The sequence below is a fragment of the Carlito syrichta genome, unplaced genomic scaffold, assembly GCF_000164805.1.
Source record: "Carlito syrichta isolate Samal-C Ts95f unplaced genomic scaffold, Tarsius_syrichta-2.0.1 Scaffold314525, whole genome shotgun sequence".
Classification (NCBI taxonomy): domain Eukaryota; kingdom Metazoa; phylum Chordata; class Mammalia; order Primates; family Tarsiidae; genus Carlito; species Carlito syrichta.
Genome location: NW_007258621.1, coordinates 203227 through 265201, shown reverse-complemented (window position 1 = coordinate 265201; position 61975 = coordinate 203227). Strand labels below are relative to the sequence as shown.

Here is a 61975-nt window from a genome sequence, read left to right as displayed (position 1 = left end):
GCCCCTTGCCGTGATGGGGAGAAGGGACTTAGATGCTGCCAGAGCTGGAGGTCCCTGGAAGACTCTGTCCTCTCCGCCAGCCAGCCGTCTCGGGTTGACCCTCAGGTCGTCACTGGTTGGAGTGGAAAAGTCGTCCGTGGAGTACGCCGAGTTTAGTACTTACTCCCTTTTGTGTCCCCGAGAGGCTCTCAGTCCCAGTTCCTCCCCTCCCCGCGAAAGGCTCGAGCCAGCTCCACTGTGAGTGGTGCGGTGCAGGATCGAGGATGCAGGTTGGTTAGAAGAACGAGCCCTGGAGTCAGCCAGCTGTAGGTTTAAGTTTGGCTGTGTCACTTAACTCAGCTTTGCGATCTCTGTCTGGGCAGTTTAAGGTTTTCGGCCTCTACGGTAGTAGGACCATTAGTAGTGCCTACTTTCTAGGGCGGGTGTGGGGGTTAAGCAAGACGTGTGCATCAAGTGCTTGACTTGATACTCACCCCCGGGGAAATAGGCACTGTGGGAGGTAGGCATGAGGAAGATTTGCCTCCTGGTGCCCAGGTGCTTTATTTTCAGGTTCATGTTCTCGACATGATCATCGTTGCCAAGGGAGGTCCTTGCTTTTTCAAACTTGGCTTTGCAGTTTGGCAAGCGTGAGGGGCCTCGTCTTGGAGGGACCGAGAGGAGAAAGGTGAAGACATAGGAAAGGTCAAGGGAGAAGGAAGAGGGGATCAAGAGAGTCTGATATGTGGGTGGGGTGTTCTGGCACGAAGGAGGGCCGTGGAGCAAAAGCTAGCCCAGCTGTTTGGAGTGAGGGGTATGTTTTGTTCATCTCAGTCTCCTTTGTGCTGAGTGATGTGGCTGGTTGGTACAAGACAGGAACTCCGTGAAGACCACTTGACCGAAGGAGGGGAGAACGGTCTGTGGGGAATTGGATCTGCAGCAGACTTTTCAAAAGGCCGCTGCACGTGCAGAACATAAAGTTGAAGAACTAATTGCATTTGGGTTGAGTACGTTAACCAGAGCCATTGAATGTGAACCTCTTGCACTGCTTTTAATGCCCACGAGGGGGAGCAGTGAAATCAAAATTGTTTTTTTTTTCCCTCCCTTGCAGTGTAGGAGCTGTTGAAATTATGGGGACACTTCAGCCATTTGCTTGTTCTGAGAACAATGTTTAAAATATTTTGAAACAGTTTTTGTTTGCTCATCTTGCCTCCTTCTTGTTCTCTTTAGCTGTAACTTTGAAAACATTTCAGTTAATTAGTGTTATTTTCACCTTGGTTATTATATACAGTTGGCTTTTCATATCTGTGGGTTCAACATCCATGGATACAACCAACCTCAGATTGAAAATATTTGGGAAAATTTTGTCTGTACTGAATGTGTACAGTCTTTTCTTGTCATTATTCCCTAAAAAATACAGTTCAACAGCTGATTACATAGCATTTATGTTGTGTTGAGTATTGCCCGTAATCTAGAGATGATTTGAAGTATATGGAAGGATGTGAATAGGTTATATGCAAGTACTGTTCCATTTTCTTTCTTTTTTTTTGAGTTGAAGTCTCACTCCGTTGCTCAGACTGGAGTACAGTGGCACACTCACGGCCACCCCAGCGTTGACCTGCTAGGCTCCGGCCTTCTTTCCACCACAGCCTTCCGAGTAGCCGGGACTGCAGGTTCACGCTACCACACCCAGCTAATTTTTTATTTATTGTAGAGACGAGATTGCGCCAAGTTGCCCGGGCTGGTCTCGAACCTGTGGGCTCAGGCAGTCCACTTTCCTTGGCCTCCCAAAGTGCTGGGATTACAGGCTGAGCTACTGAGCCCGGCCTACTATTCCATTTTCTATTAAAGACTTGAATGTCCCAGGATTCTGGTATCTGTAGGAGGTCCTGGAACCAGTCATCCACAGACACAGAGGGACAACTGTGTATTTGATATAAAGTGTGTGACATGTTCAAACTGTGCGTCTACTAGGAGAAATGTACATACTAGGTTTTTTTTATGAGCTGTAGGGCTTGACTTTTTGTGGTGTCATCTTGTGCCTTCCTTCCTGAACTGCCAGCATTATTGCTCCTACAGAAGTAGCAGCCTTGACCATGATCCCCTGTGCCTGATGCACCCTGTTCTGTGGCTGTGCTTCAGATAAAGGCAAGCTCTTTGCATAAATCTGACTGTGTATAAATGGGAAAGGGCATCTTCTTTTCTGAAGTACAGTCATCCTTCAGTGTCCATGGGAGATTGATTCCAGGACCCACATTACGATTTTCTTTTTTGAGTTGAAGTCTCACTCTGTCACCCAGGCTGGAGTGCAGTGGCATGCTCACCGCCACCGCAGTCTCAACCTGCTGGGCTCAGGCGATCCTTTGTCCTTAGCCTTCCAAGTAGCTGGAACTACAGTACACACCACCATGCCCGGCTAATTTTTGATTTATTGTAGAGACGAGGTCTCACCAAGTTGCCCAGGCTGGTATCAGACTCCTGGGCTCAGGCAGCCCTCTCTCCTCTGCCTCCCAAAGTGCTGGGATTACAGGCGTGAACCACTGCGCCTGGCTCACATTATGATTTTAACTAACCCTCTTCTCTAATTTTACTCAGACACTGAGGATGCTAGTGAGACTGACCTGGCAAAGCATGATGAAGAAGATTACGTAGAAATGAAAGAACAGTGAGTGTGATTTTTGTATTTCTTTTCTGGAACATAGAATTGACAACAAACTCTTTATATAGATTGAGCATACCAAATCTGAAATCTGAAATGCTATAGAATCCAAAACTTTGAAGGCTAGCATGATGCTCAAAAGAAGTACTCATTGGAACATTTTGGATTTTTGGATTTGGGATGCTCAACTGGTGTGTTTTGAAAATATAAGTATATTTTGCAAGTAATTTGCAAATATTCCAAAATCTGAAAATGTCTGAAATACTTTTGGTCCCATGCATTTCCAATAAGGGATAGTGAACTTGTACTGACCTTGTGTGTATGGTTTTGACCATAGTGCTTCCAAGACCATGTATAGGTGTGTAATTTTTCACTTTAATTTAGTCACATTTAATCATTCTTCTTGTTGTGACTCTTTTGAGGTTAGGCTAGAAAGAACCTTGAGGAAAATGACCACAGGGGAGGGAGAAGGCCATAAAACAGGAGAGAGCCTTTTACCAGTCTTCATTTTTTAAAGGTATGAAAACCAATGCACAGAGAGGGTGAATGGTGTCTTGAAGCAACTGGGTTCTTAGATGGAATGAACTCTCTGAGCATTGACATGCTAGACACTGTGCTAGGTACCTCAGAGCTCAGAGCAGCTGGGTTGGAGGCAGTGCTCCCGACTCTTGGCTCAGTGCTCTGTCCATGTTTGTACATGTCCTCACCCAAACCTCGTTGCCTTCCGAGAGAGCCACAGCGACCATGTCCAAAGAAATGCAAACCCCACTCACTTTTGGCATATACCCAGGGAAAGTAGTAGAAAATGCATTTTATGTATATTTGTCCAATGTATTTTGAGGATCTTGATTAGACTTCTAAAATTCTTTACCTTTAAACTAGGTGATCCCAGCTGGGCTTGGTGGGTCAACCTGTAATCCCAGCACTTTGGGGGGCCGAGACGAGTGGATTGCTGGAGCCCACGGGTTCAAGACCCACCCAGGCAACTTGTCGGGACCTTGTCTCTACAACAAATCAAAAATTAGCTGGGCATGGTAGCATGTGCCTGTAGTTCCAACTACTTGGAAGGCTGAGGTGGAAGGATCACCTGAGCCCAGCAAGTAGAGGCTGTGGTGGCTGGCAACATGCCACTGCATGTCAATCTGGGTGACAGAGTGAGACTCCAACTCAAAAAATAAATAAACTAGGTGATCCCATTCCTTTTCTTTGAGGTCCCGTTTGCAGTTGATTTGCAGCCATCCTCTGGACTCTGTCATCCTGTTCATGTTTTGGAATCCAAAGGGGTAATTCAGAGAAGTCTGACCAGTGCTGAATAAAGGAGAATTATGTTATTAATGTGTACGATCTTACTCACGGTTTCATTTCTGAAGCTGTGCTTGCTTTTTATTTTCTCTTTTTTTTTTTTTTTTGAGTTCGAGTCTCACTCTGTCGCCCAGGCTGGAGTGCAATGGCACGCTCATTGCCACTGCAGCCTCTATTTGCCGGGGTCAGGCAATCCTTCCGCCTCAGCCTTCCAAGTAGCTAGAACTACAGGCATACACCACAACATCTGGCTCATTTTTTGATTTGCTGTAGAGGTGAGGTCTCGCCAAGTTGCCTGGGCTGGTCATGAACCCGTGAGCTCAGGCAATCCTCTCACCTTGGCCTCCCAAAATGCTGGGATTATAGGCATGAGTCACTACTCCTGGTTGCTTTTTAGTCTTTTCAAGCAAAAAACTTGAATTGATTTACCTTGACCCATTTGAGATGTATTTTCACGTAATTCTTCTCTTCCTCATATGTGCTCTCCGTGAATCTGATTTTGTTCTTTGTCTCCGTCAGTCTGTCAGTATTTCCTTTCAAAGATAAACTTTGAATTCAAAGATATTGCCTGGCATCCTCAGTGTGGTGGAGTAGTTAACATCTTGACTTCCAAATACTTCTTGTGCATGGTTACTTATCCATTCCCTCTCCTGTATATGATATGTTATCATTTCTTTGATATGATTTTTTTTGAGTTGGGGTCTCACTGTCACCCAGGCTGGAGTACAATGGCTCAATCACAGCTCACTGCAATCTCGACCTTCTAAGCTCAGGTGATCCTTCTGCCTCAGCCTCCCTAGCTGGGACTATAGGCGAGCACCATCATGCCTGGCTAATTTTTTTTTTCTTTTAAGAAACAAGCTTTTGCTGTGTGGCTCAGGTTGGTCTTGAACTCCTAGGCTCACGCAGTCCTCTTGCTGTGGCCTTCCAAAGTGCTGGGATTATAGGCATGAGTCACTGCACCCAGCCCATTTGATCTTTTAGTTGAGTATGCCTCCTTAGTAGTATTTGATGATACAGAAAATGATTTGATTAAAATTGAATGCCTCGTGGGATTCAAGGTGCATGTTGAGAGTATATCAGAATTCACCCTAACAGAGTCAGACCTGGGTGAGTCTCAGATTCTGCCTGTTATTTCCTCCACCTATAGAGAGTCAGGTTATGTTTGCAGCTCTTATCTGAGCCATCAAGTTTCTTGTGCCTTTGTACTTCTTTGGGCAGCACATATACCAAAAGGTTATTGGTCCAGCTATGTGTTAGACAGTGTACTTTCAGGTTGCAAATCGTGTTGTCACTGTGAAATTGGGAGTGTTTTTTAGGTAAAGCACAGATATTACTAAAATGCAATTAACATATGGACTCCACCTTTAAACAGACTTGCTGGAGTATATAGTTGTCTATAATCCATTAGACGTGAGAGGAAGAAAATCGCATGCCGAGTCCTCGTGCTTTGTGTTTGCTGTGTCTTCTCTTCTAACTGGGGCTGCAAATAAATGCTGCATTTTAACTTTTGTTTCTGAATTACTATTATTTCTCTGATCCTAAAAGAGTAGTGCTTAAAAAAATGACATAAGTGTTTATTGACTTAGTGCTTATAAAACTAAGCTGTCTAGATAGAAAAACATGCCAAAGGCATAGTCTTGCTCCTTTGGAATTTATAATCTAATCGTAGTGTTGATACAGGAGTTGTGTTTCATGCCATTTCTACATTTGTGTGTGTATTGATTATGTTTCTAAGTACAGGAGAAAATGGCATCATACTTTCAATTGTTGTATATTCTTGTTTGTTTATCACTGTTACTTATTAAGATCTGCTGTCTTTGTAGTTGCAGAGTTTAGACAGTTGCAGAGTTAATACAGAAGAATTTACAGAATTAGGGTGTGATTTAGGAACACAGTCCTTGTCCCTTTCTGATCCCTGTATCTGCTGGTACATTTTAAACCAGCAAGCAGACTTTAGTTTCCTTTCTCCCCTGAAGGACATGAATGGCATTCCCATAACAACCCAGGTAATTTCTGTGGGCAGGTTATTTTGGAGTTGGGTTTTGAATGTTTTTATCTTTCAGTGTGTGTGTGTTGTTGTTGTTGTTTTTTTTTAACAGGATGTATCAGGACAAACTGGCTTCTCTCAAGAGGCAATTGCAACAACTACAGGAAGGTGGGTGTGCGATTGAATCCTTCATTTCTAAATACAAGGGGACCCCAAAAACCTCAATTTATTTATGAAAAATTGTATATTCTTATGTATTTAAAACTTCAGTCACCTTCCAAGTATTCTCTGTCTGATGCAGTGCACCTGTTGAGATGCTTTTTCACTCCTCAAAATAGTTTTTGAACTTACCAGTTTTGATGCCTCTGAGTGCTTCTGCTATTTTTTGTTTTAACTCTTCAACATCAGCAAAAGGTTTCCTTTTGAGGACTTTTTTCATCCAGGGAAACAAATAAAAGTTGCTCAGGATGAGATAGGACGAATAGTGAGGGTGGGGCACGGGGGTCCTCTGTTTTTGGTCAAAAACTGCTGAACACTCAGCGTGGTGTGAGCAGGTGCACTTGTAAATCGCCTATCTTGAAATGGGCAAACGCATTGGAAGAATCTCAGAAAAAATTTCACTGAAGCTGAACTCAACCTTTCACAACAACACTAACTGCTACACTGGTGCCAGTGGGTTCCTAGAATACTCATCTGGTGGGGGATGCCTGTACTACAAAGGACTCACCCTTCAAAAGATAATTCCAGAGTTTTTTGTCCTCTTAGTATACATCTTAATATTACAAACCCTTGAAATCTGTGCATTTTTACTTCTGTGTGGAAGTGATTTAAAATTTGGTCTGGCTGATTTTACCTATCCAGTATACATTTTACTATCTTTTGCTGTCAGTAAAGTACTGGTTTTCTCTTTTTCTTTTGAGTCTGAGTCTCACTCAGACTGTCATCCAGGCTGGAGTGCAGTGGCATGCTCATAGCCACTGCAGCCTCAATCTGCTGGGCTCAGGCAGTCCTTTCACCTCAGCCTTCCAAGTAGCTGGAACTACAGGTGTGTGCCACCACACCCAGCTAATTTTTTTTGTTTTTGTTTTTTGAGTTGGAGTCTCACTCTGTCGCCCAGACTGGAATGCAGTGGCACGCTCCCGGCCACCACAGCCTCGACCTGCTGGGCTCCAGTGATCCCTCCGCCTCAGCCTTCCAAGTAGCTGGAACTACAGGTGTGTGCTACCACGCCCGGCTAATTTTTCATTTATTGTAGAGATGAGGTCTTGCTGAGTTGCCCAGGTGAGTCTTGAACCCACAGGCTCCGGCAATCCACTTGCCTCGGCCTCCCAAAGTGCTGGGATTACAGGCTGAGCCACAGAGCCCGGCCTAATTTTTTAAAAAATTTATTTATTGTGGAGACGAGGTCTCGCCAAGTTGCCCAGGCTGGTTTCAAACTCCTGAACTTAGACAATCCTCTTCTCCACCTCCCAAGGTGCTGGGATTACAGGCATGAGCCACTGTGTCTGGCTGTGGTTTCTAACTCTTTTATTTTTTTTATTAATTTATTTCTAATATGTATCAACTTATTTCTTCAGATGAAATCTATTTGAGGCTTTCTGTGGCGCATATGTTGAAAATCACTATGTAGCCAGGCATGATGGCTCAAGCCTGTAATCCCAGCACTTTGGGAGGCCGAGGTGAGAGGATTGCCTGAGACCAGGGGTTCAAGACCAACCTGGGAAACTTGGTGAGACCTCGTCTCAATTATAAATGAAAAAATTAGCCGGGCATGATGGCTCGCGCCTGTAGTTCCAACTACTTGGAAGACTGAGGAGGAAGGATTGCCTGAGTCCAGCAGGTCGAGGCTGCGGTGACTGTGAACATGCCACTGCACTCCAGCCTGGGCTACATAGTGAGACTCCAACTCAAAAAATATATATATATATAAAACCACTGTGCCTAAAGCTAGGTATTTTTAGGAGAGACATTGTTATCAAAGAATAAAGTTTTAGTATTATTTCTAAACCAAATGTTAATGAACTATGTATTCTACATACTGTGTTTTCTCTTTTTTTGATTGGTAAATTAAATGTGGGTTGTATCTTGTCAAATGCCACTGGTTGCTTAAGGTGGTGTAGTGTGGGGTTAAGAGTACAGGCCCTGGAGTCCATGAGGGCTCTGTATCTCAGTTTCACTATTTCTAGTGATATCACCTTGGGTATGCCACTTTCTCCTGCTTAATCTGTTTCCTGATCTGCAAAATGAAGAAAGTGAGAGTAGATGGGCCCATGTATGAGGATTGTCTAGCATAGTGTTGGGCACACCATGAGTACTTGGGAACAGTTAGGTGCTGCCAGGGGCTCTTTGGCTGCCTGTTGTGGAGACCCTCATCAATGAAACTGCTTTTTCATTAGATACTTTTATTGCTAGGGCGTGATTACTCCCTTGGACTAGCCAAGGAATTATGATCAGGAAACACTTCCCCCCACAAGCTGGGCCCTTCGTAATCAGATGCTTTGCGAAAAGAGCATTGAAATGAGTAGAGATTTGGTTAGACTCTGTACCTGAGCTGTCTAGTGTTGTCAGTAGCCACAGGTGGCTATTGAAATCAAAATTAATAATTCCATTCCTCAGTTGCACTAGGCTTATTTCAAGTCCTAAGATAGTCACAATTGGCTAGCGGCTACTGTATTGGACACTGTAAACATAAAACATTTCTGTCACTGCAGAAAGTTCTGTCGACAGTATTGACCTGAAGGAGAATGAAGTGTTTCCAAGAAAGGGAGGCCCATTGACTCAGACTGTTGTAGCAAGTGATGAGAACCACAGGGCAGTGTCTTCACCTTTCTACTCCCCCTTACATACCAGAGTCTTGATCCACTGTATTGGGGTGTACTCCAGATAGGCTTCCGGTGGCTTTTGCTGTGTGCTTTGGCTGAGAATCAGAGTCCAGCTAACTCAGCTGAGGCACAGCTTTCCTTGGTTTGTGTTTTACTCTGGTGTTACTAAAACAGTCACTGTTGGTGGTAGAGAATAATTTAAGGAAGCAAAATGTAGAGCAGTTGGATCATCAAAGTAATTTTATTTTTTAAATGCTCAAAATCAGGTACGTTACAGGAATATCAGAAGAGAATGAAAAAACTAGATCAGCAGTACAAAGAGAGGATACGAAATGCAGGTAAGGCTCTTCTAAACTTGCAATTATCATCTTCAAATTTTCTACTATTTGTTAATCATTGATGTAACATGGCCCCAAAAGCTGTTCTCCAAAGTGTATCCAAGATATTCCACTGGGGAGAGAGTTTTGGAGACCTCCTTGGGATGTCGTTAAAATCTTCAGCTATCAGCCGGGCTTGGTGGCTCAGCCCGTAATCAACAAGTCAAAATGAGACCTCATCTCTACAATAAATCAAAATGAGCTGGGCGTGGTAGCGCGTGCCTGTAGTTCCAGCTACTTGGAACGCTGAGGCGGAAGGATTGCCGGAGCCCAGCATGTCGAGGCTGTGGTGGCCGGGAGCGGTCACTACACTCCAGTCTGGGTGACAGAGTGAGACTCCAACTCAAAAAAACAATAAATAAATCTTCAGCTATCTTCCTGGACTTCCCCTTTAGTAGGTAAAAGAGGTGGCATTGTGGAAGGAGATGGTCCTCAGTTCAGATCCTCCCTCCATTGCTTTAGATCTGTGCCTTTAATCATGGCATTTGCTTTTAAAGCGTCAGTTTCCCTATCCGTAGAGGGGAATATTAATACCTTGTAGAATGGGTGTGAGATGTAAGTAAGGAAAGAAAATTTTTTTTTTTTTTGAGTTGGCGTCTCACTCTGTCGCCCAGACTAGAGTGCAGTGGCCGCTCCCGGCCACCGCAGCCTCGACCTGCTGGGCTCTGGCGATCCTTCCGCCTCAGCTTGCCAAGTAGCTGGAACTACAGGTGCACACTACCACGCCCGGCTGATTTTTTGATTTATTGTAGAGATGAGGTCTCGCCTGTCCAGGGGGGTCTTGAACCCGCGGGCTCAGGCAATCCACTCACCTCAGCCTCCCAAAGGCGCGAGATTACAGGCTGAGCCACTGAGTCTGACTAGGAAAGAAAATTGATGTGATCCATTTTCTTTAGTTGGAACAGCAGGTGAGTATTGAGTTGTTTTTCTTCATTTGACTTGCATACTCAATCCTGTCCTCATATGTTCTTTCATAAACATTTCTTTTACTCAGGTAAAAATGCAGAAGACCGCCTAAATCAGTCATGACTTGAGCTTTAAAAAGCACTTTCTGTGCATGGATGGTCCACCTGCTTTAGTTGTGTCTGGTGTCTGACTGCTGTAACTGAAACAACTTCCTCCCCTAAGTACCAGTCGTCATTTTGACTTATTACGCAAGACGTGATTTCTCAGAATGGCACAGAACTTCAGTTCTTGGGCCATTGGTGCATCGTACTTGTCTAAAGCAATCATAGGAGTGATAGTGTTGGGCTGGGTGTGCCTGGGTTCCTGTGCCCAGTGATGTTCAGTGCCAAAGTGGGTAGGGCTTCTGGGGTTAGAAAATAATGGGGTTAGAAAATAATGAGTGGCTTGTTCTCCTCAGTAATTTCTCTTGCAGCAACTGTTAATTGACGCCCGGGCTCCTAATCTGGGGTTCCTGGAACTGTCAGAATCCCATGGGGTATGTGTAGATGTGTGTATGCGCTTTTTTCTGGGGAATGAGTTCATGGGATTTATTTATTGGGTTTGCAAAGGGGCTTACGGTAGACTGGGCAGCACCCCACAGAATTTTGTGGACCGTGTGCAGTAGACTCACTGCTACCCAAAAAGAGCAGAAGCCGTGGACCTATTCTGCTTCAAGTACTGGATTTGTAGAGGGGATTGTACTCTCATATATTTAGTGGTTGGGGGAGCTGCTAGGTGAACAGTTATTATCACCTGGCACTCCATAGGTGTTGAGTACTGTTGGGCAGATACTTTAAGGCATGTCTGAAAGGGGCTTGATGAGTGATGAGTCATCAGAAAAGGCTTTGGGGAAGGGGCTGCATTTCGTTGGAAACTTGGGGACGTGATCAGAGAGAGCAGGGCTTGGTGGCGTGACAGTAAAGCCCAGAAGGACCAAAGCCTCTGTCCTCTGTATTCTCTGGGAGTGTCCCTTCCTTACCACACAGAGCCCTTCACACAGTGCTTTAAAAACAGCAGCTCAGCCGGGCTTGGTGGCTCAGCCTGTAATCCCGCCCCTTTGGGAGGCTGAGGTGGGTGGATTGCCTGAGCCTGGGGGTTCGTGACCCATCTGAGCAACTTGACGAGACCTCATCTCTACAATAAATCAAAAAATCAGCCGGGCGTGGTAGCGCGTGCCTGTAATTCTGGCTACTTGGAAGGCTGAGGCGGAAGGATCCACTTAATTCAGTGGAGCCCAGCAGGTCGAGGCTGTGGTGGCCGGGAGTGGCCACTGCACTCCAGTCTGGGCGACAGAGTGAGACTCCAACTTAAAAAAAATAAAATATAAAAATAAAAACAGCAACTCGGCGCCTGGAGCAATTGCAGTTTCTTCTTGACTCCTCCTGCCATTTAGGGGACTGTTGGAGGGTGTAGACTGAGTTATTTTGCCAGGGTGGTTTCGTTCCTGCTTTTTTTGGGGAGGGTGTTTTTTGCCCTCAGGCAGAATTGCCAGAACTGATCTGTTCAGGGCCAGATTTTAACTAGACACAAGTACTTCGTGCAGCCTTTTCTTTCATGTATATCAACACTTTACTGATGAAACATTTGCTCCGAGTAACGTGCTTTCAGAAAGCAATTACTGCTTCTAAATGAATGCTAGCATCATTGTCTAGAAAGGTGACACAGCCTAGCGAGTCTAATTGCTCTTTTTCTCTCTTACAGAACTCTTCCTCCAGCTGGAAGTAAGTACTGAGGTTCTTTTGGGTTTGTAGGCACTTCCTGAGACAGAATTTTGCTCTCCTGATCTGGTGGTCTTTCCTTCTATCACCAGATAGATAGTTTGAAGCCTTCACCTTTGTTCTGTTTGCCTAAAGGACATTTGGTCTCAATTCAGGCATTCGGTCTATTCATTTGTTGGGTGGGCAGCTTCTGCTTGTCACAGGGAATTGAAGAATGCGCAGCCTACACTGCTTTCTTGTTGATTGTTGTCTCACATTAAAGTGTGTCTGAATTATAATGGCCTGATAATCTGATATTGGTCCTCGAAGTAGCCCAGTCTCCCAGTTGGCTCAGCAGTTCTGTTTTGCAGCTCAAACTTTCTGGACCAATAAGAAAGATGGATTTTTAATTTTTATTTTCATTCCATGGTGCTGGTTCTATGTCAGGCTCAGTGTTATGGTTCAGAGATGAGGGCCTGAATTTTGAATGATGTCCTACTCCCAGTGTGGCCTGGCTAGTGTGTGTGTGTGTTTGTGTGGGGGGTACTTTTTGAGAAGGTTGTGACTTTTCAGAGCCACATTATTGGAATCCATTTTAATTACTGAAGTCAGTTCAGCACCCAAAGTCACTCAGCCTGAATCCATATCCACAGCCCACCATAGGTTCCTTTGTTTGTCACTTAATTCAGTGGTGAGATTTGAAAAGTGGATGCACTTTTTTTTTTTTTTTTGAGTCAGAGTCTTACTCACTTGCCCAGGCTGGAGTGCAGTGGTATGATCACAGCTACTGCAGCCTCACTTTGCTGAGCTTAGGCGATCCTTCTGGCTCAACCTTCCAAGTAGCTAGAACTACAGGCTCATACTACCATGCCCGACTAATTTTTTCATTCATTGTAGAGATGAGGTCTCGCCAAGTTGCTCAGGCTGGTCTCAAACCCCTGGCAAGTGCTGGGATTACAGGCAGGAGCCATAATGCCTGGCTGCAGTTTTGTTTATTTTTTTTTGTTTTGTTTTTTTGAATTGGAGACTCATTCTGTTGCCAAGGCTGGAGTGCAGTGGTGTACTCACGGCCACCGCAGCGTCGACCTGCCGGGCTCAGGTGATCCTACCACCTCAGCCTTCCAAGTAGCTGAAACTACTGGTGCATACCACCATGCCCAGCTAATTTCTTTGTTTTATTGTAGAGACGAGGTCTTTCAATGTTGCCCAGGCTCGTCTCAAATCTGTGGATTCAGGCAGTCCTTTCACTTCCACCTCCCAAAGTGCTGAGATTATAGGTGTGAGCCACTGCACCTGGCCTGTGTTTTATTTTAATATAAAAGCTAAGAATATGAGATGTGGAAGCGTCCGGGCGTGGTGGCTCATGCCTGTAATCCCAACACTTTGGAAGGTGGAGGCAAGAAGATTTCCTGAATCCAGAGATTTGAGACTAGCCTGGGCAACTTGGCGAAACATTGTCTCTACAATAAATAAAAAAATTAGCTGGGTATGATGGCACATGCCTGTGGTTCCATCTGCTTGGAAGGCAGTGGAAGGATCACCTAAGCCCAGCAGGTTGAGGCTGCAGTGGCCGTGAGCATGCCACTGCGTTCTAGCCTGGGCAACAGAGTGAGACTTCTACTCCAAAAGAAAAGAAGAAACCAGGCATGGTGACTCACTCCTGTAATCCCAGCACTTTGGGAGGCCGAGGTGAGAGAATTGCCTAAGCCCAGGCATTCAAGGCTCACCTGGACAAATGGCAAGATCTCATCTTTACAATAAACCAAAACATTAGCTGGATGTGGTGGTACACACCTGTAGTTCTAGCTACTTGGTAGGCTGAGGTGGAAGGATTGCCTGAGCCCAGCAAGTTGAGGCTGCGGTGACCATGAGTGTACCAGTGCATTCCGGCCTGGACAACAGAACAGGACACCAACTCAAAAAAAAAAAAAAAGATGTGGAAGAGAGAAAAGACCAGAGTAGTCAGTGAAGTATACTCAAAAGGTATGTGACTCGATTTTATGCATTGTTGGAAAACTTGCTCCCAGATACCCTGTGACTGCAAGTGTGTGTGAGTGAAAGTGTGTCTCGTGTTTCTTCTAAGGGTTATTGAGGACAGAGCTGGACTTTGAATTGGAGCCCTGCTCCCAGGGCTGTGTACTCCTAACCTGTGTTTCTCTTTTGCTCAGACTGAACAAGTGGAAAGAAATTACATTAAAGAAAAGAAGGCAGCAGTGAAAGAATTTGAAGACAAGAAGGTGGAGCTGAAAGAGAACCTGATTGCTGAGCTGGAAGAAAAGAAGAAAATGATTGAAAATGAAAAACTAACAATGGAACTGACTGGAGGTATGAAAGCCTCCTGGAATGGGGTCCTAAAAGTCCTGAGGGGGCCCTGAAGGGCTGTACTAGTTGAGAGCAGAGCAAGGTGAGTTTCAGCTCTACCCTGTGTTGGCTGTGTGACCTTAGTCAAACTGTTTACCTTCTTCTCTGAGTCTGTTTCCCTCTCTATAAGACGGGCTAATCCACCCTTGTGTCTCACAGGATTGTGGTTAGACATATGTTTGCCTATTACAGTGTACTGTACATAACGAGTGTTCAGTAAGTGGTGGGCCTTTACTAGTAATTGCAGGTTTTGGCTTATCCTTTGCTAATTCCTAGGTCATCTACAGTTTGTGTCTTGATTAGATTTCTGAGTTACTTACATAAGTTTATCTGTGGTGATGGGAATCCTGCTTTGTTTTCTTCCAGTGTGCCTTAATTACAGGAAAGTTATTGTCTCCCTTAACCTAGATGTGAGAACAAAGACTTTTGGCTGTATCATCTGTTCTATTAGATGGCTTCCACCAGGTGCTATTGCGAACATTTCAGAAAAACTTGATAGGATTCCAGCAGGGTAGCTAAACTTAACTGTTTTCCTATAAAAGGTAGCAAAGTTACACAGACTCAGAACCAATCTCTTCCTTCCTAGTCCTCTAGGGTTTAGTAATCCACAGATGGGAACTCAGCAGGTTGTAGTCAAGTTTAAGGGAGAAGCAACATGGGCTGGCTTCTCTGTTGCCATATGTAGACCAATGGATCCTAGAAGGATACAGGGAATTGACTTGAACTTGCTGTTCTGGAACTTGGCAAATACTGCCATGCAAATCAGTGGTGAGTTCATCCCTTGGGTATGGAGGTGGCGTGCATTTCTGTATACCCCAGAGTTTAACTCTTAAAATTATGTCCAGAAGATACTAGGATTCTGGCATGCCTGATTTTAGCAGGATTCCATGGGAAATGCAGTGTTTTTATAGATGTTCTTGGGACTGACTTTGAAATTAAAAGTAACCAGTTAAGGTCTGTGTTTCCTCCCATATGTTTCTGGTGCTGTGAACCAACTTGGCCCTCTGACGTAGGCTTCTGGCTCCAGTCCCCATGATGCACTGAGGAGAATGTGGCTGTGCCTGCCTGAGGCGGGGTCTGACTCTTGAAAAACCTCTCCTCTGATAGCTTCCTCATTGAAAGGTTTGGCAAGAGGAGTGAGTTTCTTGAAGGCCTCTGAAAACGACTAGAAATGGTTTTTTTGTGAGAATAGATGCAAAAACAGCAGCTTGCCCCTTGCTCTTGAGGAAATGCTCTTTTAATTAGACTGATAGCACTGTGATGCCTTGTTGGTACCAGTCTGCTGCCTTTCAGGCCTCCACGTTTTCTTTGATGGTGGCTGGGACTGGCATTGATGCCTCATTACTCTCCGCGGGAACCACCAGATGTTGAGGAGCCTTCATGAGGCTAGTGGGCGATATTGTCAGTGTATAGCTGTTCTCTTTCCATCTGTGGGGAAGGGTATCATCACCTCACCTGTGGTCTGGCATCCTGATTGTTGACAAGTGATAGACATTGGCCAGGCAGTTTTACGGCCAGAATCTTAACTGGGACAGGAGGTATCCTCAGTGACTTGAGGCTGAGCCTGCCAGGCTAGAAAAGACAAATACATGCAGGGAAATCATTTGTAGTGCAATAAAATAGATTACAGAAGTGTTTAAAGCTAGCCATGGGCATTAAAGGTACCGATGTCCTTCCTCAAGCCATTTGGTACCCTTGCTATGGAAAGCACTGCCAAGGTAATGATAGAGTATTGGAAGAAAAGGCACTGGAGCTAGAAGGGTAATTAGCATTTCCACAGATGGTGCGGCTATGGTGTTGGATTAAAGGCCTGATTTCATTCCTCTAATTGAGTGACTTATTTCACCTTTGTGGATTGATGCCCAATATCAGTGTAGCCCAGCCTTGCCCTGCAAAGCTATTTTTTAAAGTCTTCTTTTCTGGTTCAAGGTGAAGAGTTCTTGAAAAACAAAGTAGATTAAGAGGCTGATGAGAAGTTTAGTTCAAAACCTGTTGGAAATGGGTGTATTCAGTGACCTTCTCTTTTTGGCTGACTTAAAGCATTTACACATTTCCATGGGAATTGACAGGCTGTACTCTTCACTACCCACACTTCTTGTGGGAAGCTCATGAGAACTGGCTTGTACAGGTAGAGAAGTGTACCATAGATAAAGAAGTTAGGTTGAGCTAGGTTAGAACTTCTCCAACTTTAATGTGTACGTGGGTCACCCGGGGGACCTGGTAAAATATAGATTCTGTTTCAGGGGTCTTGGGTGGCAGCTGAGATCCTGTATTTCTAGTCACCTCCTGGGGACTGCTGATGATGCTGGTCAACCAGACTTAGGGTAGTAAGGATAGAGACAGAATTACCTGAGTGTCGTTTTTCTCCGAAGTGGAGGCCAAGATTATAAGTAACCCAAATAATCAGTGAGAACTTGAGGATCTTTAAATTGTGGGGTGCTTTATTATTTTTTATGTGGTTTTCATTTTGTTTTACTAGCAGCCTTCTTTGCCCCTTTCTTCCAACAGTGCAGTAACTGCTACTTCATTTTCTTTTGTAAGTTCTTGCTCACCAAGGGCATTTTCCAACCCTTAGGCCCCTGTGGAAGTTATTCATGACCTCAGGAAAGCCTGTGAGTTTCCTTTAGAAGATACTGGGTTCATAGCTGGTACCATGAATCATTAAAATGTCAAGATAGAAGTCTGTTTCCTGAGCACTTACACTGAGCCAGGCATTATAGAAAAATGCTAGAGCTGCCTCTGCAGGCCGACAATCCTGGGGGAATCCTGGCTCTGTCACAAGCTTAGTTCTGAGGTCGGGTTTTCTCACTTGGCCAGGGGATGATAAAACCTATTACGGGGGGTTGATGTGAAGATGAGATGACGTAATGCCTACATGGTGCTTCAGAAAGTGGCTGATGCACAGAGTAGACACTCAGGGATTGGGAAGTTTTGACCTCATTTAGTTCCTGCAGCTTCCTTTGACCTAGGTGTCACTATTCTGATTTTACAGATGGCAAACAGGCTTAGAGAAGTGGAGCGATTTGCTTCAAGTCCCTCGGTGAGATTGTGGTTAAGCCAGAATTTGACTCCAAACTGTTCTCTTAACCACCAAATTATACCAATTCTCTGCAGATAGCATGCAGCACTGAGTAATTTAAAGAATTAGGCTAGTAGGTAAGGTCTGTGTCCCCAAGGAGCTTATGTTCTGATAGTTTGAAAGCTGACACAGCTTCTCCATTTACCCCAGTGTAATGCATTGTTGAGACAGCGGGCCCCTAAAGAGTTGATGGGCTTGTTCTCACTGATTCTGAAACCTTAAGGTATATGTGTTTGTACTACTCTAGGAGCAATAGGTTTCACACAGTTAATAATAGATGCCAAAATGAGCAGGGGAAGTCAAGGTGGGGAGAAGTCAGGGCGGGGTGATGTCAAGGTGGGGAGAAGTCTAGGCAGGGAGAAGAGATTCTGCACTACTGTCGGGAAAGGGAGAATGGAAGAGGTGACCTGGATTTGGGGTGGAGTGGGCTTGTCCTCCAGTTGCTCTTTCCTGTTTCCTGTGGAATCCAGGCCATTTAATGTGGTTGACAGTGCAGCTAGGAAGGCTAGATTGGCTGTTCTTTAACTGTCATTCCTTCATTATGGACAACATTGGCCCATTATGGAGACTGGTCCCTTCATTCCTGCCTTGATTGGCCCTCCAGTGACCTGACCTTGATTCTTCTACCCCATCCCATAGGCACTTGTTTGTGGTTGCCACTGCAGTCTTGGTATGTGACAGCATTGATCAACCTGCTACCCCACTAGAGAGAGGTGCGGGGTGTCCTGGGGATGGCTCCTGGCCTCTGGTCCAGCCCCATGTTGCTCTGCCTCTGGTTTGGAGGTAATTGACAACATGCTACAGTGTTGTCAATTATGAAAAGTCTGCAGTGGCTTTTCGTTCCACCACTTATATCCCATTTCTTAAGGGTGCTTCTTTGAATCACTGCAGCTAGTTTTTTTTTTTCAACAGGTAAACAAATAGCTTGTTATAATGGTTAAAGTATATTAAAATGAAGCTTTTATTTGCAGTTGTACTGTAGGCAAGTGAGCTGTTGGAAGTGAATGAATAGGCCCAGGGAAGTGCAGAATAAAAGGCCAGCCAGTAAGCTGGTTATTGTATGTTAATTGCAGGTAATTAATTTATCAGGAATATCTCTGCATGGGGATTGTGCTGTAATGACTCTACTAAGCATAATTCACCCTGCTCCCATTTCTTAGAAGGCAGACCCAGTGCTACCTGGGGGGTGCCTGTATCTAGCAGGTATCCTGGTGAGTAGAGCAATAGGATGTGCACTATTCAAGGTCTTATTGCAAGATGGTTTGGGGAGAAGTTGTATACCTAGTCTTGTTGCTTGTTTGGTGTTTTTTCTCACAAATACTCTCCCAAGTCTGTTTTAATTGTTAGATATTTAATGAGTCTACAAATGGTATCCCCACTGAAGCAAACCTATGAAGAATCCTCTAGCTCAGGGAGAGGCTTTCCAATAAACTTTTCTTTCTTTTTTTTTGAGTTGGAGTCTCACTCTGTCACCCAGACTGCAGTGCAGTGGCCGTTCCCGGCCCCCGCAGTCTCGACCTGCTGGGCTCTGGTGATCCTTCCGCTCAGCCTTCCAAGTAGCTGGAACTACAGGTGTATGCTACCATGCTAATTTTTAAAAATTTATCATAGAGATGAGGTCTCGCCAAGTTGCCCAGGCGGGTCTCGAACCCACGGGCTCAGGCAATCCACTCACCTCAGCCTCCCAAAGCGCAGGATTACAGGCTGAGCCACCGAGCCCAGCTACTTTTCTAATTTAATATAATTTGTGTTTGGTGCACAGTGTCTTGAGAGGAAGACTGACAGAATCCCTGCTCAGATGTCTTCTCCAGGGTGGCCACACTCTAAGGCCTGAGCTTCAGTTCTGGACGTTTGATTTTTGTCATTGTTCCCAGATTGAACTTCTTTGGACTCTTACTGGCCAAACTCACAGGAGGCTGATATTATAAACTCAGAATACCAGCTTGTTGCTTACAGTGAGAAATAGAACTTCCCAGGCAGATCAGACCCAGGTGGCAGGCTGTCCCATTCTTCTGTGAAGAGTCTGCCTTAGAAGCCAACTAGGCAAGCCTGGCACTGGAACAGGTGACAAGTGTATAGCCTTACTGTGTCTGTTGGGGCTGTGGCATACATGTTGATCCCCTTCTCTAATCATATCTTCCACCTGGGCCACTGGCTAGGACTGCTCCCTGCTGCCTCTGCTTTCCTAGACAGTGGTGGAAACATGCTGTTGAATTCTAGGGCTTTCTCCAGAGTACCTTCCTTCTGCAGAAGCAGTCTTTTGAATAAAGTCCATTAGGTTGCTGTTACTAGGCTAATAAAATGAATTGATTCTCACCATTTCATAAGAAGGGTTTGATTATATTTTCTGCTCTGTAAGTGAAGCGATTATGATTTTCAGAGTTTAGTGGCTATGTTCAGACTTAATTTTCCCCAGATCCCCTCACCTTTACATGGCATGCTTCCATCATGTATTGCTCACCTCCCACTCCCCAGTCTCTGCAGCCTGCAGAGCAGTGTACACGCAGCCATCCTCTTTGGTGGACAGAACATTCCATAATAGTTCACGGCTACATGGTTTTTTCTCTGGTGCTCTTTTGGACTGGATGAGCTTAACCCAAGAAGAATTACACACCTCCATGGGAAGTGATGCTCAGGTCAGAAGAAGCTGCAGGAACTAAACGAGGTCACAGCTTCCCAATCCCTGAGTGTTTACTCTATGCATCACCCTCTTTTTGAAGCACTGTATAGGCTTTCCATTGTCTCATCTTCACACAAACACTTTGTTTTCCAAATTAGGTATGAGTGTTGGACAGCCTCACAGTTGATATCAGCTGCCTTTAACTATGGAGCTTCTTTTTGGCTGTTTGTGTATTGACTTTTAAAAAGGATCTTTGTAGGCTGGATGTGGTGGCTCACGCCTATAATCCTAACACTTTGGGAGGCCCAGGATAGAGGATTGCTTAAACCCAGGAGTTCAAGACCAGTCTAGGTAACATAGTGAGACTTCATCTCTACAGAAAATTTGCTGAACCTGGTGGTGCATACCTGTAGTTCCAGCTACTTGAGATTCTGAGGTGAGAGGTTCGCCTGAGCCCAGGAGGTAGAAGCTGCAGTGAGCCATGGTCATGCCATTGCACTCCAGACTGAGCAACAGAGTGAGACCTTAACTTAAAAAAAAAAAAATAAAAAAAAAAAGCCAAGGCTCTTAGTATAGTTTTCTTCTGCCTGAAAAGTAATAAAAACCAGCATTGATGCAACTCTCATTGTACCAAGTACTGCATTAAAGGCTATACATGTATATCACTGATACTTCCATTCTCTACACAAGGAAACTTGAGATGTAGAGCATTTACGTAGCATGCCTTAGGGTACACAGCTCCTGCAGGGATTCAGAACCACGTTTGTGTGACACCTGGGCTCTTAGCCATGCATTAAAGGCTATACATGTATATTACTGATACTTCCATTCTCTACACAAGGAAACTTGAGATGTAGAGCATTTACGTAGCATGCCTTAGGGTACACAGCTCCTGCAGGGATTCAGAACCACGTTTGTGTGACACCTGGGCCCTTAGCCATGGTGCTGTGCCACTGGCCAGTAAATAACTGGAGAACAGCAGCATTTCAACATAGGAAGAGATATAGGGAGAAGTCCCCCCTGCTTTTTTTCCAGTGTGTGTGTGTGTGTGTGTGTGTGTGTGTGTGTGTGTGTGTGTGTGAGCGCGCGCGCGCACTCTTTTGCTTTTTTACATTTCCAAGTACACCCATACAAATATTTATCAGGTCTTTGGTTCTTATTTTATCTTCGTTACGTTCAGGGGGGAGAAATCCAGTATTACACATTTCTCTCCCTTTTTTGGGGGAGTGCTCAAGCAGTCCTTCCTCCTCAGCCTTCCAAGTAGCTGGGACTACAGGTGTTTGCCACCACCACTCCCCAGCCCACCCCGGCTATTTAAAAATTTTTTTTGTAGAGACAAAGTCTATGTAGCCCAGGCTAATCTTGAACTCCTGGGCTTAAGGTATCCTCCAGCCTCAGCCTCCCAAAGTGCTGGGATTGTAGGCATGGCTCCTAGCCCCCGTTTCTCTTCTTAAGAGCAATAGGCAGCAACTTAGACTTCCTGTGGTGTGTTTATGATATATGCTGAGACTGTATACACTCTGTGTGTAGAATTCCCTGTTGCTGCCCTGCCCACCCTCCTTATGGTGTGCATAATTTCAAATAAACTTTATCCCATGGTCAGGCTTGACCTCATCTAGCCATTCTTCAGGAGATTTTGTGAAACCCCCCTACTGTGCCAGACTATTGCCAGGTGCTAGGGTGGGATTCAAACGTCCAGTGGGGGTAATGTCCTGTACAGTGTGGCGCTTGGTATAGTAGAGGCTTGCACAGATGCTTTGGTTACTTGGAAGATGGAATGATCCTCTGCCTTTAGAAGCTGTTGCAGAAGGAGGAGAATTGAACTGATTCTCAAAGGATGTTATGTAGGAGTTTACTGGGAGAAAAGAGGAGGTTAGGCAGAGAACAACTGTGCAGAGGCTTGAAGTCAGGCAGAGAACAGCTGTGCAGAGGCTTGAAGGCATAAAGTCTGATACCTTTGGGTAACAGAATAGCTAAAAACTTGCACACAGGGTAGATGTGAATGAAAGAGAAGGAAGACCAGAAATGAGGCTTGACATTTATCCCATGGAGAATGGCAAGTCACTAAAATATTTAGTAAGAGTGGTAGGCAAAATGATCTGGTTTGTATTGTAGGAAGATCTCTTTGAGAGAGGAGAGGATAGACGGGACATGGGAGAAACCACTGAAGGTTATGAAGGTAGGTCAGTGAAAAGATAAGGGGATGGCGTTGAGGCAGAACTGACATCATCTGGCGAATTTGATGCCTGGGTGAAGGAAGACAAGTCACAGGTGACGGTTTTTGTTCTGGTTTAGAAGGATGGATAGGTCTGATGTCCCTGAGGTGCAGAAGAGGCAACTTTAGGGTAAAGAAGGAGAAGAAATGAGTTTGCCTGGAGTGTTGAGAGAATGTGGTGTAGGGTACTGATTGCCAGTCAGAGGACTGGGTGGAGCTAGAGTTGGTAAGTGGAAGTTCGTTGGGATACAGGCTGAGGACTGACTGGACCCTAGAACTCTCCAGTATTCAGGGAGGCGGCAAGCCCAAAAGGACCCCTGCGATGCAAGTCAGCCTCCTTGAGCACTGGGGCTGCGGCTGGGCAGGAGTGATTTTAAGGTGGAGGAAGTCAGTATCAGTGTCAGACTGCACAGAAGAGTAAAGAAGAATGAAAAGAGGCTTCTATTGTGAGCCTGCATTGTATCATTCTTGATAGTCAAGTGGCTACAAAAGGTTATAAAAGAAAAAAGAGTCTGAGTCTGTCAGTGAAGACTCAGTATAAAAGTGTGGGCACTGAGGCCAGTGGCCTCTCAAAGAGCCCTTTATACCAGTGGGCTTCAGCATACCCACCCTCCATGGGAACAGGAGAAATTAGCTGACTGGAGATGACCTTAAGGTTCCTTCCTATCCCACGAACCTACAACTTTGGGGTTTCTTAAGGGAGAGGAGGAATAGCCCCTAGATTTTGAGGGTACTGGAGAGCAGCCTACAGTGGTTATAGTGCTAGATTGTAGGGCAGCATTTCTGAAAGGGGGGTGCTCCTAGGGCAGCTGATCTGAATCTTACAAGCATGGATGCTTTTTAAAGTCTTTTAGGGGCATCTGGCTTGGGCCATGTGTAGACCAAACATTCCCAATATGACGGTTTCAATTGGATGGCTATGGGGCATATTCTTCACTGTAAAAATTCTTACTGGCTTCAGATGGGGGTTGGATAGATTTACCCATTCCATTCTCACCACAGATTCTATGGAAGTGAAACCTATCATGACCAGAAAGTTGCGGAGGCGCCCAAATGATCCTGTTCCCATCCCGGACAAGAGGAGGAAGCCTGCTCCTGATATCCATTTGTATTGAACGTTAGTTGCTTTTTTTCTTAAGACTGTTGAATCCTTTGCTTATCCATTTGATAGAATATACATGGCCATTGTCCTACAGAATAGTATTATTTGATTGGAAGGTACATAACATGTAGAATATTTGTCCATGGGATAGGGGCTAGCCATTTTATTATTGGAGTTCTCATTTGCTACTGCTTTTAGTGGGAGAGACTTAGAGAGAGTCGTTATTTGGAAAGGTGCTTTGTGTGGGAAGTTCAGCCTGGTTTTAACACAAACTTCAAGATTCAGGGTTATCTGGAAACTTGATGTGCCTTAAGTTTTCCACTGGAATTTTCTACTGTCAAATGAAGATAGTACCGTCTGCTTCTATGTACCTCAGTTATCTACAGATAACTAAAATAGTGGAGTGCAGACTGTTTTGTTGGTTTTTTTTTTTGAGTTGGAGTCTCACTCTGTTGCCCAAGCTGGAGTACAGTACAGTGGCACGCTCACGGCCACCACAGCCTCGACCTGCTGGACTCAGGCGATCCTTCTGCTTCAGCCTTCCTAGTAGCTGGAATTATAGACGTGTGCCAGCTAATTTTTTGATTTATTATAGAGATGAGGTCTCGCCATGTTGCCCAGGCTGGTCTCGACTCAGGTAAGTCCTCTCACCTCCACCTCCTAAGGTGCTGGGATTACAGGCGTGAACCACAGTGCCCAGATGCAAACTGTTTTTAACTTAAAGCAAATGAGATTTCAGTCAGACAAAGAAACCCTTTAATCATAAAAGTGGTAACAAGAACAGCACACATGGAGAAATGTTTTTTCTATTCTTCTTGAAGAGATAATAGCTGTTTGCCTAGAAAGGTTCAGTTGTTTGTGCACCACCAGAAAAGGGCATAACTTCAGGTCCCTTCACCTTCACAACTGAGGATTTAGTTGCTGGAGAAGATTAACCTTATGTTGTGTGTGTGTGGAAGGCTTTAGAACTGTGGAACAAAAACACCTTATAAATTCTGGATGAAATTCTTACTTTACTGTTTCCTGTGCTCTGTTATTGTAGATACCTAATGAATCTCATCATAGTAGTTTGTAAGATGGGAGATGTGAATTCTTTTATATACCTAAGCACATGATGTTTAGTAGGAAAATCATACATTTCTAAGCAGTAGACTATTGTAAAAACATAATTTAACATAGTCATGCTTTGTAAAATTCTAAAATACTGCTTCCATTTTGTTGATTACTCTTTGCTTGAAAACCATACTTTTCAGATATATTCCTTTAACTCTCAACACCCCAGCTAAACTATTTGTTAACAGATGAACAGATCATGGAGGATCTGAGAACATTAAATAAGGTACAGCTTGATTTTTTAAAAAAAATTTATTTGAAAGCTCAGGCTTGACATGGTTTTCAGCTTCCCTTTGTTAACATGTTACTTGTTAAATCATTATGATACCTTTGACATCTGAAGTTGCCTCTGAAGTGATTTTCTCTAAGATTTTTTGTTGTTGTTCTTCCTACAGCTTAAGTCACCCAAGAGACCAGGTAAGTGCATGATGTATTGGCATTTGTGCAATCTTTTCATCATGTTGTTGGAAAAGCATGTGAATACCTGTCAGGGAATTGTTGCAATTTTCAAAAGGAAAATGTTCATCATTTGCCTAACAGTAGTCATCACGAAAACTGAAGGGCACCTAAAGTGAACCCCTCCCTGATTTTTTTTAACCCTAATATGTTATTTTTGTCTTTTCCTCAGAATTTATTGTAAAAGAGACGTTTGATTGGCTGGTAAAGGTTTCCTTCTGTGTAGGCGTCAGGCATATGGTTTAAATACACATCCATTTTTGAAAATGAAACCAGAAGGATTTTTCGTGTTTCTCATTTTCTAGAGTTAAGTCCCAGCAATACTATTCTAGTGGATTTTCATGACCTGGCTCTGGTAAAGCATTCACAGGCTGCTCTGAGTCGTGGTTTATAGAAGAGGCCAGCTCAGTGTTCATAGTCGCTCCTTCCAGAACAGCACTTGACAGTCAGTCTGGGTTGCAGACTAGAATTCTGAATTGGTAATGTCTTTTCTATGTTTAAAGACTGTGATTACTTACACATTGCTCTACTCATTGACTTGTGGAGGAAGAAGATGCTTTTTTCTCTAGATAATGTCTTCTGGGAGCTGCCATGGTCCGCAGAGATGTCCTGAACTTCTGAGGCGTGACGGCAGGGGGCGGGGGTTATATGAGTGTGGAGTGGGTGAATGTAGATCATTTTGAACCCACTGTGGTTCTTGAAATGATTTCATTTGTAAAAGAGATTTCATAATACTTGCTCCTTTGGGCTTCTGATGGTCACCAAAGTTTTAGTCCTTCTCTGAGAGGCCTTGTGCATTTACACAATCGACCTTAACCTTCCTGAGCCCCAAGTTTCTCCTCTGTTTAGTGAGGTTTATCTGTGCCTTACCTACCTCACAGGGTTGCTTTGAAGATCAAGTTAGATGTACTATACACGAATTTTGTTGACTTTAGCTCGCTGGAGCTTGGCCATGATTATTACCACATTCTGGTAAGCATGTTAAATGATGGACTCATGTGTGTTTGTTACATTCTTAGCTATGTAAGTATCTCTGTTTCCTCCAGCCTCCCCATCCTCTCCTGAACACTTGCCTGCCACACCTGCAGAATCTCCAGCTCAGAGATTTGAAGCTCGGATAGAAGATGGCAAACTGTACTATGATAAAAGATGGTATGTTACAGGAAAACCTGGACTTGTAAGTCTCAAAAGGCCCACTTGAAAAGAGGGCTCCGCTATCTATGGCTGTTATTTTAGAGCATGGCTGCTTCTAAGCTTGGATAGTGCTAGAAGTAGAAGCCCATTTAAAATGTATACGCAGTCATTTGATCGATGCTTCTGTTAGATCTCTGAAAGCAGCATTTCCCAGAACCATGTTCTGCAGATGGCGGCCCCCTTCCCTCTCCATGCTGCTGTCATGGAATTTGCAGGCTGATGTTTTTGGTGTTGCTCTTGCCAACTGGGGCTGGGGTATATGTTCCCTTCTCCCCTCCTCTTAACTCTGCCCCTCTGTGCTAAAGTTAATACTTCAGATAAAAGGATATTGTGGTAAAATCCATTTAGGGGATGATCATGTTAATTAAAATAAGAGGGTTTCTCCCTTGTAGTGCTCTTTGGATCCTGTGATATGCTGATGTGCACTGTGAATTTCTAAGATGGTATTAGATATTTTTTATTTGACACCACATACCCTTTTCTCTTGCATCATCCCTCTGCAAAAGTGTTCCAGGAAACTTACTCATTCAGGGCAATTATATCCTAATACATTCCTAGTTTAGAACGAAGACGAAACCTTCAGACCACCAGCAGTTTTCATTGGAAAGGAAATGGCAAAACAACATGAAAGAACCTTGAAAATTCATAGATTTATTTATTCCACAAACATTTTTTGGTCTGCTTTGTATTTAAGCATTGTATTAGGTATTAAATCACTCTATATCTCCATTTTTTTTTTTTTTTTTTTTGGTCCATATGCAGGCATACTCTCTATTTTAGGTCATAGTGGGCACATGGTTTGCTCTGCCATTCCGAAACTTGGTCATATTGAGAATGTTTTTCTGGGTTGCTGTATGGTCTCTATAATTATTATTTATAATGACTCTCTAGTGATCCCTTGAATTTCATTGCTTTTGTTTAGCTAAAAGTTTCAAAATTCAGTTGATGGTTACTTTGAATTTTTTGAGCTTTTTTTGAGGAAAAAACCCAGTATTGTGTTACTTGGTTACTTTATGATATTGTACTTGCCAAAAAATGCTTAGCGATCTAGTCATGCCTGAGACAAATCATTTTCACCTATTAAGTTACAGTAAGTTAATTACCTAGTAGATAATTACCTAGCAAACTGGAGCCTTGCTTTATCTATAAGCCTTGTATTAATGACTTCTGCCCCTTTGATTTGGTTATTCTTTGGCATTCTGTAAAAAGGTCAGTTTAGTATTGCACCTTAACATTGCTTATCAGACATACCACCACTAGGTGGCAGGTCGTAATAGCTCAACACACTGAGAAGGGCAAAATAAGATGAAAAATGTTTCTAATAATGAAAACCAAATAACCTTTAAAGATCAAGCCCACACATAAGAACCATCTTTGAAAATGATGAGATTTATCACTAACATTTTTACGGATCTGTGCGTCTTAAAGCCATGTGATATTTCAGATGATGTTCATTTTGTAATTGTGTTGCTTTGGATTGTCCTCTTTCTAGGCTTAATCCTCAGACTTTATGAGACGTGTCTTGAAGGTGAAAATGCAGTAAAGTAAAATTCTTGTTTTTTTAGAGGAAGGATCCACAGTGACTGGTGTTTTATAATGTAAGCAGAATGGTCAGGTTTGATGTGTTAGAACTAAACATTTTAAAGGAACTCTCACCATTTTTCTCACATTAGCAGCAGGCATTTAAAGAATAACGTCTCTGGAAACATTTTACTTTTTCAGTGAATTTATTTATTTATTTATTTTTTGTGAGTTGGAGTCTCATTCTGTCACCCAGGCTGGAGGGCAATGGCACGCTCCCGGCCGGCCACCACAGCCTTGACCTCTGAGCTCAGGAGATCCTTCTGCCTCAGCCTTCCCAGTAGCCGGAACTACAGGCGCATGCTACCACATCCGGCTAATTTTTGATTTATTGTAGAGATGAGGTCTCGCCAAGTTGCCTGGGTGGGTCTCGAACCTGTGGGCTCAGACAATCCTCTCGACTCGGCCTCCCAAAGTGCTGGGATTATAGGTTGAGCTACTGAGCCTGGCCACTTTTTCAGTGAATTTAAAGCTGCATTCTTGTTTAAATATACTTTGAGAACATTGTTCTCTTCTATATTTTGTACATTTGCCTTTGTTGGCCTTGGCAATGAGAGTTCATAATGCAGTTAGTTGTTAGAAGGTGATTGCTGATGATCATTGAAAGGAGTTCTTGGGAGTCCTGGCTGAGGTTTTCACCAGTGCAGAGCCAGCCTCTCCCATCTCACCAGCCTCTTGTTTGGCCTTGTCAGTTGGAGGCTTCATTTTTCTTTTTTCTTTAGCAGACATGGCCTGTGGCTCAGAAGTCAGCCAAACTACCTTATGCTTCTGGTGCGGTGGAGCATTTTGGTGCAACAGTATGGCAAAGTGTGTTTTACTGAGCTTCAAATGACTTCAGCAAAATGAATGGGATTCAGGCTTCCCATCTTGGTGTAAACACTTGTAGAACTCCCTTTCATTTTGAAAGATAAGCATCTTCCCTGTGCTTTGGTTTTATACTGCTTTTAAGACATTTTATATCATGCTGTAAGTTTGTCTCACATTTTGATTTGGACTAATGACCCCTCAAAAAATACTGTGAAAGTAACTGATATTTTAAAATAATTAACTGATGGTGCTGGGGGACTATGTTTTCTCTCATCACTTTAAATCTGGGGCTGCTAGTGTGAATCAGAAATGAAGTCACTAACTTACTTAAGTGGATTTAACCCTCCAGCCTTCTGTTGATACAAAAGACTGTTATCTTAGTGAATACAACTAGAATTGGGACTCTCTGAATTCTGTGGCTGTAATGTGGCTTCATTTTATGGGAAATGAAGTGTTAATATCAGGATTCCTAGTAGGATACAAAATTAAATGAATTCTTCTCCTTCCTTGCCCCTCCTTGGTGGGCTTTTGGGTCCACCTTCTCAAGAAATTGCTTTCTTCCAAAATAATACAGTAGTGGTAATTCTAGTTTTTTGGTTTTAATAGTAGTGGTGCACAGCTTTAAGAGCTTAATTGTAGAGGTTCCCAGTACAGAATTTCCATTAGTAATGAAGTGAATTTGACATTTGAGGCTTATTCTCTGAGGCTGTTTAAAGTGGTTTTGTTTTTCTTTCTTAGCAGTTGAATTGCAGCTAGTAAAGCAGGTTAATTGGCAAAAAATTGATAATACACATTTTTATTACTTTAGCCCTATTGATGTTGCTTCCTAACACATTTTATATGTAAATGGTTTTTTCTTTTTTTCTTTTGAGTCAAGGTCTCACCAGGCTGGAGTGCAGTGGCACCATCACAGCTCACCACAGCCTCAACTTTTTGGGCTCAGGCTGTTCTTCCACCTCAGCCTCCCAAGTATTTGGGACTACAAATGCACTCTACCAAGCCTGGCTATTTTGTTGGTTTGTCTTTTGTAGAGACAGAGTCTTGTTATGTTGCCCAGGTTGATCTCAAACTCCTGGGCTCAAGCACTCCTCCTGCTTTGGCTCCCAAAGTACTGATATTACAGGCGTGAGCCACTGTGCCAGGTCTGTGAATGCATTTTGAATTCATTCTTCTCTTTTATTATTCTTTTGAAATTGAAAAGTAAATTTGTATGTGAAAGTTGTTATATATTTTTTGGTTTTATCTTACAAACCTGCTATATGAACACTTTTATTTTTTATTTTTTTGGAGTCTCACTCTGTCACTCAGGCTGGAGTGCAGTGGCACACTCATGGACACTGCGACCTTGACCTGCTGGGCTCGGGCTATCCTTCCACCTCAACCTTCCAAGAAACTGGAACTATAGGTGTGTGCTACCAAGCCTGGCTAATTTTTTTGATTTATTGTAGGGACGAAGTCTTGTCAAGTTGCCTGGGCTGGTCTTGAACCCCTGAGCTCAGGCAATCCTTTTGCCTCGGCCTCCCAAAGTGCTGGGATTATAGGCTTGAGCCACTGTACCTGACCTTATATGAACGCTTTAATTTCTGAAGACTTTTCAGAGAATTTAAATAATTTAATAGATTTAATAGCCAGGGATAATGGTTCCCCAAGACCATTGTATGGTGCATGGGAATCCCTTAAAAGTCCCAGAGACAGGATCAGGAGGAAGCTGGGGTCAGTAGGTTTGGCAGTCAGCTGTTTTGGGAAGTCCACTGGTCAACTTTCCTGTGGCGCAAGTGCAGACCAGTGGTGGACATTCAAGCCACCACTGTTGGTGATCCCATAGGAGGCAGATCTGGGAGGTGGTCAGATGCCCAAGTTCCAAATCACTTCTCAAAGGTAATAGACTGATTGTGTTGTTTATTCCTGGTGTTCACTTTTTAGTCCGTCAAATGTGTTTGGGTTTGGGTTCTAAGTACAATTGAAGGAAAATACCATATACCTCATGAGAATTGTCTGAATAAGCTTCCAGAGTCGACTGTTTTCTTTAACAGACCTTTATGACATTTTCTTTCTACCTCATGTTTATCATTTGGGTATTTTCCAATACTATGACTTGTGAAAATATTGTATACTTGTAAATAATACCTATTTACTCTAGAAAAAAGGAAGCTGTGTAGTAACAAAAGTACCATTCTTAAATTTTTATATAATCTCAGTATAGAAATTTACTCAGTTTTTTCTGTGTGTATATATAATATACACGTAACATGCATATATTTATCACAAACACAGGAACAAGGTGGGCATAGGTTTTTTTTTTCCTTTACTTAGCAGTATACTGAGCATGATTCCACACTGGTAATATACTTGTATACCACATCCATGACCTTTCTTTATTAAAATGTTTAGAAAGTAGTATCAGAATGACTTGAGGCTAGTTGCATTTTGTTTTGTGTCCTTATCTCTTTAATAACTCATGATCCCTGTAGAATGAGTGTTCTCTCTCGTATTTTTATTCTGACAATTACTCAGGACTGCTTGGGATTCTTTTATTCTAACAATTACTCAAGACATTGCTTGGGATTTTTTTGTTCTAACAATTACTCAAGACATTTACCTGGGATAGTTGTCCTAGACATGAGAGAGAAACCAAGGGAAGTGAGTGTTGCTGTGAACTGATTCAGCCTTACCTCATGCACTGTAAAGTTGGGAGCTTGTGATGTTCCATATTTAGCATAATGAAGGCCCTGTTACCCGGTGCCTTCATGTAGGGACTAGAGTAACTTTATAACTTGAGCCTAGACTAATTTTGTTCTACTCGCATTTAAAATTTGATTTCTTTTTACAGTATTTTCAGAAAGTAAATTGACTTGGAAACCTGAGTTTTCAGCTCTTAAGTATCAGGCTAAAGAGCACTTGGAACCCAGATTGGAAAAAGCTCATTGTGGGAGTGAAGTACATCCTTTAGTGTGGTATATTGGCAGTAGGTTATTTCATTATACCAGCAAAAGAGTCTGTATTGTTCCCCCAGAGAAATAAGAAGAGGGATGCAGTACTTTGCTGGGAGATATGTTTTGGTGGAATTTGCATGAGTTTATGGGTCTGTTTAGCCAGATCTGGGCAGCCAAAATGAACCAAAGTTACATTCTTAACTACACTAGGCTGGTCCAGGCCAGGGCTGCTGGTGGCAGCTCAGCTGATGTTTCCAACTCTTGTAATCCAGCAGCTGCTTCTTCGTCCCTTGGCAGCTGTTGTCCCATTCGGGCTCAGGCCCTGGCCTGCTCACTTTCATCCTTGGCCTTACCCCTAAACTTCCAGAAGTTAGACGTGGCCCGGCACTACAGGCCGAGAGTGGATGCAGAAGTTGCAAGGGGACTGTCTTCCTTGGCTGCTGTGTTCATGGCAGCTTTCCCGATTGTTCAGGTCAAAGAGCTACCCTGTGGCGTGTGGCGTGCACTTGGAACTTGGCCTCATTGGCACGTACCGGGTGTGACTATTTACTGTTCCTCGTCCCCGCTGTCTCGGAAGCTGTGGGGCAGCAGGCCACCTTGTGGCCTTCTTGACTGTCTTTCTCCAACCTCCAGCATGGTTACCTGTACACGGCAAGTGCTGACTGAGTATTTTTGAATGAGTGACCAAAGTGAGGGCTGATGTCAGCTTTTTTCCTTGTTGGTGACTCGTTTGGACAAATCAGAAGTTAATAACAACAGTTGTTCACGCCTTTCTATTTGTTTTGTCTGTCTAACCTTCTTATGTTCTGAGGTGGGGCCAGAAAGTGGGAACAGAGGTTTTACTTTAAAAATGTAAATTTACTTTTCTGAACTGGGTCATACAGTCCAGATAAACAGGAAAAACCATTTTCCAATATTCTCCTTAGCTCCCCTTTTTCCCCTCTGCAGACGGACCCAGGAATATAAGCTTTAGATTGAAAAGATTGGGAGGTTATCTAATCCAGTCCAAGGATGGAAGCCTTTAAATTAAGTCCTCTGAAATCCAGGTTGTTCCTCAAATATAAATTATTAAGACTTCTTTAATTATAAGATTTGTTGTGGTGATGCTTTGTTTCTGTTTGTGTGTTTGTTTTGGTTTGTTTTTACTTCCTTCCTCCCCCTCTTCTTTTTAAAAATGTGTGCCTTGTTTCTGGCAGGTACCACAAGAGCCAAGCCATCTATCTGGAGTCAAAGGACAACCAGAAACTGAGCTGTGTGATCAGCTCTGTTGGTGCCAATGAGGTAGGAACCACATTTCCTTACCCTGTGCTCTGTGGAAATGTGCTCTGGTAGGAACCACATTTCCTCACCCTGTGCTCTGTGGAAATGTGCTCTGTGAAGTGTTGAAAATATGACAAACCTGAAGTGAAAGTGCCACCAAGAAAGTACAGGGAAATCATGACTTACATGTGGAGTAGATTCTGAAGTCAGCACTTTCAGGCAGAAATTGCACATAGTCGGAATCACCCTTGAGAATTCCTTCCATTTGCTTGGCTACGGTATGCAGATTTGTCTATTCCTTGGGATATTTGTGAACTGCCTGGTCAGCAACCAGTTTGTGAACCACGAACTAGACTGCAGGAAGGAATAAAAGGCAAGTCTGTGTGATGTTTGTACGTTCAAGTCCTGCTTCTTTTTGAGGTTACCGTCTACTGAGAAAGGAGCGTGCTCCATCTTGGTTATTTCTCTAGAACTCTCACACATACCAATAGATCTCTTTCTTGCTCTGAGGATTTAATGAGGCACAGGGTCTGGTACCCATTGGGTGCTCACTAAATGGATGCTGACGTCATGTGACCCACACGCCACTTTTTGCCTGCTGTCTTTCCTGTGTGAGGTGTCCTCTTGTGCCTCTGAAGAATGAGCTGCCAGGCGCATGCCCTTAGGTATTGGTCTCTTTGAGGTACTCCTAGAGGATGAGGTCTGATTTTAAAGTCAGCTCAGAGGGGGATACACCTGAGGATGAGTGAGACACGGCCCCAAGTGTTCTCCAAGTGACCCTTCATTAGAAGCATGTCATCAGTGGGTAACTTGTATTGTTAGTAGTTTTAAAAAGTTTAAAACTTTAATAGCTGGATTGGCTTCATCTTTTATCAGTCCACAAATGTCTGCAACGAAATGGATTTTTACGTGTCTACCCTCTGTAACTTATTCGTGCCAGTGCACAGTAAATCTAATGAAACTGGATTATGAAATAACTTAAGCCTCTTCTATTCTCCCAGCTTCCCGAATTGAAAATGCCCTGAAATGTGACTAGTTTGCAAAATGATTGTTTACTAGGAGTTAAGGGGAGCCTTCCAGATAAATGAGTGTCGTTCTTCTCTGGGCTCAGGGTCTTTGTGAGTCACCTCTAGCCACGTCAGAACCAAAACAGGGGATCTGATAGACCTGCTGTCCCTCAGCCAAGAGGCACCGCAATTTCTTGGTAGAGCATTTGCTCCTGATTGTGTGGGCAGCTTCACAAAGCACATGTAGCCTTCTAGAAACTCATTCTGACTTCAGAACCAGTACAGCATTCTCCTTTGGGACACCTCATGATTTTCAGAAAAACAAAATGCAAGTCAATTTTTTTTCCTCTCTCTTTCTGTTGAATATTGTCACTTTTTGACATAATAGAGGGTCAGTGAGATCTGACAAGGAATCATGCCACTGTGATGTGTCTCCTGGGGGGAGAAGCCTCAGTGTATTGGAGGTATGCAACCCTGGGAATGGGGAAGTAATTCCCCATTGCCAGCTCATTTTCCAGATGAATTTCTAAGTGGCACTGGAGATACTTGGCTTTAGCACAGCTTGACTATGGGCAGGTTTGGTGAGTGAGTCTGAAAGTTTTGGTGACTCCTTGATGCAGCCCTCCTTGGGGTCAGTTTTCAGTTTAAAATGGTTCTACTGGGTCCTCTAGAGGCTTAGCTTCATGTGAGGTCTTTAACTTTTTTTTTTACTTTTAAACCAATGTATTTGACTTTAAAGTTTCTCTATTGTTAAATAATCACATTAAAGAAATTTGAGATGAAACAGAATAAGCTTTTTAAAAACCTGAATAGATGTCTCTTGAGTGTTGATAATGCTATAATCAAACCAATTGAGTAACCTTGTTTATATGGGTGAGGCACAGACCTTTCAAAAAAACCAAGGTTTTGGCTCCACATAGTTGCAATTTACAGAAAGACAGGTGAGAAGTCAGGCTGGTTTAGGAGAGTAGTCGGGGGCTTTGGTGTCAGGTGCCAGAGTTCACACTGGGACAAGTGCTTTGCTGGGCTTTGGTTTCCTCTTTAAAATGGGGCTGATGGTAGGTAGCACTTACTTGATAGGGTTGTCCCGAGGGTGAACAAGCTCACTGGATGTGGCACGAAGAGCTCAGTGACCCTGGTTCAGGGGATTCTGGCGACTGTGGCAGCACTCTCCTTCCCACCCCTGCCCGCAGGATGCCACTTTTTGAGTGCATTTGTCAGATCTGGCAGTTGCCCCTCCTCCTCCACCTGCAAGAGTTCATTCTTAGTTCCACAGAAGAATGCATCTACCCTGTAAAATGCATGGAATCTGATAGCATCTGTGGGAGAGGGATGAGGTGAGAGGGAAGGACTGTCCTAAGCTCTTCAACCTTCTGGTGATCCCAACTGGGCCTTGGTTCACTCATGGACATTGTTTCTGTTGTTGGTATTTTTTTCCTTTTTCTGCACAACCATTAGTCTTCATTGCCAGAAAAGCAGGGTATTGAAAGGCTATATAATATGCAAGTCTCTTGGGATAAGGAAAATATTGCCAAATTTGATTGAAAGTTTATGTTCGGCTGGGCATGGTGCCTCAGTCTGTAATCCCAGCACTTTGGCAGGCAGAGGTGAGAGGATTGCCTGAACCTGGGATTCGAGACAAGCCTGGGCAACTTGGTGAGAACTCGTCTCTATAATAAATCACAAAAGCTAGCGGGATGTGGTGGCATGCAACTGTAGTTCCAGCTACTTGGAAGACAGAGGCAGAAGGATCACCTAAGCTCAGCAGGTTGAGGCTGCGGTAACCTTGAGCAGGCCACTGCACTCCAGCCTGGATGACAAGAGTGAGACTCCAACTCCAAAGAAAAAGAAAGAGAAAGAAAGAAAGCTTATGTTAGCTGTCTCTTGCGTGTTGATAATTCTGTATTCAAACCGAATGAAAAAGAATCTTTAAGATCAAGGCAAAAATGGAACCCAGAATCGCTGTGCTTTCTGTTTTTGTAATCACAGGTGTGAGAGAGATGGCTGGGAGAGATGCTTTCAAGGCTGGTGCCTGTTCTGGCGGCATGCATTTGGGATGGCCCAAGGTCAAGGAGGAGTTTGTGGGGCTCTCACAAGTTGAGATGGCTCATTCAAACAGGAGGTGGCCAGCTTTCTGCTCACATTTAACTCATGCAACTATTTTGATACTCTGGGAGATTTGCTCTTCAGTATTTCTTAGTCTCTCTCATCTTGTTCCCTTTCCTCTCCCTGCAGATCTGGGTGAGGAAGACAAGTGACAGCACCAAGATGAGGATCTACTTGGGCCAGCTGCAGCGCGGGCTCTTTGTGATTCGCCGGCGGTCAGCGGCTTGACTCTCTACAGTGTTCTTCTTCCTTTGATCCTTTTTCTGGAGTGGTTTTTATTTTTGTTTTGTTTTCTTTTTAATAGAACATTTTTAACTTACTGGGAATAGCTACTCGGCCCTGGAAATGGAGAACACTGTCATGGATTCCTCAAGACACGTTTGTAGCCGGCCACTTCCATCTTTTTGTCAGTCTCTTCTGCCTCGTCTTCTTCCAGACATCATTCACCATGGGACTTTTTTGCTTTCAGGAGTTTTGGGGGTTTGATATACCTCCCTTTTATTTAGTTACTTTTTGCTTGTACTTTTTAACCTCTTTTGAGTTTGAAGAGACAGTTCTTTTTATTAATTATCTTTAGGTCTTTCTGCCATGGAGAAGAGCAGGAAGGGGGATACACTCTACAATACATTTTCATGTTTTGAAACTGATTAATGGATCACCTAGCTACTTCGCTTGTCAAGCCCAATTCTCTGTTTCCCCAGAAGCTTGGGGCAGAGGGCCTAGTAGAAGGAGATTAATTCTCCTGGCTCTCAGCCTTTTCAGAGAAATAAATGCCTTGTGTAACATCTGGCACATGCCATCCATTCTGCTGGCCGAACGACAGAAAACTTTGCCTGGGAGACTGAAGTAAATGGGGTTGGGGAAGGGGACGTTTCATATTCATAATGTGCTGAAGTTGCCATATTTTAAATGTCATTTAATGCAGGTGATCTGTTCAAACACACATTTGTTCTAGCTCAAGCTGTAAGAAGTAGTGGTCATATCAGAAGTTTTCGTTTGTAATTCTTTTCTCTCTCCTGTTCCCAAGTAGATAGAAGTAGTACATGCCACAGGCTTATTATCTGGGTAAAATCTCTTGTAGATGGGAAGATGAGACTGATAGTACAGTAATCAGTGATCTACAGAGTGTTATGCATAATTCAAGTTTCACTCTTTTTGCTGTACATTTATTGTACATTGGCTATTCCAAAGCTGTGGAACCTTGTCAGGCCTTGGACACTCAACCTTTCAGGAGATTAGACCCAGGTTGAAGACAAGGAAAGCTCTGTCATACCACTGAACCTGCACTCTCCCTCAGGAGTTCTGATGAAATAGCCTTCCCTACATTCTCTACTTCCCTCATTCCTATGTTTGGAGAAATGATTCATTGGGGATGGAGGGTAGGATTTTCTATACTGTAGGTGCCATCTTGAGATGTTTAAGGAATTGGAACTGTTAGTGTCTCGATGGGTAATCAGTAGACCTTACACGTCCTAGGAAATCTTGGTAAGTTCATTCCCTTGGCCTCAAGTGAGTCTCTTCATGTTGTCTCTTGATGCATGCACCCCAAAGCTAGTTGGGGGGCTGTGATGACAAGCAAATCACCTTCTCCCAAGTTGTGGTTTCTGCAGAGACCAAACCTTACCGATTTGGAATAAGACTTATGCAGATTGATTTTTATTTTAACTAATAGTAATTCATTTTTTCTCTCATTTTTTTTCTGGTATTTGAGTCTGATTAGAAAAAGGATAAATGATGCTGTTATCAGAAATTGCCTGGGCATTCTGTGTTTCCTCTGCCCTCTAGCTAACAGTTCCATTATTATGTCTTTTACCACAGTGAACCTATCCCGTGGTAAACAGGCTCACCATTTGTTTGTCCTTGTTGGTCTTTGCTGTGAAGGAGGAGTCCTCTTGCTCAAATTGTCACTGTTGTGTGTGGAACTTCGCGTTATCAGGCAGCTGTAGGATATCATCTGGTGCCCTGTGGTGGAAGTTTATTTAGATCTTTAGTATGTTTTGCCATCAAAGGTGCTTTTTTTGTTGTTGCTGAAATTTTTTTTTTTTGCATCGAAATCTCACTCTGCCGCCCAGGCTGGAGTGCAGTGGCATGCTCATGGCCACTGCAGCCTTGACCTGCTGGGCTCAGGCAATCCTTCTGCCTCAGCCTTCCAAGTAGCTGGAAGTACAGGCACGCGCCACCATGCCTGGCTAACTTTTTGATTTATTGTAGAGACAAGATTTTGCCAGGTTGTCCCTAGGTTCAGGCAGTCCTCTCCTTGGCCTCCCAAAGTGCTAGGATTACAGGTGTGAGCAGCTGTATCCTGCCTAAAGGTGTTTTGTTTGTTTTGCCTTATTTTTTAATGATCATCTTCCTTGTCCTCCTAAACAGTATACCAAAGTTTGTTTTTATTGTAGAGGTTTATATTCATAACCACTGGGGTTCCCCATCAAAGCAGCAACAAGTTGCCTTTTTTTCTTACCTTGTCTGGGTGACAAGTTGAAGACCAGGGTATGGGCACTTCTGCCTTCTCTCCTCTGGGACTTTTGAGAGTATCTGAGACTGAACTTAGACATGGTCTTGACCCCACCACTACCTCCTCCTTTTCAGTGTCCACATAACCCTTTATCATGTCCTGGAAAAATGAGGGAAGTTGTGAAATAGACTCGAAACACAGCAGAATGAATTCCATTCCTATTCCCAGAAGACTTAATTTTTTAATTAGTCACCCCAGAGGTGAAAAATCCGCAGTTGAACCATTGTGACAGGCCTCGGTGGTGACCAGGGGCAGAACAAGACTTCTTTGTTAGTACTTCTGGGATGGACAGGAGCTTAACTAAAAGGGGAAAATGGATTTTGAGTTCTTAGAATAAGAGGAGTTTGGCTTTTAACCTAGGTAGCCATTCTTGTTCCAAAAGGTCTTTGTCTCTCACTAGACCCCAGGGCACCAGATGAATATCCATATTCAAACTATTTCTTACACATGATACTTTGGCCCAGACCATTCCGACCAAGAACCTGTGCGTGTGTTTTGGTAGAGGCATCTGCCTCGAGCGCATGTTCAGTGCTTGCTGTGGCTGTGTCCCAGTATTTATTTTAGCTCTGCTTTAGAGTTTCTGTGTGCTCCCCTCTCCCATCCCACTCCCTTCTCCCCAAGCCAGCCTCCTCTTGAACAATTTCCAAATAGGTTTCTGTAGCCATACCAAAGCCAGAATGTTTGCATTTATTTGGATACAAGTATTTATAGATGTCTAATTACCTAACAGTTTTCTTTTTAAACTTCTACTTGGGGCCAGTATAAGATCTCAGAGACTGATCTGCAAATCAAGCTACACATATTTGTGTGCAAGACTCTGTGTTCAGGACTTTTGGTGGCTTTTCTAAGAGAAATATTGGAGGTAGGGTGGGATTGATTGCATTTTTTACCTAATTCAGGAGGGGAAAATCGTATTTTTTACAATATTTTTGATTTTGGTTTTCTTTTAATACTTCCTTTTAGCCTTGAATTTCTACTAAATAATTTCCTTCTGATTTAAGTTTTTTTTCTTATCTGAGAATTTGAAATCTTGATATTTAATATTACACCAATTTTTCCAAAGAGTTGAAACCACTTTAATACCAGAACATGTAAATTTGCAGTCATTTCAAGCAACTGGTGGGCTTTTTATAGAACATCATTAGCAGGTACCATGAAGTGTTCTGAGAGGTGAATGTAAAAAATACAGAGTTTTGTTTTTTGTTGTTGTTGTTTTTTAAATAACAATAAACTTTCAAAGAGAAAACTGGCCTGTGCTGTGTCCGTTGACTTGATAAACAATTGAATTTTATTTTAGGTTTTTTATTCATTGATAATGGGAAAAGGAAGTTGGGGTAGAGGAAGGGCTGTTCTGGACATTTGTTAAGGAGAATGTTGTTCCTGGTTCTTCAGATCAGTACCTGCCAGTCTTAACCAAACCATGATGGCATTTGTCCTACTTTCTGGGATCAGCTGGCAAGGCTGGCATGCTTGTGACCTAGCTGTGGCAAACCCATGGAAGGGCTGCTTTATGCTTTAGATAATGGGGAGGGGTGGTTCCTATTTTAAATATTTTTTATTTTTATGAACATTTATACAGAAAGTGCATAAATTTTAATTGTAAACATTGAAATTTACAATTAAATTGAAGTTTCTTAAAGTGAACACATCCGTATAACCGGTATCCAGATCAAGAAATAACACTACCAGAACTCACAAACCCCTTAGGCTTCCTTCCAGCTGCTGCTGCTCTGCTCTTATTTCCTCTATTTTAATTGTCTTGACCTTCAATCTCTTGAACTACTGGGTTCTTCCATAATTCTAGAAGAGACGGGTACCTGGTATAGGCTAGGGACTGACCAGGGAAGCTAAGAACTGGCAGCAAAGGAGTGGCTTAAAGAGGAGGAGAAAACATTCAGGGCTTGTCCTCGATGTAATAGAATCTACTTTCAGTGCTTTGCATATGCCAGGCACTGTACTAAACCTAGCTCATGGCAGGCATCTCCTCATTTAATTCCAAACATTCCCAAATTTAAAACTGGCATATTAATATAATGAATCCAAGTCTTGACTTAATTCTAGGAAACCCAGAGCTCACACTGTACCTCGGAAATAGTAAATACCCTGAAAATGTTAGTTGGCCAATAATGTTAGTGTACGATGTGCAGATACAAACTGGCTAATAAAGTAAAAACTCACGTTCCGAGTGCTGTGCCCTTCCCTTGTATTATCTCACTGAAGCCTCATGCTGTCTTTAAGGACCGTAATCTTTTTTCTTTTTTTCTTGAGTTGGAATCTCACTCTGTCACCCACGCTGGAGTGCAGTGGCATGATCTTGGCCACTGAAGCCTCAACCTGCGGGGCTCATGCAGTCCTTCCTCTCGGCCTTCCACATAGCTGGGACTACGGGCACGCACTACCACACCTGGCTAATTTTTTCATTTATTGTAGAGATGAAGTCTCGCCATGTTGCCCAGGCTGATCTCAAACTCCTGAGCTCGCAATCCTCTGGCCTCAGCCTCTCAAAGAACTGAGAAGGCAAGCGTGAGCCACCATATCCGGCCAAGGACCATACCCTTTTTTTTTTTTTTTTTTTAGAGTTGCAGTCTTACTCTGTTGCCCAGGCTGGAGCGCAGTGGTTTGCTCACGGCCACCACAGCCTCGACCTGCTGGGCTCAGGTGATCCTTCCGCCTCAGCCTTCCAAGTAGCTGCAACTACAGGCATATACCACCATGCCTGGCTAATTGTTTGATTTGTTGTAGAGATGAGGTCTCACCAAGTTACTCTGGCTGGTCTCGAACCCGTGGGCAGGGACAGTCTTCTCACCTTGACTTCCCAAAGGGCTGGGATTATAGGTGTGGGCCACTGCGCCTGGCCAGAACCATACACTTTATTTATTTATTTATTTATTATTATTTTTTGAGCTGGAGTCTCACACTCTGTCGCCCAGACTGGAGTGCAATGGCCGCTCCCGGCCACCACAGCCGCCACCTGCTGGGCTCTGGCAATCCTTCCACCTCAGCCTTCCAAGTAGCTGGAACTACAGGCACGCGCTACCACACCCGGCTAATTTTTTGACTTCTTGTAGAGATGAGGTCTCGCCAAGTTGCCCAGATGGGTCTTGAACCTGCGGGCTCAGGCAATCCACTCACCTCAGCCTCCCAAGGCGTGGGATTACAGGCTGAGCCACTGAGTCCGGCGAACCATACACTTTAAAGAAGAAAACTGAGACTAGACCTATGGGAGGTAGTTCCTTAACCTCCAAGGTCACACATCACGTCTCCCATAACCACTACATTTTGCAGTCCTTTTCCTCTTCACTTTGTTAAAATTGCATTCAATATTTCCATCTTTCTTCAGTGTTTCTCAGGGAGGTTGTTTTTGTGTTTCCCCCCCCTCCAACATCTACTTTCACCTCTCTTTTTTTTTTTTTTTTTTTGGTAATGGTTTTTATTTCTCTGCCATCCAGTGAGATATGGAAGGTAATAAGGAAAATATGGAACCCAAACCCAAAGAATTGTAGTGAGAGCACAAAGATTGTAGGGATATTGCAAGCAAATGGGATGGAGGGGTGTTCTGAGCTACAGAAGAAATGGTCTGGTAGTTTAAGATGAACCAAGTCAAATTTATTAGAGTTGTCCACAGACAGCAAGGGTGATCTTCTTGCTTATCTTGCCATCCTTGGGCCACAGCCCTCCATCACTTGCACAACATTCATGCCCTCTTTCACCTTGCCAAAGACCACATGCTTGGCAACCAACCATTCAGTCTTAGTAGTGCAGATGAAAAACTAGGAACCGTTTGTGTTGGGTCCAACATTTGGCATGGACAAGATGCTGGGACCTGTATGCTTCAAGATGAAGTTCTCATCATCAAATTTCTCTCTATAGATGGGCTTCCTGCCAGTGCCACCGTGGTGTGTAAAGTCACCATCCTGGCACACAAACCCTGGAATGATTCTTTGAAAGCAGGAACCCTTATAACCGAATCCTTTCTCTCCAGTGCTCAGAGCACGAAAGTTTTCTGTCTTTGGAACTTTGTCTGCAGATAGCTCGAAGGGGACATGGCCCAAGGGCTCACCGTTGGTGGTGATGTCAAAGAACATCGTGGGCTTGATCATCGTTGATGGAGAAAGGCTCAAGGCGGTGGCGTCTGCAAAGTGCTACTTTTACCTCATATACGTGCTATTATTTGCCTGGGCCCTTTCCCCTGCCAGATAACTCTGGATTTCTCCTCTGGCAGCATAGTTGAGAGAGTCAGAGTGACCAGCCAAGAAGTTGCTTTCTGCTGATCCTGCATGAGTATAACCATCCTAGAAAGGAAGGAACCACTTCGAATGGAAACAGTGAATTGGTCTCGAAGGAAACAGCTCTGTCCAGTACAACTTGAGAGCCTCTGGAGGAAAACAAGTGTTGGTGTTTTTCAGATCACCTACCTCCTGGCTGCCTTTCTTATCGTCTGTGGAGGAGGAACCACTGAACTGGTTTCTAAAACTGTAGATGGGAAACTGGGCATTCTACATCTTGGTGCTCTGATGTCGGTGGGCTTCTCACGTTTTGCCCTTCCGGGGAGGCAACGCCAGTCTGTCGCTCGTGGAGGAACACCAGTCTGTGTCAGCCGCTCAGTTCGCATCAGTGAGCTGCCTGACAACCTCACCTGGGGCTTGCAGTCTTGGGGCAGAGGCAGGCCTGGAACCGGTTTCTGTTCTCTCTCACTATTGCTAGAGACCCTTCAAACCCTGTCCTTGGTAAGGCAGGTCACCTTTCCTGCTTTCAGAAAGAAGGCCCCAGGTGGAATGATTTGGAAACACAAACATCATTTCACCCTCTTTGGACATAAAGTCATAGTGAGGAACTGGGGTGTTACATTCGCATTAGGAACTGGAGTGTTTACTGGAATACGTAGTTTTGTGAATAACTGATTATTAAGACAGAAGGATGTGTCCAGGAGGACGCCAGAAGGGGGCAGTAGGCGAGATACAGCATAGGGTCCCAGATGCTTCATCCCTTGATCCATTTTCTCTAATCTGGGTTTGCTCGGATCCCTGAAAGATACAAATCTGTAAAATAACACTTTATTTTATTTATGGGGAAGACCAATAACCAGAAGCTTAAAGAGTCCTGTGTTTCAGAAGTTGGAGACTCAGCAGTGTGTTGGGTTTTCTATAGGCTGATGGTGTGGACGGGCAGGGAGTTAGAGGGGTTGGCATTCTAGAGCTACTCAGGAAAATGGTGCCCCAAGTTCTGGGACTCAGCAGTGCTGGCAGGGAAGAAGCAGGCCCTGAGGGCAGGAGTACAGGACAGGTTAGCAAGCCTTTGCAGACAATCAAGAACAACCTTTATTTCACCACTGATTATTTTAATAAATAGTTGAGTGTTTCCTGAGGTGCAGCATACATTGCAGCTAAGAGCAAGGCTTTGGCATCAGGATTTGAATCTGGCTTTGCTGCTTAGCTAACTTGGTGTGACCCCGGGCAGATTCATTTCTCTGAACCTCAATTTCCTCATCTGTTAAATAATACTAAATCCAGATGCGCTTTTGATAATTCTAATAAATATTAACACATATACCACTTACTATGTGCTAGGTATTCTATGCATAATAACTCCTTGACTCCTCATAACAACCTTATGGCATAGCTACTATTATAATCTTCATTTTGTCATTGAGGCAATTGAGAAACAGAGAGGTTAAGTAACTTGTCCAAGGTCACACAGCTTTACTATGGCAAGCCAGGATTCTGGGCCCAGGTGGTGTCTCCAGAGTCCCTGCTTTCATTCACCATGCTGTACTCTGAAGTGTACACAGCACAAGCTGGATGTAGCGACTGCCCCCACCTGTGGAGGCTGTGCCCACAATGGCAGTTGCTGTTGCCATGTGTCTCCTTCCTGTCTTTGGATGTTGGTCAGAGGGCCAGCCAGATCCTGAGAGGTCAGGACAACTTCAGGGTGCTCATTTAGCACCCACAGACTACTCAGGTCAAGCTGCCAGCCTTAAGGAGCATGCAAAGTGTCAGCTCCTGCGACTGGGTTGTGACTGCCCATGCTGCAGAGGTGAGAGAAGGGCTCTGAGGCCCAGGTCTGGGGAGTGCAGGAAAGAGTGGCCTAATCAGCTTTATCTGCCTCAGGCAAAGGAGCACATTGATTTGCTCTTCCAGATGTTTCTGGATGTCGTTTGACCCCTTCATTTGAAGATGAGAACAGCAGAGGCCCAGAGACGTTAAATGACTTTGCCCACAGTCATGTGGCATGTGTAGGCGGTTCTACAGCGTGGTCAGGACAGTCGTGTGAGGACCTGCTCACATCAGGCTGTATGCTGGAAAGTGTGGACAGCCCATCCTGTGACCTGGCTTGCCTGCTGCCTCAATGGGTTTGTATTCACCTCCGTCTGTGACTGTACTGGGGGTGATGGAAGCCCGGCCACTCGTTAACCTTGGGAAGTTTCTGGAATCTCTGTGTGCCCAGGTGGCAAGGTACACGCATCCCTGTGTGTCCAGAACTCTCTGGTTTTAGCATTGAAAGTCTTGCATCCCGGGAACTCCAGGCATGCTGGAATGGTTGGTCACCCTACTCAGTTTCCTACTCTGGAAAATGGGGATGAGAATTGCCCCTTGACCATAATGTTGATTTGAGGACTAAATGATTTATTATGGATAAAGTATTTAAAGATTGTGTTTGGGATGTAGTTCTCAATACACACACACACACACACACACACACACACACACACATTTTTTGTTGTTGATAGAGGTGTGGCCCAGGCTAGAATGCAGTGGCTTGATCATAGCTCACTGCACCCTTGGACTCCTGGGCTCAAGTGATCCTCCTGCCTCAGGCTCTAGAGTAGCTGGGACCTCAGGTGCATGCCACCACACTCAGCTAATTTTTAGTTATTTTTATAGAGATGGTTGTCTCGCTGTGTTGCCCAGGATGGTCTTGAATTCCCGGCCATCCTCCCACCTCTGCCTCCCAAGCTGGAACTACAGGCCATGCTTATTTGTTGTTTCTTGTTCCTGTTTTCATTATTATTGGAGCAAAGTGTCCCCATCACAGAATGAGTCCCTGGAAAGCTTCACTCCCATTCCAAACAAGCAGAGAGCTTTGCCATGATCATCTTTGGTCATTTGCAGCTAATTGGGTGGAATGTTTCTTCTTCAACTTGAATAGTAAAGAATCGTGGACTTGATGAATGCAATTAATATTTATTGAATGTATTGCATGTTAGGTAGTGTTGTAGGCTCTTTTGGGGGGATTCAGAGAAAGTGAGGCAGGCCTTGAGCAATGTCTATGACCAGGAATGGAAATTCCATTCAGAGGGAATGGCTTGAGTGGGAGTCAGGGGGCGGAGAATGGGACTTGTTTAAATAGTGAAATAGGGCTGGGTGCAGTGGCTCACACTTGTAATCCCAGCACTGTGGGAGGCTGAGGTGGTAGGATCACTTAAGCTCAGGAGTTCAAGACCAGCCTGGGCAACATAGCAAGACCTCGTATCTACGAAAAATAAAAATGATTAGCTGGCACGCTGGTGTGTGCCTGCAGTCACAGCTACTTGGGAGGCTGAGGCAGGAGGATCACCTAGTTTAAGAGGTGGAGACTGTGGTGAGCTGTGATCATGCCACTGTACTGCAACCTGGGCGACAGAGTGAGACCCCAACCCTCTCCTCCCCCCTGCCAAAAAAAGGTGAAATAGGAGTGTGAGTTCAACAATATATCACAAGCTTTGAACTTCAAAATCGGCTCGCTCCCCAGCCAGTATCTTTTTGTCCTTCCACATCGAGGACTCACTTTCCTTTCTGCCTGTCTCCTTTCTTCTCCCTTTTTCTGGCCCACCTGGCTTGCTCCTCCCGGTCTTTGTATTGCGGGTGCGGTGGCTCCTGGCTGTCCTGCAGTGACGCTTTCCAATTTCACACTTACATGCTCCTGAAAGTGTTCGTAAACTAACCCGTATGTAAAACCAATAAAGGGCAACAGCACACATTCCTGTCTGACAGTAATTTTGTCTGGCTGCCTTTCTTCCACTTTGATCAGTCCTCTTCTTTCCAACATGGTGCTTTGACCTTGCCAGAATGAAAGCTTACAGGAACCCCAGTGTGGTGGAATAACACGCTGTAAGCGTATTAGGAATAACACAGACCCACATTTATCGAGCACTTACTGTGTTGCTTGGGCGAATACTGAGTACTTTTTACACGTTATCATATGTAATATGCTGATCCTAGCATGATTTATGTCTTTGGTTTTACCATTTTACAGACGATGAAATTGAGGCTTGGAGGAGGAAAGAGGGTTCACCTCTGCACATTTATCTGTTTCCTCTTCCCGTTGGCTTTCCCCATCCTAATACAGATGGCCAAAGCATAAATGACCCTTAGTTGTCGTCTGAGCCAATCCCTTCTGTTTTCTGCACCTGGAAACAGACACCGAGAAGGAAAGGAACTTGCCAGAGACCATACAGCTGATTAAGGGCACAACAAAAGTTAGAACTTCAGGACTTGCAACTCCCAATCCAACAACATTTTAAAAAAAAAGAGAGAGAGAAAGACAGGGTCTCGCTACATTGCCCAGGCTGGTCCCAAGCTCCTGGATCCTGCCCCAGCCTCCCAAAATGCTAGAGTTACAGGCATGAACCACCGCTCCCAACCCCAATCCCTCAATCTAAATGGAGAAAAATTCCAATTCAAGCACAAGGGCAGGGACTTGTGACTTGGATTTCAGTTTGGGTTTGCAAGCTCTGCTGCTTACAAGCTGTGTGACCTTAGGTAGATCACATAGCCTCTCTAGGCTCCAGTTTTCTCATCTAGAAAATAGAAATAATAATATTGAGGCTTATTTTCAGAGTTAAATGAGGTCATGCAAGCAAAACAGGGCAGTAACTATAATGATTGAAACAAACTAGGTCCCTCTGCTGCTTTAGAAAATGTAACCCCCACTGCTGACCGCCCACACTAGCTGACCATGGTTATCTCAGGGGTTTCCTATCCCAACTCTTCCCCTGCCTTCTCAGGTCCCATCATGCCTTGAGGCTAAGCCCCTAGTAATCTTCCAAGGGTACCCCACCCAGAGAAAGCCAACAGAATCCACTAGTCACACATCTTGGAAAATTCCACACAAGCAGATATCCAAGCCTTTGTTCTGTATCTAATTAACATTCTCACTAGTGAAGAATTTGAATTTCTACCACAGAGAAACCCACTGGATCATGAGCAAGCAAGGACAGGACCTGGGTCCTTTTGTCTTTCTTTCAATTTCCCAGAGACAGTACATTTTAGGTGCCCATTAAATGCTTGTTGAATGAATGGGTCGTTGGCTACTGCCTCATCACTTCTCATTGCAACCTACTAGTCATCTCTTTCTTTTTTTTTTTGAGTATAAGTCTTACTCTGTCACCCAGGCTGGAGTGCAGTGACACACTCACAGCCACTGCAGCCTTGACCCGCTGGGCTCAGGTGATCCTTCCGCCTCAGCTATCCATAGGCGTTTACTACCACGCCAGGCTAATTTTGAAATAATTAATTAATTGATTTTTTATTATGAAGATGTGGGGTACAATTCAGGGTTAGGTATACAAACGTTGATTATGCAGGTTCCCTTGTTGATGAGGTATGCCCCTTCCTTCCCTGGCAGTTTCCCCCAGCTGCCAATCCCACCCCCATCCCCTGACAGTTTCCCGCTACTGCCAATCCCTTTCTTGTATATAGTATTATAATTATTCAAGGTCCGCTTATGAGTGAGAACATATGGTACTTTGTTCTTGGTTTCTGTGGTAGATCACTGAATATGATTGACTCCAAATCCATCCAAGTTGCTGCGAAGTCCTTATGTTTGTCTTTCTTTATGGCTGCATAATGTTCCATTGTGTATATGTACCACAATTTTTAATCCAGTTCAGCTTCAATGGGCAGCATGGTTGGTTCCATGTTTTTGCTATTATTAATTTATTGTAGAGATGAGGCCTTGTCAAGTTGCCCAGGCTGGTCTTGAACCCATGGGCTCAGGCAATCCTCTTGCCACTCCCTCTCAAAGTGCTCACAGGTGTGAGCCACCACACCTGGCTTCTTTTTCTAAAATCAAGGTAATATATGTGCAGCGTAGAAAGTCAACGGGTTCCACAGAGTTGGCCATAGAATATAGTGGCTTCCCACTCTCCCTTCATTTCTCCCTCCAAGAGATCATTTTACCTCTTATAGCTGATTTTGTTATTTAACATCTGCCTCTAAATATTCTTTGATTATTAAAGCTAGATATGTCTGTTCTAGGAATGAGCTACTAAATTCCCACTGTGGAGTCATCCCTCATCCTTGTTTCATGACTTTGATTAGGTCGGTATTCAGTGTTTACGTTATTATGACTATGTAAACACCAGTCACAGCCGAGCCATGTTGTGGACTCTGATTGCTTTATCTTTCCTTGACAACTTTTCCTCCCAGGAGTTCATAACTATCTTGTATTTTGTTTTCTTTTTGTTGTTTGCTGAGTTTCTATGTGCTTACTACTAATTCGACCTCAAGTCCTTCACCAAGAATCCAACCTCCCCCCAAGGCATTCTGATGCACCGATATTCATCAATTTTGTCCCACTGAAAAAGCCTGCCCCTGGGGACCCCAGTCTGCTTCATGCAGGACTGGCTGTCCACCTTCACCACCACGCGGGAGCTCTCCTTAGCCCTTCTTTGGGATCGGTTCTCCCATTCCCTGTTTGCCTCCCTGTCTCTTGCTTTATTTCCCCATTTTGGTAAAGGCCATCTTCCGGTGACTTCCCAAGCAAGACAGAAAAGACCTTCAAAGCAATGCTGTTGATGAGACAAGGCCACCTGGAACACAGCTGTGATTGTACAATGACGCATCCCAAAGAATCAGAATCTCACGAAAGGATGGAAAGAATATTCAGAGGTGACTTGAGTCCAGCCCCCTGCTGCCACTGTAATAAAAACTAGTTTGATTTGTCATGCTCATTATTAGTGAGATTAGCTTAGTACTTCTAGAAGGTATCTTGCCAACTTGAAGATAATTGTGTTTGGGGTCACACAACTTCTTTGGGATAGGTAGCAACATTCCACTGGTATAATATCCTTCCTAATATGACATGGTTTTGAGGGATGGCAATTACGTGGCACACTCATCACTATTCTCTCCTCTTATGCCCAAGATAGACATTACTAATTAATCATGGCTTCCATTTTCTGTAGGCTCAGATGTGAAACCTCAGAATTCTTTTCCATATGTTGTTCCTGGCAGCCACTGGGAATTGATTGGGAAGTGGGAGCACACTGGATGAAACAAATAAACTGTTTCTGGTGGGTCTTTAATCACCGACCTCAGTTGAACAGGCTCCAGATCACTTGCATTACCCAGAACTGACCTAGGCATGGTCTTTCCTGAACAAACGAGGGTAGAATTTTGGGTTTTGTGCCTAAAATCACCTTAGTAATTTTATTTTGGTTTTGGCAATCCAAATCTCATGTTTTTCCTGAGTTTTGATTTAAATTCCAGGAGTTTGTTGTTATTTGTTTGTTTGTTTTGAGTCAGGGTCTCACTGTGTTACCCAGGCTGAAGTGCAGTGGCATAATCACAGCTCAGCTCAACCTTGACCTCCTAGGTTCAGGTGATCCTTCTGCCTCAGCCTCCTGAGTAGCTGGGGCTATAGGCACAGGCCACCACACCTGGCTTATTTAAAACATTTTTTTGTAGAGATGAGGTCTCACTGTGTTGCCCAGGCCAGTCTCGAAATCCTGAGCTCAAGCAGTCCTCCTGCTTTGGCCTCCCAGTGTACTGGAATTATAGGAATAAGCCACTATGCCTGGCCTTAAATTCCAAGAGTTTAAGTACTTGTGAGTTGGTTTCTGGAACTGTGTGGCACACTTTACATTTATCCTGTTGCATTTCATCATCTTTTTATTCTAAACTGGGGATCAGCAAATCACTGCCCAAAGGTCAAATCTAGCCCACTGCCTGTTTTTGTGAATAAAGTCTTATTGGAATCCAGCCACACCTAGTACTTTATGCATTATCTATGACTGCTTTTGCACTGCAAGAGCAGAGTTGAATAGTTGCAATAGAGACTGGCCTATAAGGCTGAAAATATTTACCGTTTGGACCTTTACATAAAAATTGTCCTTGTCTGGTTCTAACTTATCATTCAGGCATCTTTGGCTTTCATCTTTCTCCAATATTTTCCCCCATGTATGCTTGACTCTTTTACTAACCCACTTAATTATACTTCCTTCCAGCCTACTCTTCTCCATTATACTCACACAGTTCTCCTGAGCAATGTTAAGTACCCTGTTGGTATTCGAATATGCTAATAATAACACTCCTGACTATTTGTTGAGCACCTATTATAGTCCAGGCAGTGCTAAGCACCCTACATAAATTAAGTGAATAAAAGTAAGTAAATTGCTTGGCATAGGGCCTAGCATATGATTAAGTACTCGATTATTATTTTTAATTTTCACAACAGCTCTATGAAGGGGTAGGAATTATTGAACAAAGAGTTTAAGTACTTTACTCAGGGTAGCTGAGCTGGTGAGTAGCAGAACTAGATCCCAAATCAATTTGGATGAGTTTTTAAACTTGTGATCTTTCCAGGAAAACTCATTGTCATTTTCTAGTATATTTTCTTGATTTGCCAGTCTAGTAATATGACAAATAATTATAATAATGAGCATTATATAAGTATATAATATACACAGTGTATATGTGTGTCATGTAGTTTATCTCAGATCCTCCTAACAAATGGTCCAGTTAGATATTGTTCCTGTTTTACAGATAAACTGAGGCTAAGAGAATATAATACAGTTAGTAAGCTGCTTGTTGGTGTAATTCAAAGTTGGTATGATACAAGATACTTTATACCCCACTGCTGTGATAAACAATCATGCTATGTGGCTGAGCTGATGTTTGTTCAGCAGTTTCTACAATATACACATAAATATAGAGCACCCACCCTACACCAGGTACTATGCTCAATCCATGCTGTCTTTTTTCTACAGTAGTTCCCCCTCATCTGTGGTTTAACTTTTCATGGTTTCCCTTTCCATGGTTTCTGTTACTCACAGTCAACTGTGGTCCAAAAATATTAAATGGAAAATTCCAGAAATAAACCATTCTTAATTTTAAATTGTGCAATGTTCTGAGTAGTGTAATGAAATCTCATGCTGCCCTTCTTCTTCCAGCCAGGGAAGTGAATCACTCCCTTGTCCAGTGTCTCCACGCTGCTGACACTACCCACCCATCAGTCACTTGGAAGCCATCTTGGTTATCAAATCAAGTGGCGTGGTGACTGGCATTGTATTGTAGGGCTTGTGTTCAAGTAACCCTTATTTTACTTAATAAGGACTCCAAAGTGTAAGAGTAGTGATCCAGCACATACTGTAATAAGTGTTTTATTTATTATTGTTGTTGTTAATCTCTTAATGTGCCTAATTTACAAATTAAACTTTATCATAGAAAAAAATAATACATATGGTATTCTGTATGATTCGAGATTTCAGGCATCCACTTGGGATCTTGGAACATATTCCTGTTGGATAAGGAGGACTACGTTATAGTGACTTCCTTTTCTAAGTGCTCATAGACTATCTAATTGTCTAGTGTCTGTTCATTTAGTGTACTTGGTAGCAGATGTTTGGGGTTGCATTATCAACTCTTCCAATGAATTTGAAATACTAGATGCTCTGTACCTCAATTTCCCCGTCAGTCAAGCGTGAAAGAGAATACCTGTTTTTACCTCTTCTGTTCTCTGTGTTTATGAGATCCTGAACAAGAGGGTTTGCATTAAAAAGAGGTTGCAAAGTGGCAACTGGTGGGTAGGATCCAACCCATAGATGTGTTCCCTGGCTTACACAGTGAATTTTAAGAAATTAAATTAATGTAAAAGCTTAACATTGAGCTTTTCTTGAGTAATTAAATAACCTTGCAAGACTGAACTTTTTGTCTGACATGGACACAATGGACTAGAGTTAAGAGGAAGCTACTTCCTTTGGATGAAGCACACACTCTTCCTGGTAACCCATCTCCATCTGCCTGGTATTGTCTCTTCCACGCTAAAGCCATGCCAGTTGCTATTTTAAATGTCCTATTTTAATCATTTACTTTGCCTTCGGGTCTTTGTAGACATATGAATTTGAACCTCCATGTTCAATCAAGAGAAATTTCAACTGTGCATAAGAAAGAACATCATCAAGAAGATGAAATGTGCTTTGCAACCATTTGAATCAAATCAATGGAAAACTTGAACTCCCTTACTCTATGTATTTTAAAGAACTTATCTTTAAACCAGAATAGGACATTTAAAATAAGAATACATGAAAGGAAAACTCTTTTTTAAAGCATATATCAGTGTAGACCATAATGCCCACCTACTTATTGAGGGCAAAATGTTACTTCTATAAGGTTCTGGAGGAGTTTTGTACAAATTCCAGCTGGTCCCACAGAGACAACCTTGGGTACCTTGGACAGTACCCCCCCATACCTTAAGGGAAGCCTCTCTCTCTCTCTCGCTCTCTCTCTCTCTCTCTCCCTCTCTCTTTTGGTTGATTTACTGCCTATTTTCAAAGACTGAATGGTGGCAGGGGTTTATTTCTTCTTCCTGAAAGCTACAAAGCATTTTCTCTTTGATTTCTGCACTGTAATGAGCAGCACTTTGTACCTTGTGAGTTTGGTCAGGAATGCTCATAGAATGCATGCTTACTCTCCTATGGTGACACAATTTCACATCGAAGTCACAGAAGTGCTGTGCTGATGGGAAAAGGGTAGAGCATTGGATTCCTTTCTGGGAAGTATGTTTTGTTTGGGTTTTCTGAAATAGGCCACCTCTACTTCCCACTGCCAGTTTTGTTTACAGTGGGAATGAGTGAAACAAGAGAATCAGGCCTTGCATCCTCTCCCCTCCTCAAAACACACACCCACTGCAATTCAAAGTGTACTTCCCACAAAATACACAGTTCATCCCATTCACCAAAGTCACTCCTTGAGTCTAGGACCTTGCTCAAGCTTCACTTTTCACAACTGTTCTTTGGCAGCAAACCAGATAGCAGTTAGACTTTGTGGGGCAGAGCAGAAATCTTCCCCAGCCACACCACTCCATGTGAATATCACTTCTCTTTCTAGCTCTTAGCACTTGCTCTCTGTACTACTCACTTGGCAGGTAATCATGCACATCTCTGTGCTGTTACTTAAATCTGGTATTTAACCTTTCCTCTGTTGGTGTCTTTATCTCCCTACTGATCATATGCAAATTGAGTATAAGGAAAGGTAAATATTAGCATGATTTTCTGTACATAGTCGGTTTCTTAGCTTGGGTTACAATTCAAAGCATCCCTTGAGATAAGTTTTGGGCCCAATTAATTGATTTGGGGGGTGATCCAAATTTGGGGGGTGAGAGAGTAGGAAAGTGAGACAGGCAAAAAGATTGAAAAAGTTGTGGTAGAGGGTGGCCTACCCCTGCCTTTAGGATGGCTCCATTCAATAGAAGGACAATCATGCATTGCTTAGTGAGAGGATGTGTTCCAAGAAATGTGGTTTTATTCTTGTATGAACATCATAGAGTGCACTTACAAAAACCTGGATGATAGAGCCTACTCCACACCTAGACTATATGGTACAGCCTATTGCTCCTAAGCTATAAACCTGTACAGCGTGTCACTGTATGAATACTGCAGGCAGTTGTAACACAATGGGAAGGATTTGTGTATCTAGACATAGAAAGACTACAGTCAAAATATGGTATTATATTCTTATCGGACCACTGTTGTATATGAGATCTGGCAATTAAGTTTCTGAAATCGTTCTGGAAAAAGAGCTACATACCTCATTGCTGAATATCACTAAAGTCACCTTCGAAGTACTCCCCCTGGGAAGCTATGCACCAATGCCAGCGCCTAGTCAACCCGTAAAAGCAATTTTGGAACTCGTTTTCTGGGATGGCCATCAGAGCCATCATTGTGAGAATGTCGGAGTTCGAATTAGAGCAATGAAAAAACATTAAATATCTTGTTAAACTTGGCAAGAGTGGAAGTGAAATCAGGGACATATTAGTCCAAGTTTATGGGGATAATGTCATGAAGAAAATGGCAGTGTACCAATGGATTAAATGTTTTTCTGAAGGGAGGGAAAAATGTCACTGATGAAGACAGGTCAGGATGGTCAGTAATGAGCAGAACTGATGGAAACGTTGCAAAAATTCTTTGAATTGTGCACCAAAATCATTGGCTGTGAGAAGAGACCAAATAAGCATCAATAGAGAAATGGTTAGGAAAATCTCAAATGAAAATCTTGGCATGAGAAAGGTGTGTGCAAAAATGGTCGTGGGCCGGGCTCAGTGGCTCAGCCTGTCATCCCAGCAGTTTGGGAGGCCGAGGCGAGTGAATTACCTGAGCCCACGGGTTTGAGAACCACCAGGGCAACTTGGTGAGACCTCGGCTCTACAATAAATCAAAAATCAACTGGGCGAGGTAGCGCATGCCTGTAGTTCTGGCTACTTGGAAGGCTGAGGCGGAAGGATTGCTGGAACCCAGCAGGTCGAGGCTGCGGTGGCTGGGAGCGTGCCACTGCACTCCAGTCTGGGCAACAGAGTGAGACTCCAACTCAAAAAAAAAAAAAGTAAGAAAAAAATGGTTGCGAAGGAACTCTTACATCATGGCAATGCACCAGCTCACACAGCATTGTCCGGAGTTTTTAGCCAGTAAACAAATAACAGTATTGGAATACCTTTCCTACTTACATGATCTGGCCCCTGATGACTTTTTTTCTTTATCCAAAGATAAAGGAAACTTTGGAAGGAAGATATTTTGATGACATTCAGGACATCAAGGGTAATACAATGATAGCTCTGATGGCCATTCCAGAAAAAAGAGTTCCAAAATTGCTTTGACAGGTGGACTAGGTGCTGGCATCAGTACATAACTTCCCAAGGGGAGTGCTTCAAAGATGACCCTAGTGATTTTCAGCAATGACATATGTAGCACTTTTCCTAAGATGAATTCCCAAAGGTAATTGTCAGACCCCACATGCAGTCCCTCGACTGACAAATCCTTATGTGGTACATGACTGTACAATGAAAGTCACAAACATAAGCCACGCATGTAATTCTAAATTTTCTAGCAGCCACATTAAAAAAGTAAAAAAGAAACTGATAAGATTAATAATGTGTTTTATTTAGCCCGATATATCCGAAATAGTATCACTTCAGCATGTAATCAGTATAAAAATTATAAATGAGACATTTCACATTATTTTTCCATACCAAGTCTCTGATATCTGGTGTGTTTTTATTTTACACTTGCCAATTTGGACTAGTCACATTTCAAGTGCTCAACAGCCACCTGTAGCTAGTGGCAGCCATATGGGACAGAATCGCTCTAAGACACGCTGTAGAAAACTCAGCTCAGAAGTGTCCGCAGTAAGGAGTGTATTTATCAACAATTCCTGTTCATGATTGGTTGTGTCTCTCTTAGGAACATTATTGCCTAGGTCCTTTTAGCCCACCCTATGGCCAGAGAACATCCTCAGGTAGAGACACAAGAAGCTATAACTAAGTACAGAAAATGTCTAAGATGGCCTTCTGGGCTATAGGCAGGGCACCTACAGTGTCCAGTATAACCTTAAATTAGTATGTGTTGGTTGATTAAAAGATTTCTGGATTCCAGCCATGGTAGCCTTTTTACCTTAGTTTTGGTCTTGGCATTAAGGACTGCCATACATGGTTGTACAGGTTGAGCACTATATAACTCTAGGGGGCACCACTCGTCTAGGCTTCCTAGACTACAATATGCATGGCACCCCCAAAGTTCTGCAGTACCCTACCTGCACAACTCTTGTTGTGAGGGCTGTCAGCCTTTTGCCTGTTACTGTGCTCATTGCTTTGGGAAAAGAGTAAAGGATTGATAGAGCACGTATATTCACTCAGGCTTAGCTGCAATATTCTGTCTTTTAAGGGTCACTAAACATTTTAAGCACCTGACACCACTTTCTTGCAAGCCAGCATCATGAGTAATCAGCAGGAGCCAGCACCTCCATGGCCCTGCAATCACTCTGAAGAAGTCAGCTTCATGCCCACTGCTAATTTTAGCTCTCAATCTGCAAAGGGTATCAATGAGTCTTTTTTTTTTTTTTGCCAGGCACCCTTACAGATATGGGTTGGGAGTGTCTCTCCCAGGCTGGAGCTGGGAGCTGGATAAAAGCAGTGCCTGTGGTCTAGAGTTTCCCCCCCGCAAGAGGTAGGATTCCCTACTACCCCCAGCCCAGTCTTTCTACTTCCACGAGGCTGCCCTACCAAGGTCACCCACAAGGTGTCTGGGCTGTGAGAATCAGTGAACTTTGGATGCCTAAGTTCAGTCGTGCAGTCACAGCTCAGAAGGGCTCTCAGTTGACTTCACTCCTGTTTAATTTGTTCTTCTATGGTGGTGACAAGTCATGCAAGTAAAATCAAATTGGCATGTGATTGATAGCATCTAGAAAAAAAATTCAAAGCAGTTTGTAGGAAGGAAGTCATAGCATTAATTGAATACAAAATTAGGATGCAGCTCAGAAATGTTTCCAGCCGTTTCCTGTTCCAGATGATGAGTTGGAGAATCTGAGAGACCAAGGAGCTCATTCAGGGTCACATAGTGGAGTAGTGGCAGAGGACCAGTGTCCTCTATGAAAGAGACTGTCTACTTCCCCAATACGTGGTATCTGGCACACAGTTGGCATTCAACAGGTGTTTGTGGAATGAGTTGATGCATTTTTATACTACTCAGCTTACCTAGGGACCAAAAATACTTTTTATCCTGTGTCATGCAGGGTGCATTTGCTGTTTTTGCAAATCCAGCACTCATTGCCCTTCCTGCTTATCATACTGTACATTCCTTCCCCAGGCTGGGGGGACTATGATCCAATTACAGCCAATCGGAGCCTTCTGTGCCCTAGTCACAGCGATTTCTTCAGCCGCTGATGTGTGACTCAAATCAGACCGGTCAAAGCCAATGAGACTTACTTCTTGACCTTGTTTCAGTTATGTAAGCAACAGGGGAGAGCCTGACTGAGAATGAAGCCAACACCGAGGAGGGCAGAACTGAGCTGGCGAGGACATGGCCAAGCTTTGCAGATGGTGTTTGACCAGGTGTGTCTGAAGCCTGTGTCTATCCTTGGACTTTTCAATTGTGTGAGTCAATAACCCCCTCATTTAAAATACCAGCTAGGTTTTTATCATTTGCATCTAAAACCAAATGACAAGGAAACTAGCCTTGAAGCACAAGTAAACAACCTACAGATTAGCTGTTCCCTCAGTATCTCCTATGGTTTGGGTGTTCACCCTGCCATGAGCTCAGGACAAGTGGTCCTTCTTTAGCCCTAAGGACTAAACTTTGATGAGCCTAAACCTAATAGTGATTTTATTCTCTTTGCCAATGATGGCTTTAAGCATGAAGATGTGATACAACTCTCGTGAATAAGACCTACAGGGAAGATGATGTGTGGATTCTGGGATAAGTTTTCCTCTTGGGTATAAAAAGGAAAATTGCCCTTTTTTGCCTTTGTACTTCACTGTGTGATAATGTGGTGTCTGGATCTGCAGCAATCAGCTTGAGACCATGAGGAGTTAAGTCTGAGGCTGAGCCAGCATGCCAGGGCAGTAAAGCAGAGAGATGGAAAAAGCCTGATGGCATTATTGAACTGCTGAACTTCATTATTTCCAGGCTCTTAAAAACTTGAGATGTCATTATTTTGAAGCCACTTTAAATTTGAGATTCTGTTGCTTGCAGATTACCTTTGGAATCTGGAGACTCTATAGAGCCTAGTTACAAGACTAGCTTGTAGGCTAATTTTTTAACTTTAAAAAGTTATCCTGGTTGGGCATGGTGGCTCACACCTGTATTCCCAGCACTTTGGGAGGCTGAGATGGGAGGATCACTTGAGGCCAGGAGTTTTGAGACCAGCCTGGACAATAGACCTTGTCTCTACCTAAAATTTTTAAAAAATTAGCTGGGTGTGGTGGTGCATGCCTATAGTCCCAGCTACTTGGGAGGCTGAAGAGGGTGGATCCCTTCAACCCAGGAGTTTGAGGCTGCAGTGAGCTGTGATTGTGCCATTGCACTCCAGCCTAAGCAACAGAGTGAGGCCCTGACTTAATAATAATAATAATAAAAGTTATCTTAGCCTGGGCACTACTGATACTTTGGGCCACGCTTCTTTGTGATGGGGGACTGTCAAGTGCATGCAGGAATTTAGCAGCATCTATGGCCTCTACTCCCAAGATGCCAGTAGTACCCCGCTCCCAATTGTGAAAACTAAAAATGTCTCCAGACATTGCAGATAGTTCCTGGAGTAAGGGATAGAGGCAAAACTGTCCCTGGTTGAGAACCACTAAACTAGAATGAACTACTTCCCAACTCTTTTAGATAAGTAAGTCTACTATATTGTGACAGTTAATTTTATGTGTTAACTTGATTGGACTAACAGACGCCCAGATAGCTTAGGAAACATAATTCTGGGTGTGTCTGTGACCTTGTTTCTGAAAGTTTAGCATCTGAATTAGTAGAACAAGTACAGAAGATTGCCCTCCTCAATGTGGGAGGGCAGAATCGAATCTGTTGAAAGTTCAAGTAGAACAAAATGGCCAGAAGGAAGGTTGAATTTGCTTTCTCTTTGATCTGGGACATCCATCTTTTTCTGCCCTGGGATACTGGCCTCCTCGCTTTTGGACCTTTGGACTGGGACTGAATTTTACCATTGGGGCTTTCCTGGTTCTGCAGCTTGCAGGTGGGCAGATTGTGGGATTTCTTGGCCTCTATAATCACATGACCAACTCCATAATTAGCTAACTAACCAACCGACCACCTAACTAACTGACTAATTCATTCCATTCATTCAGTTTCTCTAGAGAACCCTAATACATATACTGTTGAGACAATCTTGAGGTGCCATTAAAAACAAGTGCTGGAGAGGACACAGAGAAACTGGAATCCTGCATTGCTGGTGGGAATGTAAAAATGGTGTAGCCTCTGTGGAAAACAGTTTGAAGGCGCTTCAAATAGTTAAACATAGGATTTCCATATGATTCAGCAATTCTAATCCTGGATATATACCCCAAAGAATTGAAAGCAGATACTCAAACAGATATTTGTACATGAAAGTTCATAACCGCTCCCTTCACAATAACCAAAAGGTGGAAGCAAGCTAAGCGTCCATCAGTGGATGAGCAGGTAAAAATTCAGCCTTCTTTTTTTTTTTTTTTTTTTTTGAGCCAGTGTCTTACTCTGTTGCCCAGCCTGGAGTGCAGTGGCATGATAACAGCTGACCACAGCCTTAACCTCCTGAACCCAGGCAATCCTTCTATCTCAGCCTTCCAAATAACTGGGACTACATACAGATGTGCATCACCACATGTGGCTAATTTTTAATTTTTATTTTTGTAGAGACAAAAAAAGTGTTGTCTAGGCTGGTCTTGAGCTCCTGGGCAACCTTCCCACCTTGGCCTCCTAAAATGCTGGGATTACAGGCGTGAGCCACTGTGCCCAGCCATCACTCAGACTTAGAAAAGAATGAAGTACTGACACACACTACAGTAGATGAACCTTGAAAATATTGTGCTAAGTGACTCCTAGGGCAAGGAAAGCAGGGGTTAGGGATGAAAAACTTCCCACTGGGTGCCATGTTCACCATCTGGATGATGGGCTCAGTGGAAGCTCAAACCTCACCATCACAGAAGGTACCTATGTAACAAACCTGCACAGGAATCTAAAGAAAAGAAAAGAGAATATTGTGCTAAGTGAAATACGACAGTCACAAAAAGATAAGTATTATATGATTCCACTTGAAAGATCTAGAACAGGCAAGTTCAGAGACAGAAAGGAGAGTACAGGTTATCAGGGAATAGGAGAGGGGGTAATGGGGGAGCAAATGCTTAATGAGAACAGAGTTTCTATTTGGGGTGACAAAAAATTTTGGAACTAGATAGTGATAATGATTACACAACATTGTGAATATAATTAATGCTGTGGAACTGTACGCTTTGATTAAAATAGCAAGTTTTATGTTACATATACTTTACCATAATAAAAAGAAACAAAACTCCCAAATGAGTTAAAATCATGAACTTCTGCCAGCCCTGTAGTGTTTGGTGCAATGCATTACTGAGATGCCATGGCATGTGGTAGATTGTTTGAAGGGAAGGGGTAGGTGGTGCTTGGATACCCTGTTTTCTGGCTGTGAAGATTAGAGTCTGTTGGCTGGGCATAGAGACTCATGCCTGCAATTCCAGCACTTTGCAGGGCCAAAGTGGGAGGATTACTTGAGGCCAGGAGCTTGAGACTAGCCTGGGCAACATAGCGAGAACTCATCTCTATAAAAAAAAAAAAAATTAGAGTCTGTTGAGTTCTAAGACGTTGATGTATTAGTTATGGGTTTTATTTAGTACTTGCCATGTACCAGGGGCTATGCAAAGATCACTTCTTTTTTGGGGGGTGGGGGTCTTGCACTACCGTCCACACTGGAGTACAGTGGCAAGAACATGGCTCACTGCGGTCTCACCTCCTGGGCTCATGCAATCCTTCCACATCAGCCACCCAAGTAACTGGGACCACAGGCACGTGCCACCATGCCTGGCTAATTTTATTTATTTATTTTTATAGAAACAGAGTCTTGCTATGTTGCCTAGGCTAGTCTTGAACTCCTGGGCTCAAGCCATCTGCTCAGCCTCGAACTCCCAAAGTGCTGAGATTACAGGCATGAGATACCACACCTGGCCTCCCCTTTTAACTCTCACAAGAACCCTACACAGTAGCTGTTCATAGTGTCCCATATATTTGGATAACCAGGCTCCAGTGGAGTCAGCATTCAAAGAAGCCCACATATGAACCATGTGGACTCCATGCTTTTAGCCACTGGACTCTGTTTTTTTCCCTAAGGGTTGGAGTCAAAATGCTTAACTTTGGCTTAAAAAAAAAAAAAACAACACACCTATTTTGAGAATTTCCTTAGTTAAACAGTCGTAAGGGAGAATTGAAGTTGTTAGTGGCTCCCAAACAACTCTGGTCTTTCTGACTCTGCAGTTTAAAATAAAATCTGTATTCTGCGGAAGATGCATTTTTCTCTAAACAGTGTCAACTGGGTGAGAGTAGCACTTTTCCTGGGGGAAAGCTGAGGCACATGTGCTTTTCTGGGGTCCAGAATGCTTCTCAGAGTTGAATTTACAGTTTCCTGCTGGGGCTTATATGGTTATATCCAAATTCTCTTGTCTATCTTTCTGTCTTATCAGGGGGTGGATGATGGCACTTGATGATTTAATCTGTGTAATCTCTAGACAAAACACGTCTCCACTTCGCTGCTAGGAAAATGTTAATTTATTCTGCTTCTGGAGCTAGAGAGGTAAATGAAGTGATTGAAGATGCAGTATGTGTGTGTGTGTGTGTGTGTGTGTGTGTGTGTGTGTTTGTGTTAGTACACAAGGGTCTGTGCAAAGTGAAGCAAGCAGGCCTAAATTCAAGGGATTTTCAGTGCCAACTTCAGGGGAATGCAATCCCCCACCCAAAATCGCATGCAAAATGCGTCTATGGTATGATGATTTTTCCGAAGAGGACATAGCGTAGTACAGTTCATCAGAATCTCTCAGGGGTTTGGGGAGAATGTCTGTAATTTTGTGGTTCCTGTTACCTGGCGCATCTTTCTCTCTGAAGAACCACAATCATCCCGTGTATAAGAGGCTCTTGATATTTAAGGAACACCTTTATTTGCTGAGGGACTGGGGGCAGAGAGCAGCGATGGGAATTGTCATTATTACGAGCTTGTTAAGTTTGAAGCTTGAAAACATCCAGGCAGATTGAAATACACTTTGACAAAACAAGCCTGAGCATTTGAATCTGTTCCATTGCTTCCCTCCCCTTCCACTTCCTTCTAGTCCTTCTG

The 61975-nt window shown here is 43.5% G+C and overlaps 1 protein-coding gene and 1 pseudogene across 1 annotated transcript; one reads left to right on the top strand and one right to left on the bottom strand.

Annotated features, from left to right (window-relative positions):
* The first annotated feature begins 2575 nt into the window (after positions 1-2575).
* On the top strand, positions 2576-36703 carry SUDS3 (SDS3 homolog, SIN3A corepressor complex component). The gene is made up of 11 exons (XM_021719339.1): positions 2576-2641; positions 6040-6095; positions 9016-9087; positions 11773-11792; positions 13937-14093; positions 23046-23141; positions 24423-24484; positions 24654-24675; positions 25761-25866; positions 32426-32510; positions 35732-36703. Exons 1-11 carry the CDS (start codon positions 2631-2633, stop codon positions 35828-35830), a joined length of 786 nt encoding a protein of 261 aa, XP_021575014.1. The 5' UTR covers positions 2576-2630; the 3' UTR covers positions 35831-36703.
* A 4844-nt stretch (positions 36704-41547) lies between these two features.
* LOC103274130 lies at positions 41548-42217 on the bottom strand (annotated as a pseudogene).
* Between the last annotated feature and the right edge of the window lie 19758 nt (positions 42218-61975).

What these genes read in the sequence shown, in the direction of transcription:
- SUDS3 (XM_021719339.1), top strand. An exon ending in AGAGAGGATACGAAATGCAG is followed by an intron (nt 9,088 to 11,772) that starts GTAAGGCTCTTC and finishes TCTCTCTTACAG; the next exon opens with AACTCTTCCTCCAGCTGGAA. An exon ending in AACAATGGAACTGACTGGAG is followed by an intron (nt 14,094 to 23,045) that starts GTATGAAAGCCT and finishes TTCTCACCACAG; the next exon opens with ATTCTATGGAAGTGAAACCT.